The sequence below is a fragment of the Haliotis rufescens genome, unplaced genomic scaffold, assembly GCF_023055435.1.
Source record: "Haliotis rufescens isolate VD_foot unplaced genomic scaffold, xgHalRufe1.0.p SCAF_14, whole genome shotgun sequence".
Classification (NCBI taxonomy): Eukaryota; Metazoa; Mollusca; class Gastropoda; order Lepetellida; family Haliotidae; genus Haliotis; species Haliotis rufescens.
Genome location: NW_025963824.1, coordinates 23,866,545 through 23,930,295, shown reverse-complemented (window position 1 = coordinate 23,930,295; position 63,751 = coordinate 23,866,545). Strand labels below are relative to the sequence as shown.

Below are 63,751 nucleotides of genomic sequence, written 5' to 3'. Positions count from 1 at the left end.
AGATAAAAAGTTAAATTGTCAAAGAGAACACAAACTGTTTGAATGCAATTATTATATACACGTTTTCCTGAATAAGAAGGATTATCTCGACAAGTCGTATGATACAGTTTTTGTTAAAGATGCTCCGGTGAACGCATTGCCAGTTATTTTGTCCACACTACACCTGTCATGCCACCTCAAGCGATGACGATCACTGTAACACGTGGCCCGTGCTGCACGTAATGCTCGAGACACACATCGTCTGTCTGCTGATCTACTTGACAATTGTGTTTGCATTTGAATGGCGTGGATGTGCGCAGGTGGCCTCCCAGAAACAAGGGCAATCTTGACACGTGTTGCACGTAAAGCACGGGCTGGGGACATCGCGCTCAGTCACGGCAGTTCCGTTTACCTTTCGAAATTATTTTGTAATCACCAAGAACTGCTTTCACCTCTGAATTTAAACAATACCTGTCTGTCTGAACTTTTTAGTTGATTATGTTTGGGACGTGTTTGGGCACCAGCACTTTGATGAACCGGATCACGCTCTTGCTCGACAAAGACTTCTGAAGAACTGATTTCTGTGGTGGCGTGTCAGCGCTATCTGGGAGGAATACCCTAAGTCATTTTCGTGAAATCCACGTTGGTATGGTGCTGACAACCTAATCGGAGCGAACTGGGGTTCGAACCCACGAACATAGCTTTCTGGCGTGCCCATGGGACGCAACTCTGCATAGCTGATTACGGCGCCTTAGACGATTGGGCCACCCAAACCACTTGCACCATCAACCATGTGGCTATAATGGCTTTCCACGCATTTGAAGCCACGTTGATATCTTTGTAGGTTGCTTAACCCACTTGATATAAACATGGATGCTGCTCTACCTCGAGAGTTTATCATTTCCCGTCAATGTTTGCTACAGGCGATGTTGTTGGTACAACTGAGCGAACAAGACACTGCATGTTATTGCGAGTGTTCGTGAGGTTTCACCTCATAGTGAAATAAAGTGAATGTCTATCTGTCTGAAGTTGACGTCACAAGTAGGAGTAAGTGTGTAAGGACAACAAAAGGGCATTGTTTCTGGAAGTCGATTTTTTACTTCATCTTCACATTTTGTTTACACCGCAGTGTTTTGTACATTGTATTCCATGATCTAGTCGTCGGTTCAAGCTCAAACAAATAAAATGTTTCCACTCAATCTAGATATTCAAATGTCATATTAAATATACAAGATACTGAAAACTTTACCTTGAATGTAATTACCTAATAATAACAATATTATTACCCACAGTGAACTGAAGTGCGTCTTAGGTATAACTAACGAAAACATGTAACACCATTTCCGGCTAACCAACGTGGTCTAGACATGTAAGCATGGTTAGATACAATCTCAATAAAATCAGATCTTAGTTCTCGCTGCCGCTAAACAAAGATTTGAGGACATCCCATTACGGGTCACGTCAGACCGACCTTGCGCGAATTTTGACTGACCAATGGAATGACCAATCAGAAGGCAGCTTTCTCGTGCTTTGCGGCACTTATTTCAAATTGGCGTCAACGCTTCGCAACATATTTTGACAAATTCTCGATTACAAATTGGAAACCTAAACAAAAGAACATTCTAGAATGGCTAATAGATGATCTAGATTGTATGGATTCAGTCGTTAAAACCCGTAACTATCGTTCGGAATAACCCGTGTTAAAGTTTTCGAGGTTGTATGATTAGAAATCTCATTTCGACTGTCACTTTCATGATCTGGTAAGCGACGCTCTGATTGGTCGGATGAAAGGTCGTTCTGACGTGACCCCTAATGGGATGTCTTCAGATCTTTGTTTGGCTACCCTGTAGCTCAAGACATGAGCTTCACACAATGTACCCATGTGGAGAAGCGAACCCAAATCTTCGGCGTGACGAGCGAACGCTTTAACCACTAGGCTACCCCACCGCCCCGTCACAAGTATGAGATTTCCCCCTGTGCGTTGATCAGAAAGCAGGAGAAATCACTATAATTTTGATACAAAACTAGCGTTGCTGCTTCAGTGTAGGTTACATAAAAATTTACGCGATGTTTTTGCAACCGGCGCGCTGCGATGTTACGGTGAGGCCCGACCTTAAGACGACAGGGCCACCAGTGCCACTATACAACAGAACCATCCGTTCCAATGGCGACAGATTATGAGAGGAAGAAAATGCGGCTTTTAGACTAAAGCTCTGTAAATTGAAGCGAATGATGGAATTTATCCATGAGCCTATTTCAATATCCATCGATGGTAACTTAGAATATCAATAGATTTATATCGATGCCACACTTCGCCATCCATAGTGACTATAGACCTAATATTCTTATAAACTGCCACACATTCCTCGGCAATTATTAAACATTTCAGAGTTTCTTTCGTTCAGGTTTCAAATTTTGAATCGAGAACTTTATCAAAATATATTTCGATATTTGGTCTTGAATGGATTGGCTAATGGCTGATGTCGACTTCCTTTCAGTCATTTAATGGCCACTCTTTTACCCAGAGTTCCATGCGGTCAGCCTAGTACCTTTGCCACAGGCTAGCGACAGGTGGCGATCCGTCCAATCTTACACAGTCCATTCAAAATACTGCACAATGTTTTTCATCTGTTTCATTTTTGACAATTCGAAATATATATTAAAACATATGTCATAGAATGGTAAACTTTCAGTGAAAAAATAACATAGAGCGTGAAAATCTATTTCCATTTGTGTATTTGTTCTTTGTTTACATTGTTTGTACGGCTTCATAGGTGTCATCGCAGCCTTACGGAGAGCTTGAGATACGGTCACTTTGATGTGAGTGAGTATGGTTTTACGCCGCTTTTAGCAATATTCCAGTAATATCACGGCGGGGAACAACAGAAATGGGCTTCACACATTGCACCAATGTCGGAAATCGAACCCGGGTCTTCGGGGTGACGTGCGAACGCTTTAACCACTAGGCTACCCGACCGCCCTCACAGTGATGTACAACATAATATTGATCCAGAGGATCAACGCGGCAAAGACATTTTGTACAATACCTACCTATTGACGCAAGTACCTGTACTGTCATAAAGCGTACATATGTAACCCAGAACTTAAAACAAATTGTAATTTGCATGTGGTACCTTCAGAATTAGGAATGGGAATATGCACGTTTCAGTTTAAACATTTATGTAATATTACAGTAGAAACAAACATATTATGAAAACAAAACTAGCAATATGTTTTCACAACAACTTTATAAAAAAGGTTATTGTTTTCAAGGAACATGGGGTATTCAGTTGACACAATCATAGTGGTACACATGGGACTGTTGACATTGACATATCTACAGTGGTAAAATTATTGATATTATTTTATAGTTAATCTATTCAAAGTAATAGCTACTGTTGTAATATGGCTTTAAAATGAAGTAGATCTGCACAAGGAGACATGCAGATATTGTTAAAATTAAAACCCACAACGTTGTGAGTGCGTTTGTTATGTTTAACCATGACCATACACCTCTATGAGAGTGTCTAAGACAGGACGTGGCTCCATAGTTATGATTGTATCCGAATAACATAACATGTTGAGAGTTAATTTAAGGTTAGGAATGTTTAAAAAATATTTTCATAATTATGTAACCAAACTTTGAGACCAAGATAAGGTTTCTTTTAAAAGTTTGGTTACATCTTTCCAACGATTACTCATCCCTATGGCACATGCCCCATGTAATTTTCTCAAACCCATAACAAATTAGACACGGCGCCTGGCAATAAAGATATATTGCCATGCGCCTCGCTGTCGCAGTTGTAGTAGCATATCTATATAATTATGCAAAAGAATATGTAAATAGAACCGAAAGGATTGCATTAGAACCAGTCTGTTCTGATTTCCGAATAAGCACGTTTGCCAGCTGGTTTTCACGTCTTTTTGATCGTGCAAGCTATTTTCAGGCTCAAAAACATTTTAGACAAAAACCAACACAGTATCCAAGCTTTTATTGATAAAATATACAGCTGTGTCCAACACACGTAAATAAATAAAGGCTGAATCGTACCTATTGCAGTTTCATGATTGCGACACACCATGCAACATCTCACTCGGCCAGGAACATACAAAATGTACATATATATGATATATATTGTGTGCTGTACAGTATAACGAGAGGGGCGTGGTTTCTGCCGCTTTGAACATCATTTTAGTAATATCACGTCGTGTAAGCTTAAAGTGGGAGGAAAGCTCAAGGTGACTCAATTAAGACGTTTACCACTTTTACGAAACACACGATCACGGGTATGGTGCTGACAAACCAAGGGTAATAATTATGTTTAAGTGGGACTTAAACCAACGACCATAGGATTCTGGCACGCCCAAGGGACGCAACGCACTTTATATCCGCTGTTCATGTGAATATTGCTTAACCTAAACACCGTCAGAAACCTGCAATTCTTTCGTTCATGGGTGACAATTATGAAGCAAATCAAAAACGTATACGTAGAAGGTATGCATGTCATTCACTCATAAACAAAAGTAATTGTGATCATATCAATTCATTAATGACTGAAAAATAATAATTACAGTACTACCTTTATAACGAACTCGCTTATAACGAACAAACGGATATAACGAACTTTTTTTAGTCCCAGCCATTTGCTTTATATATGCTTATAACGAACTACAGTTATAACGAACTAAATTAAGCGGTCCCTTTGAGTTCGTTATAACCGTAGTTAACTTTAATATGGATTTATATGATATTGACTTGTTTGATTCATCCTCTAACTCCGCAAACAGCAACAGCCCGTAAATAATCGAGTCTTGACGATCACGCTGTAGGAGTACGATGGCATGCAATCAATCACGTCATCGAGCCTGACCACACTGTCTATTAATAACGCAGCTTCATAGACCGCAGTCATATAGCTCGAATATTGTGTGCGGCGTAAAACAACAAACAACACAAACAAATCTTTTGACAAGCATGGATTGCTGGAAACCACACAGGTGTTTTCATGTCTGTGAGGTAGTCGAGTTTAACGCCATTTGGAACAGTTTTTCAGTTATATCACGGAACTCTTCAAACCCAATAGAGTATAATAAAGAGTTTAAAAAGCTTGACGATGTTTAAATTCGTACACTGAATTTTATGAAACAATGATAATAAATCTTCTGAAATATAAACACCACTGCCCCAGTTTTGTTTGTTTGTTGTTTGACGCCGCACTATTCCAGCTATATGGTTTATAAATAATCAAGTGTGGACCAGACACCTCAAGCATGGATTGCTGATGACCGATTCTCACCAGTATACCAAAGATTAAGACAATTAGAAGAAGCGTTTTAACCAAAACACATGATAACACACGAATATGATCACACTTTTGTTACATAATATATGTTACAACGTTGCACCTACAAATGAGTTATGTATTAAAATAAACGATTATCATTAATTATTTATTATTATTAAATAATCAATTAAACACAATTTGGCAACAACCTGCATACGGTCGTATCGGAATAATTGATATTAATAATTATTCTTAACCATAGGGAGGTCAAGAGTCTCGCTATAGACTCTCAATGAATACCCACCATGGAGCAGCCCTCTACAAACCCAAAGCAAATGCATTGTGGACTATTTAGAATGTGAATTTCGCAGCCAATTCCCACCATAAAAGCAAAAGTGTTTATCTCTAATTGGTCATGAAGGTGCACCTTATCTTAAATTATCAGCAATATTTTTTCTGAAATACGGGCAGTCTGTAAATAATCGTATCTGGACCGAAGTTAACAATCTAGTGATTGACAACACGAGCATCGATGTACACAATTAGGAAACGATGACATGCATCAACCAATACTCTCAAATAACCCGTTGTCATAACATACGCAATGGAGGACACCGACGTATCACCGAGAGTAGAAGTAGCGGTTCCCGTGACTTGGCCAAGTTCATTCAGTTTGTTTTCGGGTTGATGTGAAAGTACACGTTACGCACGTGCACAATGAATTAATGTGGATGTTCCACATGCAATATGTACCAAATGCGAGTTAACACTTGCGTCCGGAGCGTAAATATCGAGCTGCCGATTTATTGAAAGACAAAGTGATATTCCAGATTACAACCTATACTGTATTTATGTCATATTGCTTTTGAAAGGTACTGTCACGCTGGTTCCAGGAAAACGCCCCTTTCCATCGTGTATCCAGCACACCCCAGGGGTCAAGTGGCAGGTTGAGGTTGTCTCACGCGTGTCTACCAGTAGCTGGTAAGCCAGGATAAGCTGAATCAACTCACAAAACGCGTTTGAGACAAGTAGGCGGTGCACAGATTTTGGGCAAACATATTTGGTTTGTTACAGGTAGAGAGGGTGTACGCATGTTCTGCACGTGCGGGTTATGATGAAATGGACAACGCTCCCATGAACACGCGTGTTGCTCATAGGCCGTTTAGAGGTCAGCGTGACAAGTCGATACCAGAATTTTCTAAAAGTCGTTTCAGAGAAATATTACAAACAAAAAACATGTCAAGGTTTGGTAAACATGGCCAAATCATACAGGCTCGATAATTAGCGTGTAATTCATGAATTACATGGAGAAAGAGTGTACAAATATATCTCAAGCATTATCAAAAACTAGCTTTGCCAAGCGCATAAGAGCAGGAGCATCGCTCGTGACAAAGGTGTGTGTTGACTGTTGTTATCTGTGCAAATTTCCTGTCACTGTTTTCGGTGTCGGCCCGGGAAGTCGAAAATCTATTTACCAGTAGTACCGGAAAGGCGAATGGAGGGGTAAGGGACTGGGGACCGGGAAGGCGAATGAAAAGATCAGTGATGTGTACCCTCGTTATGTATACAACGGACACTTATACATTGAGGACACTGGGGTGTTGTGAGGCGGAAAAGTGAAGAAAGAGATAAAACAAATTGAACTCAGAGAATGTGATTACTAACTTCCGTTGAACTCGTGAGACGGAAAAATAAAGAAAGAGATAATCTACTAAAATTGTTAAAATTGAACTCAGAGAATGTGATTACTAACTTCCATTGAACTCAGATTAAGTAATCTAGTAAAGAAACGATGAAGCTATAACAACACGCGGGAATCAGTGGAACTCGTTAGCCAAGACAGGACACGCACATATCAATTGAACTACTTGTCGCGGACCACCCGCTACCCCTTTCTTCACAATGGTACACGCCAATGGGCGGACCTCATACATAGCCATACAAGGTTAATTGTTAGGTCACAACGCAACTTATCCTGGCTCACCATTAGGATTGTTTTTAGCATATCCGATATACAAATATCAGAACTAGGCTCGCTATAAACACAGAAATAGTGCTTGACTGTTACACAGATGTATGCACAAGTGGCTCACTGTCGCCGTGAGAGATGAATACTGAAGAAAATAAGTAAGGGATCATTACCATTTTGGGGATAATTTTTCTATTGAAGACTGAGCACACAATTTTATACAAATATCCCCAAAAATATTCATGATCTCTTACTGTTTTCGTTCATGAATATTCCTGAATTATGGAAACAATCAAGGAATTGGAAACACCAAAGGGAAGTTACTCCAATGAAAGCACCATGCGATGACCTTTGAGCAACACCAGCTGTCTGACAACTGTACGTATTGACGAGAAGGGTTACCTCACCTCAACTGAGAATTGTTTGATAATGCCAAGTGGACAACATGCATGAGGAGCCAACCCCATAAAATAAAATAAAATAAAATAAAAACACCAACTGAGATCGCTAAAGTAATCTAAAGTTAGCTGAAGTGTCCCTTGAGATCGTTCCGATCGTGTTAGCTACACACAGGCTCTAGTAAATCACATGGTCTCTGTTCGCACGAACATCTGGATTGATGAGTGAGTGAATGTCGCTTTTCGCCGCACTCCAGCTATGTCACGGGGACATCTATATAATGGAGTCTGGTCCACGCAAACCAGTGACTGAAAACATGAACACCGATCCACGCCATTGGGCCGATGACACGTAATCAGTCAGGTTACAGATCCTGGCCACCTGATCCACTTTAGTCGCCATTTACGACCGGTAATGGATTCTAGGGGCCTATTCTAACCAACCCTATCCCAACGGGCGCTTGATGGTGAGGCGGGACGAATTAATGGTCTTCCCCCAAAAGCCACGCATTTCCCAATTAGACAAGCCAGCGTAGCAGTCCCGAGTCAGTCACACGACCTGTTTCTTCCACAAACGTATCAAGGATGCTATTTGAAGGACATTAGGGGAGATAACTCTCAAATGCAAACTGCCCGGACGCACACACGTTCACATGAAGCGCCGGGACAATTCATCTGACACCAAAGATTCATACCAGGGTTCGAACGCCACTGTCCTGTAGGAACATAACACATTGTTTTTACTGGAAATCCGGTCTTCGGAAAAGAGCTGTTCATGACATAATAGTTGCTATTTAGATGGACCTGGGCGCCATCCGGGTACTCACAAAAGCACATACAATAGTGGTCAGGGCAACTTCCGGCCCGACAATGTCGACTACACCACCCGTACATTCCTTTAACGGACTGTTGGGGTTTCGCTGGCCCACAGATTATGTTCCTAAACCTTTCGTTACAAGGCTGCTGTGTTGTGTTCTGCGGTGGAGAGGATGCAGTTGATGACGCTGCAAAAGATTGGGATATTGCAGTTGTAGTCATCGCTGTCGTCATAGTCGTTGTGGCCTGTGTTGTTGTAGTCGTTGTTTGAGTGGTTGTAGTTGGTGTGGTAGTCGTTGTAGTTGTAGTAGATACGGTCGTGGTTGGTGTTGTCGTGGTTGATGACGTGGTGGGAGAGGAAGGTTGGGTGTTGGGTTTGACGTAGGCGTAATGCAAACCAGCCCGGGGGTAGGTGTAGACGATGCCAGATTTGATGTTGTTGGTCACTGTCGTGTCGTGGTTGTTACCACTGCGACCGATGGAACCATGTCCGTTGTCGTGACCGTTGGTCGTGCTGTTCGACCCGCCAAGGATTCGGATGTCTGCGCAGTTGATGAACTCTTCCTGGGGTCCACACCCGAGGCATTCTTTACACCCGTTGTGGTCTCGACCCATGCGGTACCCTGAAACATGAGTGAGTGAGTAAGTGAGTGTGTGAGTGAGTGAGGCAAGAGAGTTAACTGACTATAAAAGTCCAGTTTTGATTTGACGCACTTTGCGATGGAAGACCAAATTTTATCACAATATAGATCTTGATTGTCGATCAGATCGTCTTGACAGGGCGCCGCCAGTTTGTTTAAAACAAATGCAAGTAATACGAGGGCCGGAATCTGATTGGTCCATAGGTGAGGCATAGAAGGGACATAACTCGCAACAGACACTGGTGGCGCTACGATCGAGCCACAGCATTCCAGCCTAGTTCGACAGGGGTTGAAACTGGACTTTTAAAGTCAGTTCACTCTCTTGCCTCGGGAAGATGTCACAGGGTATGGTGGAATATGAAGTAATGACGGTCAATCTCATTAAATTCAAATAGTTTACCTTTATGCAGGAAGATCTGACAAGCCTTTCATTGGAGGAAGTGTCTAGTGAATTTTACAAACAGGTAATCAGTGTAGAGTCTCTAAATTTTCGGTAGGAGCATTCGGAGAAGCACATCCGATTTCTGTACCTCGAAGATGAAAGTACCGCCGTCAAATTGCTGGAATATTGCTGAGAGCGGCGTTAAATAACAACCAACCAACCAACAACATTAAAGTTCACGAGCAGTTCTAAGTGGTCAATAAAAAGAGAAAACGGGTGCACAATCGAGGGAATTTATGTGTTTTGTGTTCCTTTTCTATCGTTAAGGCCGTAATTTTCAAATTAAACAACGGAGTGATAACGAAATTAAGAATATCGTTGTGGTGTAGGGGGTATGTTAAAACATACATTTCCAGGAGGAGCTGAAATATTTTTTTTATACAACATATTATTGTTCACAGCATCCAGTCAAGTGAACAACTTTTTTGGTAAACCTGAGGCAAAATTATTTTGTTCCAGTGCTTTCTGTTACGGAGCAAGGGCCCGTTTCACAATTCGATCGTAGTGCTAAGATGATTGTAACTCTCATACTATAACATTGACTTACGATAGTCGTAGCTCGAAGATAGCTTTGTGAAACGGGGCCCTGCACGCCAAATGGTGCACACCTCACTCTACAGTTAACAGTTAGGCTTTACAGTTAAAAGTTAACAGTTAGACTGCTGGAATACTCACCAGTGTGATACTTCCACTGTAACACACAGATCTGACAGCTCAGTCCCTCAGGCATACGCAGATGCATGTCATAATACTCCCTTCCGCTTCCGGTGTAATAGCGAGTAGAATTAGTTTCCTCAATTACTAATGCCGGATGCGTTTTGAAGCATGTCTCAAGGTTTGGACCAACAGGACCTTCTTGACGTGGACAGAGTCGGAACTCAAAGTAGCCGAGCAGATTCTGTCTAGTGTACACAGTCACGTTCAACTTCTGTCCCATTTGGATTGTTTTAATCGGAGCCTGTTTGGAGTAGATCCCAGGATATTCGTTTTGCTTGATGACGTCATTGTATGCGTCACCGCACGCGCCGCATCGTCCAGCGGCGTTTTGCCATTGTTCCTGCATTAAAGAGGACATCACATTGTCGTGAAAATACATTCAACAACGGTGGTGGTGGTAATGGAGGTGGTAATGGTGATGATTTTCACTAGATCTATCTTTCTTTCGTTTTTTCATTCTATGTATGATTCCTTTTAGCTTGTACGTTTTTTGCATTTAGGTTTTTAACGTCATGCGTGTATTGCTTTTTCAGTCAAGTTGCTCTCCCTCCAATAACGTTCTTTTCACTTTGCCATGACACACACATAAACACAGTCGCCCAAACACTGCAAACCCGAGGTCCAAAACACAGCCATGATCAAGCACACCACCACTGAATAAAAATCACAAAACGGGCTTGGTTGATGCGTGTCATCGTATCCCAATGGCGTCGATGCCCATGATGTCAATCACTTAAATGTGTGGTCTAGACTTGATTATTTACAGACCGCCGTCACATAGTTGGAATAATGCTGAGTGCGTTGTCAAACAACAAGCAAACCAAATTTTGGTGTTTGGGTGCATATTTGTCAAAATGCTGTTACAACTTGCGTTGATAAATTAGATTTCAATCAAATAATTTGTCTTGTTTTTTGTGTGTATGAGTTTGAGGAACACACTTACTGCCACACAAAACTTTTAAGAATATAATTAGGAGCCTTGAGACGAAATAAAGATAAATCTTCTGCATGTGTCACATAAACTTGAGCAAGACACATTGTTTATTCAAGTGACTCCTTACACAACATTTCACAAACCAGACAACACATGATCGCACGCAAAACAATCAAACTGTCAGCATTTCCGGCCCGCAAAGGACCTCGGGCGATTTTTACATAAGCAAATAGTTTTCCTTGAAAATTTTCCACATAGCAGATGCTAAATTTGAATGCCATATATATTTTTTCACCATTAAAGAACAATTGCTATGTGCGCTTGGTGGCGACTAACGGGATCCGGTGGTCTGGGTCGATGACTATTGATTGCTTACGGACCGCCGTCATAAAGGATGGAATGTTGCTGATTGCGGCGTCAAACAAGAAACAAACAAAACATTATTAACAAATTAAATGGTGCATTAATTAATTAATTCATGTATGTAAAATCAGTAACTTATAAAACAATAGTTAAGTCCTTATGTTCAATGTAAACATCAGTTTAATATTAATGTTTCGCCATACAAATGATGTGATCGAAGGGGACAGGTTTAACTACGCATTGAGCATTATTTTAGTTTGTGTGTTTGTTGTTTAACGCTGCACTTCGCAATATTCCAGCTATATGACGGCGGTCTGTAAATAATCTAGTCTGGACCAGACAATCCAGTGATTGCCATCATGAGCATCGATCCACGCAATTTGGATCCGATGACATGTATCAACCAAGTCAGCGAGCCTGACCACCCGATCCTGTAGTCGCCTCTTACGACAAGCATAGTCGCCTTTTACGGCAAGCATGGGTTGCTGAAGACCTATTCTAGAACGGATCTACACGGGTCTCATATGGGATGGAACGTTGCTGATTGCACCGTTAAACAAGAAACAAACAAAACAGTATTAACAAAATTGAATGGTGCATTAATTAATTATTTCATGTATGAAACACAGTAAATTATAAAACAATAGTTAAGTCGTAATGTTCAATGTAAACATCAATTTGATATTAATGTTTCGCCATACAAATGATGTGATCGAAGGGGACAGGTTTAACTACGCATTGAACAGTATTTTAGTTTGTTTGTTTGTTTGTTGTTTAACGCCGCACTCTGCAATATTCCAGCTATATGACGGCGGTCTGTAAATAATCGAGTCTGGACCAGACAATCCACTGATTGACATCATGAGCATCGATCCACGCAAGTCAGCGAGCCTGACCACCCGATCCTGTAGTCGCATTTTACGACAAGCATAGTCGCCTTTTACGGCAAGCATGGGATGCTGAAGACCTATTCTCCTCCCGTATCTTCACGGTCCATTTGTTTTCGTTGTCATGGGTACCGACTTACTGTGCTGAGGTGAGGGGTAAATAACGTCGCGTTAATGATTCTTTCGCTCATATAGAGATGCGCATGCGCGTACTGTTATGGCAAGAAACCACAGATGCTAAAGCCAAAAACGAAAACATGAATTGTTTTTTTGCCGACCCTAATCTTGTGTCCCCGTCGCCTAAACTCATTTCTCGTTTGCACCATGATAGCATTGATCCCCGTCCTGATATTGGTCATATTCCATACAACCAGACATTGTCTTCATTTCAAAACAGGTCTCCACAAACATATTGCAAAACACGGGACCTACCTACAATTTTTGGGACAGAGTGAAATAGGAAATACAGGTATATTTTGGGGGCCAAATGATTCGAACACACGACCAGCGAAACACGATAAGACGAAGGAACGTAGCGAATCAGGGCGGCGGACACGCAAAGTGCGCTTTACAAGAAATATCTATTTTGCTAACTATAAACATCGTCGAGTTTTGATCATGAGGTTACAATACAGGGAGGAAACTGCAGGCAGGTGACTGTGAGCAGGTATATTGAGAAGTGAAATTGGTCAATGGCTCTATAAACTACATGGGCACATGTTTTTCCTTCGGATCGTGCTGGTAATGTACGCACGATTAGACACACTGCTAAATGTAGCCTAAATAGTGTCGCCGACTGCCGACATACTCAAAGACAACCTTATATCAAAACTCAACGGTCATTTTTATCGCCAGCAAAATAAATGTGTCTTGAAAAGCGCAGTTTTGCAATTTTTGTCATAACTATAAATCAAATTCCTTTTCGCCGGAATGGCTTGGTTTTGCTTTATTTGTATAAGCATACTTGCAGTTATCTTTGTTAATAAATCGTCGCGATAGTTCGTGATGATACTTCAAATTGCAGGACTTCAGCTACTGACAAAATGTCGTGCTGCAAGTTCACTGAATCTCCTGGCAGGCTTTCCCATCCAATCTTGTCAAAATGAGCAATCACTTGGCCAAAAATAGGAGCCACGCGTCTTGACAGGTCGGGAATGTGAGCGCGACATTTATTTCTTTGGTCATAAATATTAGTTATAAAATTTATTCATGATATGATTTAGTACATTATCGAGGTTGTTGTGCAAACACGGGGTCAAAAAGAGGTATGCCTCGATCTCAAATCTAGTTCAATACGTCTATATGAAAAGGTAGATATATAATGTGCATTTACAAAATATTTTTTCAAAGCTATTCTGGAATGGAGCTGCCAGTTTGAAACTTGTGCCGTATAGCTCGTAAAAGCTGTTTTCATTGGCAAATGTTGACTCAGCAATATGCCAGCTATATGAAGGCGGTCTGTAAATAATGGAGTCTGGACCAGACAATCCAGTGATTGACATCATAATTGGTTGGTTGGTTTGTTGTTTAACTCCGCACTCAGCAATATTCCAGCTCTATGACGGCGGTCTGTAAATAATCGAGTCTGGACCAGACAATCCAGTGATTGATATCATGAGCATCGATCCACGCAATTGGGATCGATGACATTCATCAACCATTCCTGACCACCCGATTCCGTTAGTCGCCTCTTACGACAGACATAGTCGCCTTTCGCGTTCGCATTCTAACGGGAATCCTCACGGGTCACGCTGCTTGTAGCAACATTCTTTTAAAATCAGGGCGGGTTACAATATGAATTAGTTCCATACATTGTCCTCATTTATAGAATAGAAAGCGGGTCTGGATCGTGATGGACTAAGGCTTTATCCACAAAGCTACCCAACCACCCCTTCATTAGGAAATATAAATATGACTTTTAATCGCACAAATCTAATTCCTATGGCTCATAAAAATACATTCAAACGCTGTAAGACAAATAAACAATAAAAGAAATACTTACATAAAACCCACCACAATTCAACAGCTCATCGAGATAGTTCATTGGCACGTTGACATCGCCTAGCCTCCATAAACTCGATCTCATCGTAGGCTCTATAAGACGAGCTCTCCCATAGGCTAATTCCCACAAGCACGTGAAATACGTGAATATTGAAAAGAGAAAGAGTCGGACATATCCATTGTTACACGGCATAGCGGTGACGAACGATTGATTAATAAATGCAACAGTTGAGAAGAAAACGTCACAACAGGTTGACTCACAGCTCACAATTTGACATTTTGTATTTGCGTGCAATTAACAGTAGACGTCCTTTCAGAGTGAAATATCCTCCGGATAATGAAACATATACCTATTTTGGCGATTATTAGTCTTTTTATCTGAAATGAATTTACGTCATGTGCTTGGATTTGAACGAATGGATCCGGGAAATATTCTGTAAAATCCACAGGTGAAATTCAAAGTCCATTCAATATCAGTTAATATTAAAATTCGATAAAATGTATCCAGTTAAAATCGAATTTCACCAACACACAATTCAGCTGCCTAAGGTTTGTCAAGATGGCAAAATATTCAACAATATGTCCTCCACTTTGCCCACGCTGTCCTGTTTCCGGGAATTACAATAGGTTCTCATATTTATATACGATCCACTGACATCCTTAAATGGTTCTGATAAGCGGGGATTTATATATGACGATGCTACGAGGAGTGTGAAGTCATCGCGTGGGAAGATTCCGTCGTTTACTTCCGGGTTAGTACCGAAAGTTCATCGAGTAGAATATTTTCCTCCGATGGTCCAAGATACTTGTTGAATCCTGTCAGTAGTGATCTGTTAAAATAAGGAATATAATGACAAAACTAATCATTCAAAAATTCTGGTTTTCAGTGGCCCATACATAAAATGTTCACAGCTGTTTTGCCCTTAACGCCAAATAGAATCTGTTTCGGTGGATAATCTGGACCGATTATTATTGACATTATTATATACATTTACATTTATTTTTTACAGTTTAAACATTCAAAAGAACAAGATTCCTGTAAGTTTTACAATAAGAATAACTTCGTTCTTCTTTTGACACAAGCGATGTTAAAGGCGAACTGAAAATTAAGGAATATGCTTTTATGGTGCAATTATCGTGACAAATGAAGGTTAATAAACTTGCGGAATAGCTTTACTTCGTCTTAAAATCCACCTTTAACCTTCCTAAACCTCATTACTCTTTGTTAAACCTGACAAGCGTGTTTAAACAAGTAATGAAACCTGCCCGACTGTTTATAATTAGCCAGGCATGATTAGTGAACGTCACTGAGCAATACACACCGCAACTTGTCAATCATGTGTCAAGGCCTGTCTGTGTCATGTGACGTCATCAAATATTGGGCACCACACGACGTTGTGATGATTATATAAATGTGCAGGTAAAGCCAAATTACGTTTCTACTTCCATCATCATCACCATCATCAACAACAACAACAATAACAACAACAACAACCAGAAAGATGTTTGTTTTTTGTTTAAAGTCGATACTCGAGTCTCAACCAGTCTGACCACCCAATCCATTCACCCGCCTCTTACGACAAGCATAGAGTGCTGGTGACCTATTCTGACCTGGAATCCATTTGGGTTCAAAACGAATAACAGCTGGAATTTTCGAGTGGGTGAGAGAGCGATTGACTGTTGATTAACGCCGCAGTTAGCAGCACTACAACATTATCATGGCAGACCCGTGAAGATTTATATTAGGAATGGTCTTCATCAACCAATGCTTTTCTGTAAGAGGCGACTAACGGGATCGGGTGATCAGGCTTGCTAAAATGGTTGCATGTCATCGTATCCCAATTTGGAAGTTCGATGCTCATGATATCCATCACTGGATTTTCAGATCCAGACTATGTTATTTACAGCCCGCCGTCATATAGCTGGAATATTGCGGCGTAAAACAACAAACAAACAACATATCATGGCAGCAGGTCAATCAAGCCTCCACTTAATGTCAAAATAGCATTGTGGGTGATAGAAGTTACTACACTTGCTGATGAAGATCATTTCTACGATGCCTTGCCCTCCTAGTACTAAGTAAGGATGAACAAGGAGAACTAAGAAAGGATGAACAAGGAGTATAAAGTAAGGATGAACAAGGAGAACAACGTAAGGATGAACAAGAACTAAGTAAGGATGAACAAGGAGTACAAAGTAAGGATGAACAAGGAGAACAAAGTAAGGATGAACAAGGAGAACTAAGTAAGGATGGACAAGGAGAACAAAGTAAGGATGAACAAGGAGTACAAAGTAAGGATGAACAAGGAGAACAAAGTAAGGATGAACAAGGAGAAATAAGTAAGGGTGAACAAGGAGTACAAAGTAAGGATGAACAAGGGTGTACAAAGTAAGGATGAACAAGGAGAACAAAGTAAGGATGAACAAGGAGAACTAAGTAAGGACGAACAAGGAGTACAAAGTAAGAATGAACAAGGAGAACTAAGTAAGGATGAACAAGGAGTACAAAGTAAGGATGAACAAGGAGTACAAAGTAAGGATGAACAAGGAGTACTTAGTAAGGAGGAACAAGGAGTATAAAGTAAGGATGAACAAGAAGTATAAAGTAAGGATGAACAAGGAGAACTAAGTAAGGATGAACAAGGAGTATAAAGTAAGGATGAACAAGAAGCACTAAGTAAGGATGAACAAGGAGTATAAAGTAAGGATGAACAAGGAGTATAAAGTAAGGATGAACAAGGAGAACTAAGTAAGGATGAACAAGGAGAACTAAGTAAGGGTGAACAAGGAGAACTAAGTAAGGATGAACAAGGAGTACAAAGTAAGGATGAACAAGGAGAACAAAGTAAGGATGAACAAGGAGAACTAAGTAAGGATGAACAAGGAGTACAAAGTAAGGATGAACAAGGGTGTACAAAGTAAGGATGAACAAGGAGAACTAAGTAAGGAGGAACAAGGTGTACTAAGTAAGGATGAACAAGGAGTATAAAGTAAGGATGAACAAGAAGCACTAAGTAAGGATGAACAAGGAGTATAAAGTAAGGATGAACAAGGAGAACTAAGTAAGGATGAACAAGGAGTACAAAGTAAGGATGAACAAGGAGAACTAAGTAAGGATGAACAAGGAGTACAAAGTAAGGATGAACAAGGAGAACTAAGTAAGGATGAACAAGGAGTACAAAGTAAGGATGAACAAGGAGAACTAAGTAAGGATGAACAAGGAGTACAAAGTAAGGATGAACAAGGAGAACTAAGTAAGGGTGAACAAGGAGTATAAAGTAAGGATGAACAAGGAGAACTAAGTAAGGATGAACAAGGAGTACAAAGTAAGGATGAACAAGGAGAACTAAGTAAGGACGAACAAGGAGAACTAAGTAAGGATGAACAAGGAGAACTAAGTAAGGATGAACAAGGAGAACTAAGTAAGGATTAACAAGGAGAACTAAGTAAGGACGAACAAGGAGTACAAAGTAAGGATGAACAAGGAGAACTAAGTAAGGACGAACAATGAGTACAAAGTAAGGATGAACAAGGAGTATAAAGTAAGGATGAACAAGGAGAACTAAGTAAGGATGAACAAGGAGAACTAAGTAAGGGTGAACAAGGAGTACAAAGTAAAGATGAACAAGGAGAACTAAGTAAGGACGAACAAGGAGTACAAAGTAAGGATGAACAAGGAGTATAAAGTAAGGATGAACAAGGAGAACTAAGTAAGGATGAACAAGGAGAACTAAGTAAGGATGAACAAGGAGTACAAAGTAAGGATGAACAAGGAGAACTAAGTAAGGATGAACAAGGAGTTCTAAGTAAGGATGAACAACGATGAAAACTTCTGTATTACATTTAGGAGCTACGTTTTGGTGAAGTTCTATCACCACATCACTTGCTTGATAACGGTGTTAGAACCTACACCGAAGCGTCGCTCCTAATTGCAATAAAGAAGTTGTTCATCCATATATCTTATCCTTAATTTTTCTCGGGAGGTCGGGTAGCCTAGTGGTTAAAGCGTTCGCTCGTCACGCCGAAGACCCGGGTTCGATTCCCGACATGGGTACAATGTATTAAGCCCATTGCTGGTGTCACCCGCCGCGATATTGATGGAATATTGCTAAAGGCGGCGCAAAACCATACTCACTCACTTACTTTTTCTGCGATACTTGTATTGCACAAAAATGCAAGGACATCACATGGAAGAAATCCCAACGTTGAAATAAATACTACATGACACATGCGGTATGCACGTTGCAGATTTTACCCCTGGAAGAGGCAAACACTTCCCTTAATTCGACATATTGACACGGGTGGATGGTACACCTATATCAAGACGCTTGGACGGGAGTATAACCTGCCCTAATCTCGACATATTGACACGGGTAGATTGTACACCGATATCAAGACACTTGGACGCGGGTATTACATGCCCTAATCTCGACATAATGACACGGGTAGATGGTACACCTATATCAAGACGCTCGGACGCGGGTATTACATGCCCTAATCTCGACATAATGACACGGGTAGACGGTACCTCTATCTCGACGCTTGGACGGGAGTATAACCTTCCTTTATCTCGACATACTGACACGGACGATGCTACCCCTGTCTCGACACTTGGACGCGGGTCAAACCTGCCCTTTTCAAGGTACTATATCCCAAGACACACGGCCGCGGGTAGAACTTGTCCGTATCTCGACATACTGACACGGGTAGATGGTACCTCTATCTCGACACTTTGACGTAGGTGAAATCTACCCTGACCTAGACATAGGAGCTCGGGTAGAGGTGAACTTGCCTCCATGCATGAAAGAAGCAGATACTGCGCTTTTCGGGACTTAAGTGTTTCGGGAAGACCACAATTTCAAACCATGAAAGGAGTTGGTTGGTTGGTTGGTTTGTTGTTTAACGCCGCAATCAGCAATGTTACAGCTATATGACGGCGGTCTTTAAATAATCGAGTCTGGACCAGGCAATCCAGTGATTAATATCATAAGCATCGATCCACGCAATTGGGATCGATGACATGCATCAACCAAGTCAGCGAGCCTGACCACCCGATCCCGTTAGTCACCTTTCACGACAAGCATAGTCACCTCTTACGGCAAGCATGGGTTGCTGAATCTTCGCGGGTATGAAAGGAGTTGACTTAGCATTGTTAGGGCTGATACTTATCACGTATCACAACACGTGGATGCAGGTAGATGCTACCCCTATTTCGACGCATGAAGAGACATATACTTTCCTTTAGTTGACACGAGTAGATGGTACCCCTATCTTGACATATTGTCACGAAAAGATTCTGCTGTTATCCCAGCGCGTGGTCGATACTGCCTCTATATCACTATAAAGACCAAGTAGAAGATCTCGACGCATGGGTGAGGAAAATACCCCTATGTCGACGCACGCACTGTCGGGGCGAAGAGTTCTGTCCCCTTGTCGCCAGGATCCACTGACCGTATGTTCGACTTCCAGATTCCCCCTTGATCTGACACACCATTCCACGATCGCGTGTTTCCCAAACATCTGAGACGTGTGTCACGGAGGCAGTAAACCAAACTAACTGACACGCCGTGATGTAAGGGAAATAATGTTCAAAGGGTTCGGGGATCAAAATCAGTCATAAACCATAAGGTCACTACACTCTACTGTAACTGAACACTGTACCGCACTGTAACTCACCATGTCAGAAACACTGCCAACAACAGCTGAGCGACTTCTGACGCTGTGAGTGATCGCGGTTCTCTCTTAAAACATCACACTTATTACCAGCGACATAAATTAATATATACGTGATTCGCAATTTACATTTCACCGTGGGCGATGTGTACGTTTGCCTAATCCATGTATAAGTATATTAGAGCTGGCGTATTTGCGATGGGAGGCCCGGGGGTATCGACGGAGACAGTCTGAGGGTGAGGGCTGACAATTCTCCATGCGTTTGATAGCGACATAAATTAGTATTTGATGGATGACGCATCAAAATATTCGCATCCACGTCAAAGGCTTGCGATTAAAGGTGCGTGCGATGTCTGTTTGTGCTCGCATCACTTAATAAAATCTCATCACTCAGATTTGAGGCGCCTTGAGGCGTGCATAGGCAAACCTCTAATGGCGACTATTTAAGGCCATTTAGTAGCATTGAGTTAATGAGAAAGATTTGCGATGAAGGTTTCGTGGATATTAATAGAATGATTGACTTAAGCAAAATAGATGTTGTGAGAAAGCAAGCGTTTATGGCCATTGCTTGGAGTGAGTTAAAACCTGACGCCCCATCAGCATTATTTCAGCCAGATAGCGACTGCTTGGAGTGTTTTTGGTTTGGTTTGGTCTAAGAATTGTTCAAGGGAATCAGAGTCAGCAATATTCCAACTATATCATGACGGCCTTTAAACGATTGGACCCGTGAAGATCCGGGGTAGAATATGTCTTCAGCAACCCATGCTTGCCGTAAAAGGCGACTATGCTTGTCGTAAGAGGTGACTAACGGGATCGGGTGGTCAGGCTCGCTGACTTGGTAGATGCATGTCATCGATCCCATTTGCGTGGATTGATGCTCAAGATATCAAACACTGGATTGTCTGGTCCAAAATCGATTATTTACAGACCGCCGTCATATAGCTGGAATATTGCTGAGTGCGGCGTTAACCAACAAACCAACCAACAACAACTTTAAACGATTGAGCCCGGACCAGAAAAGCCAGTGATTAATATTTTGATCAGGGAACACGCCGTCGGGGTATGCTGACACACGGTAACTGACTGTAGCTCTCGTGTTACAGGGCTGCGTGTCTCTTCGATCCTGAGGGTTAGGGTATGTTAACTCACACCCTACCCTTAGCCCTTGGACACCCTTTCCGATGAAGCACCCCTTCACGGTCCTTAGGGTTGGGCCCCACTTGCCAAACCCATACCCCTTCGCGATCCTTTGGGGTGTGCACCATTTGACAAACTAACACCCCTTAACGGTCCTTTGGGTAAGGCACCCCTTTACGATCCTTGGTGTTAGTTGCCTGATGGGGTATGAGAGAGCCATCTATTTTTACGAATTAATCCTATGGTATTTGAAGAAAATACTTTTTCTTTTAAAGTTTCGCTGATAAATGTAAATAGCCTGGTGCTGATCACTTCTCAAAAGAGTGATCACTTTGGGATGGCACTTGGTAAAGTGTCGGCCAATTGGATTAACGATTAACGATTATTTACATACCACACCTATATAGCTGGAATATTGCTGACTACTGCGGCGCCAAACAACAACCAACGATATCTGGATTATTAGCCTAGCTCATAGCTTTGGTTGAATCGAGATTTTCGTGAATGTACTTACGTTTCTCGGTTGTAAAAATATGTCTTGGAGTCAAGTCGCTTTGACCTGTCAAATCTCTACCATAGCAATGAATTCATTCACACAGTCCCAAACCCACCACTGCGTCCTGAGCCCAACTGTGATATATACAACTGTAATGTACACGACAGGGACGGGAAACAGTTGATTGGCAGATGACAAGCTCGGCGCGGTGACGAGGTGCACGAGCTTCGTCGCGACCTGTTTTCTTAGCATTGCTGAAAAAGGCATTGCTTGAAAGAATAAGAGACGGGACATTATTAAGTCAAAGCGTGACTCACAAGTAAGACGAAAATAGTTTATGGGAATAATTCAGCTCTATTTCTTAGTGCACTTTAGAAAGCATTAGATTTGACGAGCCAGATTTTGCATTTTGTCGTTATGGCACTGTTAATAGCTGTACCCAAGTGAAGACCCGGATTAGAATAGGTCTTCATCAACCCATGCTCGTCGTAAAAAACGACTTACAGAATCGTGGGAAAGGCTTGCTGACTTGTCATTTATATATTCCATTTGCGTAGAACGATGCTCGTGATGTCAGTCACTAGATTGTCAGGTCCAGATTCGATTATTTACAGACTGCCGTCATACAGCTAGATCATTGCATAGTGTGGCTTTAAACAACAAAGAAACTTACTGTTATTCAAAACAAATATAATGCTGCACACATCAAAACCATTACTGAAACTCTGCAAACGTTTGGTCCAAAACACAACTATGACATCCGTATAAAATACACCACCCAAAAAAAAATAATCTTGTTTGTTTCATTTTTAGCAACCATGAAACGTGGGTGTATTCTTTCTTTTGTCCGGCAGTGTACTCGAGTCTGGGTAACCAGTGGTTAATGGTGTGATCAACGACTCGGTTGGGTCAGACATTTTAATCACCCGATCCTCATTAGTTTAGTCCCCCGGGAAGCAGACTTCCAACCACGGCATGTCAAACGCCGTTAAAAACTAACTGTCACTAATATCCAAACGACATCAACAGACTAATTACACTTGCAATGAACTACTCAAATAATATACTACATTGACTAGTAGAGCGTCTGCCCGGAGAGTGGAAGGTCCCCGGACGCGTCATACCAAAAGACGTTAAAAGATGGTACTTGTTGTTACCCTGGCATTAAGGGGCTAAGACAAGGCCTGGTCGGCTCGGAGTCAGTATACATGTTAAATTGCGGCATGGTATCTCAGTGTGCTAGCACTATAAATCGGCATCAATCCGGACCAGTACAAGCAGCCGCACACACACACACACACACACACACACACACACACACACACGTGCACGCACGTGGCTGTATCAGTGCAATTATCTTGGACGCGACGTTAAACCCCATTTCACCTCATCATTAATCGACACCTGTGACAAGCATGAAGTTCTCGGCGCTAATTCTTTCTCGTGAATCCAATGGGGCCTAGACAAACATTTTATCATTTTCTTTCATCTGACAATAGTTCGAAAAAATACGAGACATCTTTCCCTATTTAAATAACCACGCCATATTGGGGGATGGTGAGCTAAAACGGTCGCTCTTCTCATTCTACTCGGGCCACAAAATGTGCTTCAATAAACTCCAAAAAAATACATAAATCAAATAGTGCATGACTTTGATTGACGACAAAGCCTGATTTGAACAAGAGCTGAAACAAGCCCCATATTTAACATCACGTTTCAGGACACGCTTTGAGTTCGATGAGGGAGCGTTCGGTGATGCATTGATTTGTACTCGTATATAAACATGATGGGCGATGCCTGTACGTCATCCAACGAAGTATTGCGTATCATTATCAAGTGTTTCGTTCATAAAAACGTTGTACTCTTTCAAGTCAATTTTCTTTTCACGAGACTGACGTAATGCTTAATAATAATAACTTAATGTTTATCAATATTAATCTGTTTCTCAATCGGTTTTAATTTTACAAGGAAGCGCTAACATTTTTTATTTTATGTTTTGCAAGAATTTTGTTTTGTTTGTTTGCTTGTTGTTTAACCCCGCACTCAGCAATAGTCCAGCTATATGACGGTGGTCGGTAAACAATCGAGTCTGGACCAGACAATCTAGTGATTGATTGGTTGGTTGGTTGGTGTGGCGTTTAACGCCGCACTTAGCAATATTCCAGCTTTATGACGGCGGTCTGTAAATAATCGAATCTGGACCAGACAGTCCAGTGATTAATATCATGAGCATCAATCCACGCAATTGGGATCGATGACATGCATCAATCAAGTCAGCGAGCCTGACCACCCGATCCCGATCTAGTGATTGATATCATAAGCATCAATCTACGCAATTGCGACTCACGGGATCGGGTGGTCAGGCTCGAGGACTTGGTTGATGCATGTCATCGATCCCAATTGCGTGGATAGATGCTCATGATATTAATCACTGGATTGTCTGGTCCAGACTCGATTATTTACAGACCGCCGCCATATAGCTGGAATATTGCTGAGTGCGGCGTTAAACAACAAACAAACAAACAAAACAATTGGGATCGATGACATCCATCAACCAAGTCAGCGAGCCTGACCCCCCGATCCCGTTAGTAATGAGATTTTCTGGTTCAGGCTCAATTGTTTAAAGTTGTTGTTGGTTTATTTGTTGTTTAACGCTGCACTCAGCAATATTCCAGCTATATGACGGCGGTCTGAAAATAATCGAGTCTGGACCAGGCAATCCAGTGATGATGACATCATGAGCATCGATCCACGCAATGGGGATGGATGACATGCATCAACAAAGTCAGCGAATCTGACCACCCGATCCCGTTAGTCGCCTCTCACGACACGGACTGTTGATTGCGTCGTTAAACAACAAACTAACAAGGAACCGATTGAACCTATGGCGTGAAGCGTTCCGTATACAATCAGCCATGGCGGGTCCATGCTGGATCATTAAGACGATCTCGCAATAGCTGCAAGACTCCTGAATCCAAAGCGACAACCAATAATGCGCGGCTATTCCAGTTCAAAAATAATTAACATTGTTTCTCGTGCGTTTTAGCAGCTTACAAAATTATATAAATATACCCGATGCTTTCACGTTCAGTGTTGTTGAAGAGACGGGCTTAGCCTTTGGTTTCGCTGCGAGTCTGACACATTACGGCATGCAAAATGTTGAAATCTGGTGCAAAAGCGAAAATTGATCAGACAAATATTAGGCGCAGGGGGACTTTTAGGGGCCAGAGGTTCATAAGAAAGAACAAATTATTTTGACAAAATTTGGCTAAATTATAGTGAGTGAGTATGGTTTTACGCCGCTTTTAGCAATATCCCAGCAATATCACGGCGGGGAACACCAGAAATGGGCTTCACACATTGTGCCCATGTCGGGAATCGAACCCGGGTCTTCGGCGTAACGAGCGAACGCATTAACCACTATAGGCTACCCGACCGCCCGGCTAAATTATAACATCAACATTTCATGTGGACATCTGTCCTAACTATCCCCAGGTGCACTGCCAATCCCCATAAGAGTTAGTTAAAGTTCTCCTAATGACTCAAAGACTTCAAGAACATACAAGCTGAGACAGGGAAATCACGCTGGGAAACCTAGTAGTTCGCTCATCACCCAGAAGGCCGGGGTTCGATTCCCCACAAGGGTATAATGTGTGAAGCCCATTCCTAGTGTCCACCACCGTAATATTGCTCGTATTTTGTTAAAGGCGAAATCCATACTCACTCACTCGAGAGTACAAAACACTCACCCACTCGAGAGTACAAAACACTCACCCACTCGAGAGCACAAAACACTCACTCACTCACTCGAGAGCACAAAACACTCACTCACTCACTCGAGAGCACAAAACACTCACCCACGCGAGAGCACAAAACACTCACTCACTCGAGAGTACAAAAGCATTCACTCAGTCGAGAGTACAAAACACATACTCACTCACTCATGCGGGAGTACAAAAGTAGTCGTTTCAGGCCTATAATAATGACAAAAATCCAACAATGTGACAAAATAGATCGAGGTGTGTGTTATCTGTCGAATTTTCACGCCCAAAGAAAGACAAACTTGCTGAATAAATGTCGTCCAATTGTGTATTGTCATTTCGTAGCTGTATCCTCTCCAAACAGATTTGTATTGCCTGGTCATAGGTAGGAGGAACATCACAGCTTTTCTGTTATGATGATAAAAACTACAGCCCCCATGACGTCCACTCATTTATTACACATACGTCCTTTTGACGTACGTGATTAATTAGTTCCTGCTTCACAGACAAATACGTCACGCTGACGTACTGCGGACAACACATGCAAAAAGATATTGTTTACATTTAAACTCCTCCGACTTTATACCGCTGCCGCGATTTGTGTTGTGTATTTGTGAGTAGCATTTTATGTTGCATTTCGGAATATTCAAACAGCATCACACATCGTACACCGGGGTTTCGTCAAGCCGGCTCTTGCCATAAGAGGCTATTATGCTTGTCGTAAGAGGCGACAAACGGGATCGGGTGGTCAGACTTGCTGATTTGGTTGAGTATGTCATCGTATCACAATTGCGTAGATCGATGCTCATGATATTAATCTCTTGATTATCTGGTCCAGACTCGATTATTTACAGACCTGCTGGAATGTTGCGGCGTTAAACAACAAACATGATAGAATTGTATTGAGCATAAATTTATTTGTCAAACGATCCTCTTGTGAAGCATGTCAAGACTCATGATGAAAACAAGGAATTCCACAGTTTTCCTAAAGAGCCAAGAATGTTGGACATAATCTCCATTTCAATGTTGATTTTGTTGTTGGGTCTGTACTCCTGGACGGTACAGAAATGAGTGTCAACCAAATGAAGTGCCATATCAAATCGGCCACAACTCAGTTTATCGAGGAGAGGCTATCTGAACGACTACTGCTTCTTCTAGTTTATGTGCAGTGTGTTGAGAAGATCAGCAACCCTGCAGAGTACTTCGCTTGGATGACGTCGTCTGGCCTGAAAAGTGAAACAGAAGGTTTGCTGTTTGCTGTCCTCACCAATTACTTCCAACTCAAAACCGTTAATTTTGCGATTTTGCATCACAATGTAAAAATATGAAATGTAGATTATGCAATTACGTTAATATGAGACTGTCCAACATATTGTCAGTGAAAGCCCAGCTTTGGCACAAACACAGGATCTTAACCGACATGATGGAGTGGCTCGATCATTTTATATTGCCGTCTCCGCCATGCTTGTGGTTTTGACATAGAGGCCCATCCATGGTACGACCCGGAATATGTAGAGGGCGTCATGGAAAATGATGAATACAAAAAAAACCTTCGGAATAGGCCCTTATACAGCCTCAGACCTATCAAGGCCAACAAACCTGATCGTGTCCTTTTTCATAAATCCAATGAAATCATTTTGCTCATTGAATTTTCTGTCCCTTTTGACACTAATATGATTGACAAGATTCAGGAAAAATATGCGGACCTCGCTTTCGAAATGTCATGCTTGTTTGCTTGTAGTTTAACGCCGCACTCAGCAATATTCCAGGTATATGACGGCGGTCTGTAAATCATGAATCGAGTCTGGACCAGGCAATCCAGTGATTGATAATACGAGCATCGATCTACGCAACTGGGATACGATGACATGCATCAACCAAGTCAGTGACGTTGACCACCCGATCCCGTTAGTTGCCTTTTTACGACAAACATAATCGCCTTTTACAGCAAGCATAGGTGCCTGAAGACCTATTCTCTACCCGGATCTTCACGATTCTGGGTGAGGTGGTTTTGGGGGTAGGAACGCCGTGATATTGCTGGAATATGCTAAAACCGGCGTAAAACCATACTCACTCACATCAATATTTTTCATTCCGCTTTGAAACAATCTATTCAAGCTTTTTTTTTACATGAAGATAAGCCCACTTAACTAAAAGTGTCAAAACAACGAATTCTCATTTTTCAATCTGGCAATTAAAAGTCCATTTTCACAATTGAGGAAAATCCTCCAGAAAGCAGGTCTGGTCTCATGTCAACTCTTCTGTCACATGTCAGGTGGTAAATGACATTAACTATTCCAGGTCAACGTAACGTCACTCCAAATATGTAATTCTGTTGTCATCGTATCGTCAAATTTAGCTTCAAACGACACATATATAATATAATTTATGTAATGAAAGTATGCATTATTTGTTATCATGTTGTAGACATGTGCCTGGATTCACTGTTTTAAAATGCTATAAATATTCACGTTACGTCTAAAAATACTTACAATAGCGGGGACCTGACCCAGCTCATTTCCTATACGTTCCAGCCTTTACAAGGGAGTTGTTTTAATAATTTTCACAATAATAGGACAATAATAGTGAGTGAGTATGGTCTTACGCCGCTTTTAGCAATATCCCAACTATATCACGGCGAAATGAAGCTTCACACATTGTACCCAGATCGGGAATCGAACCCGGATCTTCGGCGTGACGAACGAACGCTTCAACCACTAGGCTACCCTATCGCGCCAAGACAATAATAGAAAAACTAACTTTGTTGCAGGTTCCTCCCATACACATTGACTGGGCAAAAGTTGTCATTGGCGTGACGAGAGAACGCTTTAACCATTAGGCTACCCGACCGCCCCTGGAAGGGCTGTGAACTTTATTTCAGTTGTAATCCGTCTAGTCTTCCAAAACTGAAAGAAAAAAGCGAAATGTGAAGCGGGTTTAACATTTACTTGGTGGCGGTCTGAAATAATCGAGTCTGGACCAGACAGTCCTGTGATTGACACCAAGGGCATCATTCTACGCGATTTGGATACGATGACATGCATCAGCCAAGTCAGCGAGCCTGACCACCCGATCCCGATTTTACGACAATCATAGTCGCCCCACATGACAAGCATGGGTTGCTGAAGACCTATTCTACCACGGATCTTATAGGGTCAACACAAAGTAAATACTCGAATAATACTCAAGCTAACAAATAGAAATCACATAGCCATAGCTAAACAAACAACTCATGACAAGAGTTGGCCCTTCTCTCACATTGAGGTTAAGCCTAGATAAGCATGATTTGCACGTTCTCCACGCGATATCTCGCAACGGTGTTATTCATTAATCAAATTCACTTGTCGGGCAGCTCAACGTCATATTCGCCTGCTTAGACAAAGGGCTGAGAGTCTCTATTAGGTTAACTGCAAAGAAACGAGGAATATAATTGGGGAATGTGTGTATGTGGCTCTTGTACTAGTCCGGACTAATGCCGATTTTATAGTGCTGGCCCATTGAGATACCATGCCGCAGTTTACCATGAATAGCATATTAAATAACCGTGACGATCCGGGTAAGAATAGATCTTCAGCAACCCATTCTTGCCCTAAAAGGCGACTGTGCTTGTCGTAAGAGGCGACTAACGGGATCGGGTGGTCAGGCTTGCTGATTTGGTTGATGCATGTCATCGTATCCCAATTGCGTAAATCGATGTTCATGATGTCAATCATTGGATTGTCATGTCCAGACAAGATAATTTACAGACCACCGTTATATAGCTGAAATACGAGGGCTGGTCAAAACAGCCTAACAAACAAAATCAACAATTGTGAAAGTGTTTTTCAATTTATTTTTAGTCTCCCTGATTTTTAATAGACTTCTCATATCGAAAGTGAAGCTTTTCAATTCCAGTCAAGAAGAAATTTTCTGAAGCCACCCTGAAAAACCCGTTCACGGCAGCTTTGAGGTCATCGTTGTCGTCATAACGCTTTCCACGAAGGTGTTCTTTCAATTTAGGAAACAGGTGGAAATCACTTGGTGCCAGGTCTGTCGAGTATTGGGGGTAAGGAAGCTCTTCGAACCCACATTGTCGCACAGCAGCCTTTGCAAGTCAAGAGATGTGAGAAGAGGCATTGTCATGAAGTAGTTGAACTCCAGCAGTCAGCATTTCTCGACGCTTTTCTTTGATAGAATCTCTCAGGCGATGAAGCAAATCGGCATAGTAGTCATCGGCAATCCTCTTTTGACTCTCCAAGTAATCAACAAGGATCACACCCTAGGCCTTTGCATTCTGGAATACAATGGCCATAACTTTCTTCGCTGATCTTGAAGACTTGAATTTCTTTGGTGCCGGAGAATTGGAATAGTGCCATTCTATTGATTGACGTTTTGAGTCGGGATCATAGTGGTAGAGTCATGCTTCTTCACCCGTTACTAATCTCGTTTTGAATTTTGACGAAATCCTCCTCAATAAGCTCTAAATTTTCTCTGGCAGTGTCAGTTCTTATTTCCTTAAGATCAGAATTTACAAACGTTGGCACCCAACGAGCAGATATCTTATTCATCTGAAAATGTTCATGAATAATAGTTTCAATGGATCCATGGCTTAGACCTGTGTCTTCCTCAAGTTCAGCAATGGCAATACGTCCATCTGACAGTTTACATTTTTACTTTACTTTATTTGTGTAAGAGGCGTCTAACGGAATCGGGTGGTCAGGCTTGGTTGATGCATGTCATCGTATTCTAATTGCGTGGATCGATGTTCATGATCTCAATCACTGGACTGTCTGGTCCAGACTCGATTATTTGCAGACCGCCGTCATATGGCTGGACTATTGCTGAGTGCGGCGTTAAAGAACAAACAAACAAAATAAATGTATACACACGTAAAGCTACATATAAGCAAAATTACATACTTGAGTAAACGGTGTGCATATGAACAGGGTATTTAGATGTCTTGCACACAAGATATTTACCTGCATTTGAGTGCAACAGTTTTTGTACATTATTGCTGCATTTGTTACACCACTATCTTGCCTTTTCAACACACATTCAATTTTACGCAGTGTTGATAGCTCGCATCAATGTTGTCTTTTGATTTTTGGCCTGTCACCCGTGCTTGTGGACTTCACAAAGTGTACCTATAACGGGAATAGAACCCGGACCTTCGCTTTAAACAGTGGGCCACCCCCATCCGCGTAATTACTGACATGTCATATTTCTTAAAGCGGTGTTAAACCCAGCTCACTCACTATATTCTAATTAAATGTCCCACTGTTCGTGTTATATTTCATGGTTTATAACTTTATGCCCTCATCCGTACAGAATGCAATATCAATAAACTGAGTTGAATTCGGAAGAAATTGTCTCATGAAACATATTCTACGTGGTCTGCACTTTCAAGAGTTACTTCCCATTAATGCTCTCGCGCAGTGAGAAAGGGAAGTGTTAATGCGGAAGCGGGATTGAAAGACAATTCGAACACAGTAAAGGTGAATAAACAAAGATGAGCATCGATAGATGTAAATGACAAAGCTCACTTGACATTAATTCTAACGCTAAGTGTATTTTTCTCTATATTTATGTCATAAGTTGTTTGACTTGGAGACGTACCTTTACTTAGTGTCAGGATGATTACGAATACGAGTTACGACGTCAACAGCTGATCACTGGGTGAGACAGGTCTTATGGCAAGTCAAGCAGCATGTAAAGTAAGGTTGGTCAGTGAATCGTGAATTTTGACAGTGACACAAGTATTTAGTAGGTATCCTGACTTGCGATATATGAGTGAGATTGTGAGAAATGGCTCTTCGAGAAATTGTGAAAGAAACATGTACATGTCCCTATAAATTATCGTTGTACAATGTCCAAAATAATCCTTTGGTGTTTGTAATATGTTTGGTTCTTTGCTTATCAAAATACTGTATGGATGGTTCATGGTTCTTTGATGTCAATTACCAATGATTACATCTTAGTTACAATCAAGAAAACTGTACTTTTGTAGCCTACATCATGTCTTGGCAGTAGGACCCATCGGGTCTCTCGTCTAGAAAACATTGATATTAATGTGGCAAATTTGTGTTGTTAATATTTGAAAAATATCTTTAAATTTTCAACATACAATTTCCATATTCTCAAATGGTGAACTGGCTCTGAAGACAGCGACAAGTTACGGGACACTGACAATGTACTTGATGTACAAGACACGATATTTTTAACTTTGATCCAATGGAGGGGCAGGAAATCATGTGACGTGACGGCGCCTGATTGACTCATCTCGTTTGGCAAGTCCTTATCACAATAAAATTAACAAGGCATTGTCATTTGAACATCCAAGTGTATACAGAAATAATTTTTAAGGTAAAATAAGGTGAAGACTTCATTTTAATTTTGGAATTCTTAGACTTGTAATGAGAAATACTTCTTAGGGGCCAGAAAACCCATAACAGGAGGTTACATGTAAATGTATTAATGTCAACAAAAGTGTATACGTATGTTTTTTTATATATATTCAATGACACACAAAGTTTGGTGTATGGTGATGATTATAACGTTGGTAAAAGGATAATGAATATGAAATGAGTATAAAACTGAGAAACTTTTTTGTTTTCAATTTGATATTAACAGGTCCATTTTGACTAACAGTGATCCATTTTAACCATCAGTAAACCATATGACCAACAGTGATTCATTTTGACCAGATTTGGGCCGATATGACCAGAGCTGGTCTTTGTTGATGTGTCCTATTCAAGCTCCATTCTTCATGTACTTTAGATACCCTAACCCATTTTCCTCGTTCGTTTCTTTGGAACTCATGCCACTATCTTCATCTCCCCGTCACTAGACCACCACCATGGTCTGTTGCTTGGAGCATCTTCCCAGAGAGACGGAGGTTGGTGGTTCAATCCTTGGCCGCATCATACCAAAACACGTCAAAAGCTCATACTTGCTGTTAAATTGCCTGGTGCTTGACATAAAGGAGCTAAAAAAGGACTGATTGGCTCGGAGTCAGTAAACTGTGTGAGTGGGTTATCAATGTTAGACTGCGGCATGGTATCTCAGTGGGTTAGCACTCTAAAACCAGCATGAGCCCAGACTGGTAAAAGCAGCCACACACGCACACATATACACGTCAATTCTTAAAGTCCAATAATCTTGACGTTAACCCCTTTTCACCTCACCTCAACTCCCCATCACTAACCTAAAATATATCTCTTACTCTTGAGAGTTATTTGGATAGTGAATGGGTCCATGTCGGATAGGGGGCACGGGTGGCCCAGGTGTCTAAGCCCCGTGATTTGCTGTGAAGAGTTGCATCCCTTGTCCATGCCAGAATCCTATCATTGTGGGTTCGAATCTTGGTTTGCCCCGATTATGTTTCTAGGTCTGTCAGCACCATACCCGTGCTTGTGGGTTTCACCGAAGTGGTAAACGTCTGAGACCTGCATCACTTCGGGCTTTCCTCCCACATTAAGCTGACACGCCGTGATATAACTGGAATACTGTTAAAAGCGGCGTTAAACCCAACTCACTCACTCAGAAATGTCGGACATTTACCATATTAGAATAAAGATTAGAATAAGTTGTGTTTCAAATGCTGTCAGAACGTATTTCAGACTTGATTTTTACAGACCACCGTCATATAGCTGAAATATTGCTGAGCACGGCATTAAACAACCCAACCAACCTTTTCTCCTTCACATTTCCAGTATAATATGAAGTGATGAGATTTGGCTAAAGGAGTCACAGGAACTTACAGTGATGTGTCTACGACGTCGGCGTCGGGTGCTCATGTACCTGCTGGTTGCAATGGTAGTGTTCGGAGGGGTGTACTACATCCTCAATGGGCTGAAGCAAGCATCAAACAGACACCGACAAAGAAATGAGCCACAGTTTTGGCCAGTTGGATTGCCCAGGCGTGCTACAGAGAGGGTATGTAGACTGATATTTGTAGTCACAAGGGGCCACCAGGACTGTTTGTGATGTTTGTTTGTTTATTGAAATTATTTTATTCATTGTGAAACACATCAGGTACAAGTAATCATGGTAATCACACCTTAAAATGCCCCCTCCAAAGTATAAATATTAATACTGTTTTTTTATGTTTTCTATTGTTTTGTTTTTTTGGGGGGAGGGGTGGGAATACTCATAGTCCAACAAATATTCAGATTACCCCGGTACCAGGGATTTATCTAGACCTCCCCACAGGCCGATATGTTCGGTTCCAAGTCTGCAGCAAATGTCAATAAAAATTGCCAATTTGGAACTAAACATTTCCCATATCATCTTGCAATGTATTTATATATAAATAACTGATAACTTTGTGGAAGTAACTTGTGTTTACTTATGACTTGACCAATAAATAGGAACAGGTTTTAGTGCATTATTTTATATTATTGCAATATTAAATGCAATCTCAAAATACCCCTGATTTAGGAAACTATGAACTATGAATCCCAATCTTGAACAAAATAACTATTTTACGCATCAGGTACAAGTAAATCACGACTTGAAATGACCCCTCCAAAGTATTAAATATTAATGTTGTTTTCTGTTTTTGTTTTTGTCTTTTTGGGGGGGGGAGGGGTAGTGAATACTCAGACAAATGTCAAAGCAAAAAACTCTATCGTCACTCTTGTAATCAGCCTCATTTCATTAGCTAACTTAAAACAAGCACGTCAGTACTGGATCCATGGAGTGGAGAAATGTACATGATGTAGTGTGTAGAAATCTGTGAAGTATGGACGATGCTGCTGGTCAGACCTGATGCTGTGCCCAGACATGGCAATAGTATTATCAACATGATCAATGCTTGTTGTGTTACTTAAAAGTGAGTGAGTATGTAGCCTTGTTGTGTTACCTTAAAAGTGTGTGAGTATGTAGCCTTGTTGTGTTACCTACAAGTGAGTGAGTATGTAGCCTTGTTGTGTTACCTTAAAAGTGAGTGAGTATGTAGCCTTGTTGTGTTACCTACAAGTGAGTGAGTAGGTAGCCTGGTTGTGTTACCTAAAAGTGAGTGAGTAGGTAGCCTGGTTGTGTTACCTAAAAGTGAGTGAGTATGTAGCGTTGTTGTGTTACCTAAAAGTGAGTGAGTATGTAGCCTTGTTGTGTTACCTAAAAGTGAGTGAGTATGTAGCCTTGTTGTGTTTCAGCCCCTGAGGCCCATCCCCTTCCTGGTGCCCCAGATCCATGTCAAGGAGATGCCCCCCATCCTGGTGTCCCCCAACATGTCCGACGCACAGGCCGAGGAAAGCTTCTTCAAGTACGTTGTGAGCAAGGTCTCCTTGACCTTGAACCCTTATCTACTCTTGAACCAAAGTAGCTATGTTGAGTTATTTTTGAGTAAAATGAGCCCTGTATTCATGTAAGTCGTGTTAACTGTTACCTTGACCTTTAGAGTTGGTCTTCACCCCTGGAAATAATTAATGCTGAAATATACCCATTCGCAACAAATGCAAATTTCCTGATGAATATGTCAAGAATGGTGTTCCGTCAAAATGAGCCAGAGTCATCCTTCACACCGCCTCTCAACGCCTTGTGAAGGAACGAATCCGCCATCACCGCAAAATCAAGACCATCTCCCTTAAAGACACCTCGGACCATATCAACCAGGTCAACACAATGCTCCAACCAGACATCTTCTCCTCATTCCGCACTGTCCCCCAGACCGAACAACAAACTACACACCAAGGCCAAGGCCACCACATCAAGAAGTTCCAACACCTCCTCACCAACAAGCCCTTAGCCTTGCTTGGCAACAATATAAGGATCTCTTCTGAAATGTCGCCATTACAGTAAATAAAGACGTTGTTATACATAAACTTTCTCATCTGTCAGCTTCTAAGTCACGCCTCTAAAACAATTCATCTGTCGTCTACAACGGTATAAAGATATGTACAAAAATGTCGCCTTTACAGTAAATAAGAAGTTGCTATCCTAAATTGTCTCCACTTTGTCATCCGTCAACTTCTAAGTGATGCCTCTCAACCAGTTCATCCATTGTCTACATGGAGACATCGCAATCAACACTCTAAACAGCCTCACTCGACTAGAGAAGAAACACATTCAAACCAGTAACCACCTCACCTCCCTCGTGAGATGCAGAGATCAACACATCCTCCCCAAAGGCCGCAGGATCAGATCCCCATTAACTCCCCTGCTGCCAGAGCCATCCTTCACACCTCCTCTCAATGCCTTGTCACTGAACGAATCCGACATCACCTCAAAATCGAGGCAATCTCCCTCAAAGACATCTCTGACCATATCAACCAGCTCAACTCAATGCTCCAACCCGACACCTTCTCCTCATTCCGCATTGTCCCCGAGACACAACAACAAACTACACACCAAGACCAAGGCCAACAACAAACTACACACCAAGACCAAGGCCAACAACAAACTACACACCAAGACCAAGGCCAACAACAAACTACACACCAAGACCAAGGCCAACAACAAACTACACACCAAGACCAAGGCCAACAACAAACTACACACCAAGACCAAGGCCAACAACAAACTACACACCAAGACCAAGGCCAACAACAAACTACACACCAAGACCAAGGCCAACCACATCAAGAAGTTCCAACACCTCCTCGCCAACAAGCCCTAGCCTTGCTTGGCAACAGTATAAGGATCTCTTCTGAAATGTCGCAATTACAGTAAATAAAGAAGTTGTTATCCATAAATTGTCTCTACTTTGTCATCTGTAAACTTCTAAGTAATGCCTATTAACATCAGAACATCAAAGCAAAACATGCTGTAATCCCAAAGGTTGATTTCCCGGTAAGACACCGGGGCCCCAGGCTGGCAACGTGTTGCACGGTTCACATGATTTCCAAACAATATACTGATGTGTTGTCGTCGTACGTGTTAAGAAGCCTTCAGCCTCTTATCTACTGTAACTTTGGAAAGTTCTGCACTGTGAAATTTTTGCAAGTGTCTGACACTAACATTAACTGCATCTGGAAAGTTTTGCTGCACCCTATTGTGGAGATTACCAAAGATCATAGCTACTTCTGCATGTGCTATTGTTTAAAGTAGGTAGTAGCCTTATGAAAGGGTAACTCACGTCAGTCGGTGTTTAGTAACAGTAGGTGCATGTGTAGTTGTAGATGTACCCGTCAAGATCCAGGTTAGACTTGGTCTTCATCAACCCATGCATGTCATAGGAGGTGACTAACGGGATCGGGTGGTCAGGCTTGCTGACTTGGTTGATGCATGTCATCAATCACAATAGCATAGATCGATGCTCATGATTTCAATCACTGGATAGTCATGTCCAGACTTGATTATTTACAGACTGCTGTCATATAGCTGGAATATTGCAGAGTCTGGCATGAAACAACAAACAAACAACAATTGTTACTATTTGACAAACAGTAATTAGGTACATGAATTCAATAATCATTATTACCCTTTACACTGTTGTCAGTGGTATTCAGGAGGTTATTGTTGGTCAAAGGGGAGATAACTTGCCATGGTTAGATACACTTACTTCCCCTTAATACCCTCTTCTGAAACTGATGTTGAAAATAGCATTGACAAAAAATGGTCAACTGAGATTTTCTTAGATAAGAGCTGGCCTTAATGAATGTAACTAAAATCATTTTGTCATCATGTGGTGTTTTGTATTAAAGATTTCCATAGCAAATGATTTCCAGATTACTTATTTCTAATGCCCAGCCGACTTATGTTTGATGAATATCACTGTTTTGGGCTGCAGGTTTCTGGAGAACAAGGATGTAAAGTGTAACAACGACCAGCGCCTCGGACACCAGCATGACGGAGGCTGGAACGTCTGTATGTCTCCCCCCATGGGCTTCAAGCATCCATGTCTCGTGTACTCCTTCGGGTGAGTGAGTGAGGCTGCAACGTCTGTATGTCTCCCCCCATGGGCTTCAAACATCCATGTCTCGTGTACTCCTTTTGGTGAGTGAGTGAGGGTGGAACGTCTGTATGTCTCCCCCCATGGGCCTCAAACAGCCATGTCTCGTGTACTCCTTCGGGTGAGTGAGTGAGGCTGGAACGTCTGTATGTCTCCCCCCATGGGCTTCCAACAGCCATGTCTCGTGTACTCCTTCGGGTGAGTGAGTGAGTGAGGCTGGAACGTCTGTATGTCTCCCCCCATGGGCTTCAAACATCCATGTCTCGTGTACTCCTTCGGGTGAGTGAGTGAGTGAGGCTGCAACGTCTGTATGTCTCCCCCCATGGGCCTCAAACATCCATGTCTGGTGTACTCCTTCGGGTGAGTGAGTGAGTGAGGCTGCAACGTCTGTATGTCTCCCCCCATGGGCCTCAAACAGCCATGTCTCATGTACTCCTTCGGGTGAGTGAGTGAGGCTGCAACGTCTGTATGTCTCCCCCCATGGGCTTCAAACATCCATGTCTCGTGTACTCCTTCGGGTGAGTGAGTGAGGCTGCAACGTCTGTATGTCTCCCCCCATGGGCTTCAAACATCCATGTCTCGTGTACTCCTTCGGGTGAGTGAGTGAGGCTGCAACGTCTGTATGTCTCCCCCCATGGGCTTCAAACATCCATGTCTCGTGTACTCCTTCGGGTGAGTGAGTGAGGCTGCAACGTCTGTATGTCTCCCCCCATGGGCCTCAAACAGCCATGTCTAGTGTACTCCTTCGGGTGAGTGAGTGAGCCTGGAACGTCTGTATGTCTCCCCCCATGGGCTTCAAACATCCATGTCTTGTGTACTCCTTCGGGTGAGTGAGTGAGTGAGGCTGCAACATCTGTATGTCACCCCCATGGGCCTCAAACAGCCATGTCTGGTGTACTCCTTCGGGTGAGTGAGTGAGTGAGGCTGCAACGTCTGTATGTCTCCCCCCATGGGCCTCAAACAGCCATGTCTCGTGTACTCCTTCGGGTGAGTGAGTGAGGCTGCAACGTCTGTATGTCTCCCCCCATGGGCCTCAAACATCCATGTCTTGTGTACTCCTTCGGGTGAGTGAGTGAGTGAGGCTGCAACGTCTGTATGTCTCCCCCCATGGGCCTCAAACAGCCATGTCTCGTGTACTCCTTCGGGTGAGTGGGGAGGCTGCAACGTCTGTATGTCTCCCCCCATGGGCTTCAAACATCCATGTCTGGTGTACTCCTTCGGTTGAGTGAGCGAGCCTGGAACGTCTGTATGTCTCCCCCCATGGGCCTCAAACAGCCATGTCTCGTGTACTCCTTTGGGTGAGTGAGTGAGGCTGCAACGTCTGTATGTCTCCCCCCATGGGCTTCAAACATCCATGTCTCGTGTACTCCTTTAGGTGAGTGAGTGAGTGAGCCTGGAATGTCTGTATGTCTCCCCCCATGGGCTTCCAACAGCCATGTCTCGTGTACTCCTTTGGGTGAGTGAGTGAGTGAGCCTGGAACGTCTGTATGTCACCCCCATGGGCTTCAAACAGCCATGTCTCGTGTACTCGTTCGGGTGAGTGAGTGAGGCTGGTATGTCTGTATGTCTCCCCCCATGGGCTTCAAACAGCCATGTCTAGTGTACTCCTTCGGGTGAGTGAGTGAGTGAGCCTGGAACGTCTGTATGTCTCCCCCAATGGGCTTCAAACAGCCATGTCTGGTGTACTCCTTCGGGTGAGTGAGTGAGTGAGCCTGGAACGTCTGTATGTCTCCCCCCATGGGCTTCCAACAGCAGTGTCTGGTGTACTCCTTCGGGTGAGTGAGTGAGTGAGCCTGGAACGTCTGTATGTCTCCCCCCATGGGCTTCCAACAGCCATGTCTGGTGTACTCCTTCGGGTGAGTGAGTGAGGCTGGAACGTCTGTATGTCTCCCCCCATGGGCTTCAAACATCCATGTCTCGTGTACTCCTTCGGGTGAGTGAGTGAGTGAGCCTGGAACGTCTGTATGTCTCCCCCCATGGGCTTCCAACAGCCATGTCTGGTGTACTCCTTCGGGTGAGTGAGTGAGGCTGGAATGTCTGTATGTCTCCCCCCATGGGCTTCAAACATCCATGTCTCATGTACTCCTTAGGGTGAGTGTGTGAGTGAGTGAGGCTGGAAAGTCTGTATGTCTCCCCCCATGGGCTTCAAACATCCATGTCTCGTGTACTCCTTCGGGTGAGTGTGTGAGTGAGTGAGGCTGGAACGTCTGTATGTCTCCCCCCATGGGCTTCAAACATCCATGTCTCGTGTACTCCTTTGGGTGAGTGAGTGAGGCTGCAACGTCTGTATGTCTCCCCCCATGGGCTTCAAACATCCATGTCTCGTGTACTCCTTCGGGTGAGTGAGTGAGTGAGCCTGGAACGTCTGTATGTCTCCCCCCATGGGCCTCAAACAGCCATGTCTGGTGTACTCCTTCGGGTGAGTGAGTGAGCCTGGAACGTCTGTATGTCTCCCCCCATGGGCCTCAAACAGCCATGTCTAGTGTACTCCTTTGGGTGAGTAAGTGAGGCTGGAACGTCTGTATGTCTCCCCCATGGGCCTCAAACAGCCATGTCTGGTGTACTCCTTCGGGTGAGTGAGTGAGTGAGCCTGGAACGTCTGTATGTCTCCCCCCATGGGCCTCAAACAGCCATGTCTGGTGTACTCCTTTGGGTGAGTGAGTGAGGCTGGAATGTCTGTATGTCTCCCCCCATGGGCCTCAAACAGCCATGTCTAGTGTACTCCTTTGGGTGAGTGAGTGAGGGTGGAATGTCTGTATGTCTCCCCCCATGGGCCTCAAACATCCATGTCTTGTGTACTCCTTTGGGTGAGTGAGTGAGGGTGGAATGTCTATGTCCCCTCCAATGGACCTCCTGCAGCTGTGTCATCTGTACTGTTTCGGGTGATTTATAGCTGGAATATTGCTGTGTGCGGCTATAAACAACAAACAAACAAACTAAACATATTTGAACCAGGTTGCATTCACTGCATTAATGTTAAACTATGTATTAAACATGCATTACAGTTGGGGAGAATTAGGTGGCATAGTCTCATGTTACCCTAAACATAATGTTATAATGTTGGGTAGAGGTAGCCTAGTAGTTAAAGTGTTGGCCTACCACTCCAAAGGTCTGGGTTCAATTCCTTAAATGGGTACAATGTGTGGAGCCTATTTCTGGTGTCCGTCACCAAAATATTGCTGGAGTATTGCTAAAAGTGGTGTAAAACCATACTCACTCACTATAACTATTTTCCTCTTTACTGGCCCTTTCATCAGTTTGTTTTGGACTGATTTTGTCTACGTCTGATATAATCAGCTTGGATCAAAGATTTGCAAGTGTTCAAATATAATTTTCCTTAAAACCTCAAGAGTCTGCCTTCCTGACAGGTTTTAGCCTTACACATACATTGGTGTTTTAAGTTTTAAAAAATGCAAGGGTTGAATGGAGAAGTAACATATCTCATTTCATTAATCCAGCAAATACTGCTGGCATAATGGGGTCCTGATTGTACATGGTCCTGTGATCAACCTATCCCTGGCCTGTCTGAACCGGGGGCAAGTGATAATTTCCATCCCTGAATCTGACTAATTTTCTGAATCTCGCATCTCTTCCAGTATTGGCACGGATTGGCAATTTGACGACGCTGTCTCTAAGATATATGGATGTCGAGTGCTTGCCTATGACCCCAGGTAAATACACAGGCTTGACAAAGTTGTGGTGTTGATGATGATGATGATGATGATGATGATGATGATGACTGTCTCTAAGATATATGGATGTCGAGTGCTTGTCTATGACCCCAGGTAAAACACAGGCTTGACAAAGTTGTGGTGTTGATGATGATGGCTTCTGTTATGATGATGATGATGATGATGATGATGATGATGGCTTCTGTTATGATGATGATGATGATGATGATGACTGTCTCTAAGATATATGGATGTCAAGTACTTGTCTATGACCCCAGGTAAATACACAGGCTTGACAAAGTTGTGGTGTTGATGATGATGATGATGATGATGATGATGATGATGACTGTCTCTAAGATATATGAATGTCGAGTGCTTGTCTATGACCCCAGGTAAAACACAGGCTTGACAAAGTTGTGGTGTTGATGATGATGATGATGATGATGATGACTGTCTCTAAGATATATGGATGTCGAGTACTTGTCTATGACCCCAGGTAAATACACAGGCTTGACAAAGTTGTGGTGTTGATGATGATGATGATGATGATGATGATGATGATGATGATGACTGTCTCTAAGATATATGGATGTCGAGTGCTTGTCTATGACCCCAGGTAAAACACAGGCTTGACAAAGTTGTGGTGTTGATGATGATGATGATGATGATGATGATGATGATGATGATGACTGTCTCTAAGATATATGAATGTCGAGTGCTTGTCTATGACCCCAGGTAAAACACAGGCTTGACAAAGTTGTGGTGTTGATGATGATGATGATGATGATGATGATGATGATGATGATGACTGTCTCTAAGATATATGAATGTCGAGTGCTTGTCTATGACCCCAGGTAAAACACAGGCTTGACAAAGTTGTGGTGTTGATGATGATGATGATGATGATGATGATGACTGTCTCTAAGATATATGGATGTCAAGTACTTGTCTATGACCCCAGGTAAATACACAGGCTTGACAAAGTTGTGGTGTTGATGATGATGGCTTCTGTTATGATGATGATGATGATGATGATGATGATGATGACTGTCTCTAAGATATATGGATGTCGAGTACTTGTCTATGACCCCAGGTAAAACACAGGCTTGACAAAGTTGTGGTGTTGATGATGATGGCTTCTGTTATGATGATGATGATGATGATGATGATGATGATGTTGATGATCACAGGGATTGTCTAAGGTGGCAATTCTACGATATTCTCGCATAGTTGTCATAGATATCGCAGCAACATTCATTCAGTGCAATCGAAAATCTCATACATCAAACTATTACACTTTCAATAGTTCCAACTGCATCAATTGGCACTCTCATTTTCTCCTACAAAAATCGAAAATGTTGTAAACGGTTAGTTTCATACTCGCAACTGTGCATGCTATCTCTTACTGTGGATAACTGATTTCTATATTGCTGCATGGAGCTTTGCATCAGCTGATAAGGATGGAGTGCACAACATTGTTGATCCCTGATTGGCAAAACAAGTGTTTGTGTTTACAACATAAACACTTTGGAAGCGCACAAAAATCTTATTCCATTTCAAACAGTGATCTACAAAGTTATTGAACATATTCACTTAAATCCAACCAGAAGTTCAAAACACAGGAAACACAGGCTAATTTTCATTTAGATAGATACTTTATGATAGGTATACATACTCTTTCTCCTTAATGATATATAAAGTTCAGATCACAAACGATCATATTTTAGATAAGACGGCACTGGTGGAAGAGTTTTCACGAACATATCCTTGTGCAAGAATGACAAATTTTGAACAATTTCAAGTGGCCAAACAGCAAGTTGAATTAAGAGTTTAGAATATGCCAGATATGTTTGCTTCCAGTTTGGTCCATAATTTTTTTTAAAAATGTCACTTTATCATTCAAACCTAACTCATTAACATCATGAATGTCAACAATCTTATCAACTTCCGGGTACTCAACATCTTCTGGATGCTCCACCGGCTACTGCAGGAAATAAATGACTTAATTGTTGCTAATTAAGCCAGAGAGTGAACCTGGAGCAATAATCATTGTATGATGAACTGTAACTTCTAATTAATTGAAAATTCCATAATATTTCCTTCTATTTGGTATACAATTTAGATGAAAATAGACGGTGAAATTGACTAAAGCACTTTTTCATCATATTCTGGAATGTCTCTATTTCATGTCATCACTTTGAATGTATTAAAGTATGATCTAAACACACATTGTCAAAGACCTAGAAATGTTTGACCTGCAGATTGTTATCTCCCCCAGGCCAACGAAATGAACAGCTGATGGTAGTAAACACACCTGCTGAACGATCTATACTTGTACTCCCGAATAATTCCTCCTGAAGTCGACAATGAACAGAAATACTTAAATAATAAATTAATAATGTAATTGGTATTTCATTTCAAATGACAATGCACATAATCCAGTAATATACACATATTTTTAAATAATCACAGTGGAATAATTCATGTTCGAAAATAGTATATGTGAGGATATATCTATGTTATCTAGTAACATTAATTGCAACATAATTTTAGTACCAATAACGAAAATCAAATACAGTTTCCTCTGTTTGAAGACGAAATGTGTCTGATAATTAGTAAATCTCATCACACACCAAACTATATATATCTTGGTCTCATTGGTTTTGGACCAGGGGAGACTTTCTCTGCGGGATAGAAATGTCCTGGATAATCCTTGTGATCATGATAATGGAGATAATGATGATGTTTATTGTGATGATGTTGATTGTGATGTTTGTATGACGATGCAGTCTCATAGATTATGACATTATTTGTGTTGGTTTTTGCCAGACAAACCTGTTATGCTAATCTGTGTTTGAGATTTGTCAAGAAACACTGAACATTCTCTTTTTTCCTTGTTTGCTTCTCAGCATCAACGTCCGCGACCACAACCGCAGCAAATTGATTCAGTTCAGGGAACTGGGCCTCGCACCTAAAAACTTTGAAACTCCTGCAGGCTGGCAAATGAAGACCTTTGCTCAGTTCCTCAAAGACAACGGACATCAGAATGTAAGTGTCCACTTCTTTTAAGACAACAGACATCAGAATGTAAGTGTCCTCTTCTTGAGAGACAACAGACATCAGAATGTAAGTGTCCTCTTCTTCAAAGACAACAGACATCAGAATGTAAGTGTCCTCTTCTTGAGAGACAACAGACATCAGAATGTAAGTGTCCTCTTCTTGAGAGACAACAGACATCAGAATGTAAGTGTCCATTTCTTCAAAGACAACAGACATCAGAATGTAAGTGTCCACTTCTTTAAAGACAACAGACATCAGAATGTAAGTGTCCTCTTCTTGAGAGACAACAGACATCAGAATGTAAGTGTCCTCTTCTTCAAAGACAACAGACATCAGAATGTAAGTGTCCACTTCTTCAAAGACAACAGACATCAGAATGTAAGTGTCCTCTTCTTGAGAGACAACAGACATCAGAATGTAAGTGTCCACTTCTTCAAAGACAACAGACATCAGAATGTAAGTGTCCACTTCTTCAAAGACAACAGACATCAGAATGTAAGTGTCCTCTTCTTGAGAGACAACAGACATCAGAATGTAAGTGTCCACTTCTTGAGAGACAACAGACATCAGAATGTAAGTGTCCTCTTCTTGAGGGACAACAGACATCAGAATGTAAGTGTCCACTTCTTGAGAGACAACAGACATCAGAATGTAAGTGTCCACTTCTTCAAAGACAACAGACATCAGAATGTAAGTGTCCACTTCTTTAAAGACAACAGACATCAGAATGTAAGTGTCCTCTTCTTGAGAGACAACAGACATCAGAATGTAAGTGTCCACTTCTTCAAAGACAACAGACATCAGAATGTAAGTGTCCTCTTCTTGAGAGACAACAGACATCAGAATGTAAGTGTCCATTTCTTCAAAGACAACAGACATCAGAATGTAAGTGTCCACTTCTTTAAAGACAACAGACATCAGAATGTAAGTGTCCACTTCTTCAAAGACAACAGACATCAGAATGTAAGTGTCCTCTTCTTGAGAGACAACAGACATCAGAATGTAAGTGTCCACTTCTTGAGAGACAACAGACATCAGAATGTAAGTGTCCTCTTCTTGAGGGACAACAGACATCAGAATGTAAGTGTCCACTTCTTGAGAGACAACAGACATCAGAATGTAAGTGTCCACTTCTTCAAAGACAACAGACATCAGAATGTAAGTGTCCTCTTCTTGAGAGACAACAGACATCAGAATGTAAGTGTCCTCTTCTTGAGAGACAACAGACATCAGAATGTAAGTGTCCACTTCTTCAAAGACAACAGACATGAGAAAGTAAGTGTCCTCTTCTTCAAAGAGAACAGACATCAGAATGTAAGTGTCCACTTCTTGAGAGACAACAGACATCAGAATGTAAGTGTCCACTTCTTCAAAGACAACAGACATCAGAATGTAAGTGTCCACTTCTTGAGAGACAACAGAGATCAGAATGTAAGTGTCCACTTCTTGAGAGACAACAGACATCAGAATGTAAGTGTCCTCTTCTTGAGAGACAACAGACATCAGAAAGTAAGTGTCCTCTTCTTGAGAGACAACAGACATCAGAATGTAAGTGTCCACTTCTTCAAAGACAACAGACATGAGAATGTAAGTGTCCTCTTCTTCAAAGAGAACAGACATCAGAAAGTAAGTGTCCTCTTCTTGAGAGACAACAGACATCAGAAAGTAAGTGTCCACTTCTTGAGAGACAACAGACATCAGAATGTAAGTGTCCACTTCTTGAGAGACAACAGACATCAGAATGTAAGTGTCCACTTCTTCAAAGACAACAGACATCAGAATGTAAGTGTCCACTTCTTGAGAGACCACAGACATCAGAAAGTAAGTGTCCACTTCTTGAGAGACAACAGACATCAGAATGTAAGTGTCCACTTCTTGAGAGACAACAGAGATCAGAATGTAAGTGTCCTCTTCTTGAGAGACAACAGACATCAGAAAGTAAGTGTCCTCTTCTTGAGAGACAACAGACATCAGAATGTAAGTGTCCACTTCTTCAAAGACAACAGACATGAGAAAGTAAGTGTCCTCTTCTTCAAAGAGAACAGACATCAGAAAGTAAGTGTCCACTTCTTGAGAGACAACAGACATCAGAATGTAAGTGTCCACTTCTTGAGAGACAACAGAGATCAGAATGTAAGTGTCCTCTTCTTGAGAGACAACAGACATCAGAATGTAAGTGTCCACTTCTTCAAAGACAACAGACATCAGAATGTAAGTGTCCACTTCTTTAAAGACAACAGACATCAGAATGTAAGTGTCCTCTTCTTGAGAGACAACAGACATCAGAATGTAAGTGTCCACTTCTTCAAAGACAACAGACATCAGAATGTAAGTGTCCTCTTCTTGAGAGACAACAGACATCAGAATGTAAGTGTCCTCTTCTTGAGAGACAACAGACATCAGAATGTAAGTGTCCACTTCTTCAAAGACAACAGACATGAGAAAGTAAGTGTCCTCTTCTTCAAAGAGAACAGACATCAGAAAGTAAGTGTCCACTTCTTGAGAGACAACAGACATCAGAATGTAAGTGTCCACTTCTTCAAAGACAACAGACATCAGAATGTAAGTGTCCACTTCTTCAAAGACAACAGACATCAGAATGTAAGTGTCCACTTCTTGAGAGACAACAGACATCAGAATGTAAGTGTCCTCTTCTTGAGAGACAACAGACATCAGAAAGTAAGTGTCCTCTTCTTGAGAGACAACAGACATCAGAATGTAAGTGTCCACTTCTTCAAAGACAACAGACATGAGAAAGTAAGTGTCCTCTTCTTCAAAGAGAACAGACATCAGAAAGTAAGTGTCCTCTTCTTGAGAGACAACAGACATCAGAATGTAAGTGTCCACTTCTTGAGAGACAACAGACATCAGAATGTAAGTGTCCACTTCTTGAGAGACAACAGACATCAGAATGTAAGTGTCCTCTTCTTGAGAGACAACAGACATCAGAATGTAAGTGTCCTCTTCTTGAGAGACAACAGACATCAGAATGTAAGTGTCCACTTCTTCAAAGACAACAGACATGAGAAAGTAAGTGTCCTCTTCTTCAAAGAGAACAGACATCAGAAAGTAAGTGTCCACTTCTTGAGAGACAACAGACATCAGAATGTAAGTGTCCACTTCTTGAGAGACAACAGACATCAGAATGTAAGTGTCCACTTCTTCAAAGACAACAGACATCAGAATGTAAGTGTCCACTTCTTGAGAGACCACAGACATCAGAAAGTAAGTGTCCACTTCTTGAGAGACAACAGACATCAGAATGTAAGTGTCCACTTCTTGAGAGACAACAGAGATCAGAATGTAAGTGTCCTCTTCTTGAGAGACAACAGACATCAGAAAGTAAGTGTCCTCTTCTTGAGAGACAACAGACATCAGAATGTAAGTGTCCACTTCTTCAAAGACAACAGACATGAGAAAGTAAGTGTCCTCTTCTTCAAAGAGAACAGACATCAGAAAGTAAGTGTCCACTTCTTGAGAGACAACAGACATCAGAATGTAAGTGTCCACTTCTTCAAAGACAACAGACATGAGAAAGTAAGTGTCCTCTTCTTCAAAGAGAACAGACATCAGAAAGTAAGTGTCCTCTTCTTGAGAGACAACAGACATCAGAATGTAAGTGTCCACTTCTTGAGAGACAACAGACATCAGAATGTAAGTGTCCACTTCTTGAGAGACAACAGACATCAGAATGTAAGTGTCCTCTTCTTGAGAGACAACAGACATCAGAATGTAAGTGTCCTCTTCTTGAGAGACAACAGACATCAGAATGTAAGTGTCCACTTCTTCAAAGACAACAGACATGAGAAAGTAAGTGTCCTCTTCTTCAAAGAGAACAGACATCAGAAAGTAAGTGTCCACTTCTTGAGAGACAACAGACATCAGAATGTAAGTGTCCACTTCTTGAGAGACAACAGACATCAGAATGTAAGTGTCCACTTCTTCAAAGACAACAGACATCAGAATGTAAGTGTCCACTTCTTGAGAGACCACAGACATCAGAAAGTAAGTGTCCACTTCTTGAGAGACAACAGACATCAGAATGTAAGTGTCCACTTCTTGAGAGACAACAGAGATCAGAATGTAAGTGTCCTCTTCTTGAGAGACAACAGACATCAGAATGTAAGTGTCCACTTCTTCAAAGACAACAGACATGAGAAAGTAAGTGTCCTCTTCTTCAAAGAGAACAGACATCAGAAAGTAAGTGTCCACTTCTTGAGAGACAACAGACATCAGAATGTAAGTGTCCACTTCTTGAGAGACAACAGAGATCAGAATGTAAGTGTCCTCTTCTTGAGAGACAACAGACATCAGAATGTAAGTGTCCACTTCTTCAAAGACAACAGACATCAGAATGTAAGTGTCCACTTCTTTAAAGACAACAGACATCAGAATGTAAGTGTCCTCTTCTTGAGAGACAACAGACATCAGAATGTAAGTGTCCACTTCTTCAAAGACAACAGACATCAGAATGTAAGTGTCCTCTTCTTGAGAGACAACAGACATCAGAATGTAAGTGTCCTCTTCTTGAGAGACAACAGACATCAGAATGTAAGTGTCCACTTCTTCAAAGACAACAGACATGAGAAAGTAAGTGTCCTCTTCTTCAAAGAGAACAGACATCAGAAAGTAAGTGTCCACTTCTTGAGAGACAACAGACATCAGAATGTAAGTGTCCACTTCTTCAAAGACAACAGACATCAGAATGTAAGTGTCCACTTCTTCAAAGACAACAGACATCAGAATGTAAGTGTCCACTTCTTGAGAGACAACAGACATCAGAATGTAAGTGTCCTCTTCTTGAGAGACAACAGACATCAGAAAGTAAGTGTCCTCTTCTTGAGAGACAACAGACATCAGAATGTAAGTGTCCACTTCTTCAAAGACAACAGACATGAGAAAGTAAGTGTCCTCTTCTTCAAAGAGAACAGACATCAGAAAGTAAGTGTCCTCTTCTTGAGAGACAACAGACATCAGAATGTAAGTGTCCACTTCTTGAGAGACAACAGACATCAGAATGTAAGTGTCCACTTCTTGAGAGACAACAGACATCAGAATGTAAGTGTCCTCTTCTTGAGAGACAACAGACATCAGAATGTAAGTGTCCTCTTCTTGAGAGACAACAGACATCAGAATGTAAGTGTCCACTTCTTCAAAGACAACAGACATGAGAAAGTAAGTGTCCTCTTCTTCAAAGAGAACAGACATCAGAAAGTAAGTGTCCACTTCTTGAGAGACAACAGACATCAGAATGTAAGTGTCCACTTCTTCAAAGACAACAGACATCAGAATGTAAGTGTCCACTTCTTCAAAGACAACAGACATCAGAATGTAAGTGTCCACTTCTTGAGAGACAACAGACATCAGAATGTAAGTGTCCTCTTCTTGAGAGACAACAGACATCAGAAAGTAAGTGTCCTCTTCTTGAGAGACAGCAGACATCAGAATGTAAGTGTCCACTTCTTCAAAGACAACAGACATGAGAATGTAAGTGTCCTCTTCTTCAAAGAGAACAGACATCAGAAAGTAAGTGTCCTCTTCTTGAGAGACAACAGACATCAGAAAGTAAGTGTCCACTTCTTGAGAGACAACAGACATCAGAATGTAAGTGTCCACTTCTTGAGAGACAACAGACATCAGAATGTAAGTGTCCACTTCTTCAAAGACAACAGACATCAGAATGTAAGTGTCCACTTCTTGAGAGACCACAGACATCAGAATGTAAGTGTCCACTTCTTGAGAGACAACAGACATCAGAAAGTAAGTGTCCTCTTCTTCAAAGAGAACAGACATCAGAAAGTAAGTGTCCACTTCTTGAGAGACAACAGACATCAGAATGTAAGTGTCCACTTCTTGAGAGACAACAGAGATCAGAATGTAAGTGTCCTCTTCTTGAGAGACAACAGACATCAGAATGTAAGTGTCCACTTCTTCAAAGACAACAGACATCAGAATGTAAGTGTCCACTTCTTTAAAGACAACAGACATCAGAATGTAAGTGTCCTCTTCTTGAGAGACAACAGACATCAGAATGTAAGTGTCCACTTCTTCAAAGACAACAGACATCAGAATGTAAGTGTCCTCTTCTTGAGAGACAACAGACATCAGAATGTAAGTGTCCTCTTCTTGAGAGACAACAGACATCAGAATGTAAGTGTCCACTTCTTCAAAGACAACAGACATGAGAAAGTAAGTGTCCTCTTCTTCAAAGAGAACAGACATCAGAAAGTAAGTGTCCACTTCTTGAGAGACAACAGACATCAGAATGTAAGTGTCCACTTCTTCAAAGACAACAGACATCAGAATGTAAGTGTCCACTTCTTCAAAGACAACAGACATCAGAATGTAAGTGTCCACTTCTTGAGAGACAACAGACATCAGAATGTAAGTGTCCTCTTCTTGAGAGACAACAGACATCAGAAAGTAAGTGTCCTCTTCTTGAGAGACAACAGACATCAGAATGTAAGTGTCCACTTCTTCAAAGACAACAGACATGAGAAAGTAAGTGTCCTCTTCTTCAAAGAGAACAGACATCAGAAAGTAAGTGTCCTCTTCTTGAGAGACAACAGACATCAGAATGTAAGTGTCCACTTCTTGAGAGACAACAGACATCAGAATGTAAGTGTCCACTTCTTGAGAGACAACAGACATCAGAATGTAAGTGTCCTCTTCTTGAGAGACAACAGACATCAGAATGTAAGTGTCCTCTTCTTGAGAGACAACAGACATCAGAATGTAAGTGTCCACTTCTTCAAAGACAACAGACATGAGAAAGTAAGTGTCCTCTTCTTCAAAGAGAACAGACATCAGAAAGTAAGTGTCCACTTCTTGAGAGACAACAGACATCAGAATGTAAGTGTCCACTTCTTGAGAGACAACAGACATCAGAATGTAAGTGTCCACTTCTTCAAAGACAACAGACATCAGAATGTAAGTGTCCACTTCTTGAGAGACCACAGACATCAGAAAGTAAGTGTCCACTTCTTGAGAGACAACAGACATCAGAATGTAAGTGTCCACTTCTTGAGAGACAACAGAGATCAGAATGTAAGTGTCCTCTTCTTGATAGACAACAGACATCAGAAAGTAAGTGTCCTCTTCTTGAGAGACAACAGACATCAGAATGTAAGTGTCCACTTCTTCAAAGACAACAGACATGAGAAAGTAAGTGTCCTCTTCTTCAAAGAGAACAGACATCAGAAAGTAAGTGTCCACTTCTTGAGAGACAACAGACATCAGAATGTAAGTGTCCACTTCTTCAAAGACAACAGACATGAGAAAGTAAGTGTCCTCTTCTTCAAAGAGAACAGACATCAGAAAGTAAGTGTCCTCTTCTTTAGAGACAACAGACATCAGAATGTAAGTGTCCACTTCTTGAGAGACAACAGACATCAGAATGTAAGTGTCCACTTCTTGAGAGACAACAGACATCAGAATGTAAGTGTCCTCTTCTTGAGAGACAACAGACATCAGAATGTAAGTGTCCTCTTCTTGAGAGACAACAGACATCAGAATGTAAGTGTCCACTTCTTCAAAGACAACAGACATGAGAAAGTAAGTGTCCTCTTCTTCAAAGAGAACAGACATCAGAAAGTAAGTGTCCACTTCTTGAGAGACAACAGACATCAGAATGTAAGTGTCCACTTCTTGAGAGACAACAGACATCAGAATGTAAGTGTCCACTTCTTCAAAGACAACAGACATCAGAATGTAAGTGTCCACTTCTTGAGAGACCACAGACATCAGAAAGTAAGTGTCCACTTCTTGAGAGACAACAGACATCAGAATGTAAGTGTCCACTTCTTGAGAGACAACAGAGATCAGAATGTAAGTGTCCTCTTCTTGAGAGACAACAGACATCAGAAAGTAAGTGTCCTCTTCTTGAGAGACAACAGACATCAGAATGTAAGTGTCCACTTCTTCAAAGACAACAGACATGAGAAAGTAAGTGTCCTCTTCTTCAAAGAGAACAGACATCAGAAAGTAAGTGTCCACTTCTTGAGAGACAACAGACATCAGAATGTAAGTGTCCACTTCTTGAGAGACAACAGAGATCAGAATGTAAGTGTCCTCTTCTTGAGAGACAACAGACATCAGAATGTAAGTGTCCACTTCTTCAAAGACAACAGACATCAGAATGTAAGTGTCCACTTCTTTAAAGACAACAGACATCAGAATGTAAGTGTCCTCTTCTTGAGAGACAACAGACATCAGAATGTAAGTGTCCACTTCTTCAAAGACAACAGACATCAGAATGTAAGTGTCCTCTTCTTGAGAGACAACAGACATCAGAATGTAAGTGTCCTCTTCTTGAGAGACAACAGACATCAGAATGTAAGTGTCCACTTCTTCAAAGACAACAGACATGAGAAAGTAAGTGTCCTCTTCTTCAAAGAGAACAGACATCAGAAAGTAAGTGTCCACTTCTTGAGAGACAACAGACATCAGAATGTAAGTGTCCACTTCTTCAAAGACAACAGACATCAGAATGTAAGTGTCCACTTCTTCAAAGACAACAGACATCAGAATGTAAGTGTCCACTTCTTGAGAGACAACAGACATCAGAATGTAAGTGTCCTCTTCTTGAGAGACAACAGACATCAGAAAGTAAGTGTCCTCTTCTTGAGAGACAACAGACATCAGAATGTAAGTGTCCACTTCTTCAAAGACAACAGACATGAGAAAGTAAGTGTCCTCTTCTTCAAAGAGAACAGACATCAGAAAGTAAGTGTCCTCTTCTTGAGAGACAACAGACATCAGAATGTAAGTGTCCACTTCTTGAGAGACAACAGACATCAGAATGTAAGTGTCCACTTCTTGAGAGACAACAGACATCAGAATGTAAGTGTCCTCTTCTTGAGAGACAACAGACATCAGAATGTAAGTGTCCTCTTCTTGAGAGACAACAGACATCAGAATGTAAGTGTCCACTTCTTCAAAGACAACAGACATGAGAAAGTAAGTGTCCTCTTCTTCAAACAGAACAGACATCAGAAAGTAAGTGTCCACTTCTTGAGAGACAACAGACATCAGAATGTAAGTGTCCACTTCTTCAAAGACAACAGACATCAGAATGTAAGTGTCCACTTCTTCAAAGACAACAGACATCAGAATGTAAGTGTCCACTTCTTGAGAGACAACAGACATCAGAATGTAAGTGTCCTCTTCTTGAGAGACAACAGACATCAGAAAGTAAGTGTCCTCTTCTTGAGAGACAACAGACATCAGAATGTAAGTGTCCACTTCTTCAAAGACAACAGACATCAGAATGTAAGTGTCCACTTCTTCAAAGACAACAGACATCAGAATGTAAGTGTCCTCTTCTTGAGAGACAACAGACATCAGAAAGTAAGTGTCCTCTTCTTGAGAGACAACAGACATCAGAATGTAAGTGTCCACTTCTTCAAAGACAACAGACATGAGAAAGTAAGTGTCCTCTTCTTCAAAGAGAACAGACATCAGAAAGTAAGTGTCCTCTTCTTGAGAGACAACAGACATCAGAATGTAAGTGTCCACTTCTTGAGAGACAACAGACATCAGAATGTAAGTGTCCACTTCTTGAGAGACAACAGACATCAGAATGTAAGTGTCCTCTTCTTGAGAGACAACAGACATCAGAATGTAAGTGTCCTCTTCTTGAGAGACAACAGACATCAGAATGTAAGTGTCCACTTCTTCAAAGACAACAGACATGAGAAAGTAAGTGTCCTCTTCTTCAAAGAGAACAGACATCAGAAAGTAAGTGTCCACTTCTTGAGAGACAACAGACATCAGAATGTAAGTGTCCACTTCTTGAGAGACAACAGACATCAGAATGTAAGTGTCCACTTCTTCAAAGACAACAGACATCAGAATGTAAGTGTCCACTTCTTGAGAGACCACAGACATCAGAAAGTAAGTGTCCACTTCTTGAGAGACAACAGACATCAGAATGTAAGTGTCCACTTCTTGAGAGACAACAGAGATCAGAATGTAAGTGTCCTCTTCTTGAGAGACAACAGACATCAGAAAGTAAGTGTCCTCTTCTTGAGAGACAACAGACATCAGAATGTAAGTGTCCACTTCTTCAAAGACAACAGACATGAGAAAGTAAGTGTCCTCTTCTTCAAAGAGAACAGACATCAGAAAGTAAGTGTCCACTTCTTGAGAGACAACAGACATCAGAATGTAAGTGTCCACTTCTTGAGAGACAACAGAGATCAGAATGTAAGTGTCCTCTTCTTGAGAGACAACAGACATCAGAATGTAAGTGTCCACTTCTTCAAAGACAACAGACATCAGAATGTAAGTGTCCACTTCTTTAAAGACAACAGACATCAGAATGTAAGTGTCCTCTTCTTGAGAGACAACAGACATCAGAATGTAAGTGTCCACTTCTTCAAAGACAACAGACATCAGAATGTAAGTGTCCTCTTCTTGAGAGACAACAGACATCAGAATGTAAGTGTCCTCTTCTTGAGAGACAACAGACATCAGAATGTAAGTGTCCACTTCTTCAAAGACAACAGACATCAGAAAGTAAGTGTCCTCTTCTTCAAAGAGAACAGACATCAGAAAGTAAGTGTCCACTTCTTGAGAGACAACAGACATCAGAATGTAAGTGTCCACTTCTTCAAAGACAACAGACATCAGAATGTAAGTGTCCACTTCTTCAAAGACAACAGACATCAGAATGTAAGTGTCCACTTCTTGAGAGACAACAGACATCAGAATGTAAGTGTCCTCTTCTTGAGAGACAACAGACATCAGAAAGTAAGTGTCCTCTTCTTGAGAGACAACAGACATCAGAATGTAAGTGTCCACTTCTTCAAAGACAACAGACATGAGAAAGTAAGTGTCCTCTTCTTCAAAGAGAACAGACATCAGAAAGTAAGTGTCCTCTTCTTGAGAGACAACAGACATCAGAATGTAAGTGTCCACTTCTTGAGAGACAACAGACATCAGAATGTAAGTGTCCACTTCTTGAGAGACAACAGACATCAGAATGTAAGTGTCCTCTTCTTGAGAGACAACAGACATCAGAATGTAAGTGTCCTCTTCTTGAGAGACAACAGACATCAGAATGTAAGTGTCCACTTCTTCAAAGACAACAGACATGAGAAAGTAAGTGTCCTCTTCTTCAAAGAGAACAGACATCAGAAAGTAAGTGTCCTCTTCTTGAGAGACAACAGACATCAGAATGTAAGTGTCCACTTCTTCAAAGACAACAGACATCAGAATGTAAGTGTCCACTTCTTCAAAGACAACAGACATCAGAATGTAAGTGTCCACTTCTTGAGAGACAACAGACATCAGAATGTAAGTGTCCTCTTCTTGAGAGACAACAGACATCAGAAAGTAAGTGTCCTCTTCTTGAGAGACAACAGACATCAGAATGTAAGTGTCCACTTCTTCAAAGACAACAGACATGAGAAAGTAAGTGTCCTCTTCTTCAAAGAGAACAGACATCAGAAAGTAAGTGTCCTCTTCTTGAGAGACAACAGACATCAGAATGTAAGTGTCCACTTCTTGAGAGACAACAGACATCAGAATGTAAGTGTCCACTTCTTGAGAGACAACAGACATCAGAATGTAAGTGTCCACTTCTTGAGAGACAACAGACATCAGAATGTAAGTGTCCACTTCTTCAAAGACAACAGACATCAGAATGTAAGTGTCCACTTCTTCAAAGACAACAGACATCAGAATGTAAGTGTCCACTTCTTGAGAGACAACAGACATCAGAATGTAAGTGTCCACTTCTTGAGAGACAACAGACATCAGAAAGTAAGTGTCCTCTTCTTGAGAGACAACAGACATCAGAATGTAAGTGTCCACTTCTTGAGAGACAACAGACATCAGAATGTAAGTGTCCACTTCTTGAGAGACAACAGACATCAGAATGTAAGTGTCCACTTCTTCAAAGACAACAGACATCAGAATGTAAGTGTCCACTTCTTGAGAGACAACAGAGATCAGAATGTAAGTGTCCACTTCTTGAGAGACAACAGACATCAGAATGTTAGTGTCCACTTCTTCAAAGACAACAGACATCAGAATGTAAGTGTCCTCTTCTTGAGAGACAACAGACATAAGAAAGTAAGTGTCCTCTTCTTCAAAGACAACAGACATCAGAATGTAAGTGTCCACTTCTTCAAAGACAACAGACATCAGAAAGTAAGTGTCCTCTTCTTGAGAGACAACAGACATCAGAAAGTAAGTGTCCTCTTCTTGAGAGACAACAGACATCAGAATGTAAGTGTCCACTTCTTCAAAGACAACAGACATGAGAAAGTAAGTGTCCTCCTCTTCAAAGAGAACAGACATCAGAAAGTAAGTGTCCTCTTCTTGAGAGACAACAGACATCAGAAAGTAAGTGTCCTCTTCTTGAGAGACAACAGACATCAGAAAGTAAGTGTCCACTTCTTGAGAGACAACAGACATCAGAATGTAAGTGTCCTCTTCTTGAGAGACAACAGACATCAGAAAGTAAGTGTCCCCTTCTTGAGAGACCACAGACATCAGAAAGTAAGTGTCCACTTCTTGAGAGACAACAGACATCAGAATGTAAGTGTCCTCTTCTTGAGAGACAACAGACATCAGAATGTAAGTGTCCTCTTCTTGAGAGACAACAGAGATCAGAATGAAAGTGTCCTCTTCTTGAGAGACAACAGACATCAGAATGTAAGTGTCCTCTTCTTCAAAGACAACAGAGATCAGAATGTAAGTGTCCTCTTCTTGAGAGACAACAGACATCAGAATGTAAGTGTCCACTTCTTCAAAGACAACAGACATCAGAATGTAAGTGTCCACTTCTTCAAAGACAACAGACATCAGAATGTAAGTGTCCTCTTCTTCAAAGACAACAGAGATCAGAATGTAAGTGTCCACTTCTTGAGAGACAACAGACATCAGAATGTAAGTGTACGATCAACCAAGTTGGTGAGCCGGACCAACCGATCCTGTTAGTTGCCTCTTACGACACGCATGGGTTGCTGGAGACCAGTTCTACCCTGGATGTTCACGGGTGTGGTCACATGTACATGGTTGTGGATATGCAAAGTGAGGAGATTGTGTATGATACAGCATGAGCAGACTATGTGACAAACCCCCTTGATCATGTTGACAGGCTTTCCCAAACTGTGGATTCAGGGTCTGTTTAGAACCATTTTATTGTAAGTATATCAGATTGCAGCAATATTAATAATGATAGTTTCAAAAATAAGTGCAAATTATTGAACGAGGATTACCAATTCCAGTTTGCACATTTTTTTCACAAGTTAGGAATTCTAATGTAACCGTAACCCCTTTTCTGAATAATGATGAGAGCCTAAGTGTTTGCTTATTGATTGACTCGTCAGGTATCTTGTTTTACTTGCGGACATAAGAACTGGTCATGTCATTTTTTGTCTTTGTAAACCAACCAACTAACTAACAATCAAACTGCCGCTTGGCATTAAGGGGATAAAACTCTGGTTCCCTCAGAGTCAGTGTATTCATGTTAATCTGTGGCATGGTATCTCAGTGGGCTAGCATTTTAAAACCTGCCTTAGTCCAGACTAGTACAAACAGCCAAACACACATGTGCATGCATATTTGCTATGTATGTGCAATATTGCTAAACCACATTTCACCTCACCTGCTATTCTGGATATATGGTGATTCCAGGAAAATACTGGTCTCCAAAACTGGTGCTTGTACAAGACGACATTGTGAGGTCGAGAGGTTTCGGTGACTTGGTTGATTGCGTGTCATCATAGTCATCTCCAACTGGCTACAAGTCATATATTATTTGAAAATCTGTATACCAATCTCTTCCTCTATCACTTAGTGTCTCTTATTCCTAAGTTTACTATTATTCAATAAAAGTGAACAAATCAGGTGGTCGGACTCAGTGACTGAGTCGATTACGTGTTATCATACCAGACATCGAGAATCATTATATCAATCACTGGATTGGCGGGTCCAGACTCAGTTTTGAGATACCTGCTAAACAACAAACAAACAGACATGAAAGTTCTTTGGTGTTTTGATTTCAGACATACATCAACTACGTGAAGTTTGACATCGAGTACTCGGAATGGAAGGTGATAGAGTCTATGCTGGCTGACGGATCTCTCAAGAACGTCAAACAAATCGGATTCGAAATGCACTCCCGGGAACTATTCAAAGTTTCCTTGATTGATTTACCAACTGGCGCTGAAGACTTTGTGAGAATGTATGGAATATTGCGGAAATTGGAGAAGCATAATTTCCGGAAATTTAATTACAGAAAAAATCCGTTTGGAGAGTATAAATCCCTTCACACAAAGAAGTTGAGATCTTGTTGCTATGAGTTACATTATGTGAACTTGAACCTGTTGAAGCCAAATGAGACCATTGTCCATACCAAAGACGCCAAAATGTTTCATTAGTGGAAATCCATGGAAATTCCATGGAACTCAGTGGAAATTGATGGAATTTCGTGGAATGTGCTGTGAAGTAGTTAACATGCTGATAAACATTACCTCATCTTACACTGGTCAAGTTGACTTGATTTTGAAGTTTATGTATTTTTTAAAACTATATTCATAATAATGTTAATAATAATATACCACTTTTTAATATTGAGGTATGCTCTACTGCCTGTATTTGGTATTACAGCCTCATCCATGGCTCCAGATTACGAAATTGGGTTTATTGAAATATGGGAAAGATACGAAAATAAATTTGTTATAATGAAAAAAGATTTGTTATTACGAAAAAAGATTTGTTATAACGATATATTTTTTCGTAATAACAAATCTTTTTTCCCTCATAACAAAATTATTTCCGTAATAACAAATCCTTTTTCCCTTATAACAAATTTCTTTTTGTGTCTTTTCCAGATTTCAATGTTGACCCCAATCGGCTTTCGTTCCAGATAATGTTTTGTGCTATTCAGTTTTCACTTCTATTTGATGTTGAGATAGTGTGAGTGGCAGCTGCTACCAATAGAGCAGACATGCTTTCTCTTGTCACGAACACCTGGTGATCCATTCATGTTATTTTCATCACTCTTTTCCCTTTTTTGCCATTGGAACTATTTTGGCAGATAGAGACTGATCGTTCTCAAGCATTGACGTTTTAGATTTTGGTTATTGAATATATTTTAATCCCTTTGATCCAGTCTATTGGGTATTTTTTAACCAATGAGTAGACATTTTTTAAAAATAGTTATGCTTCAAAACTATGCATATTTGTGATGGGTTATGGTGATTTATTTTGCATAATATTTTACACAAATACACAGATCATCTCAAGCCCTGCTCATCCCTTATTACATAATACATAGCATTGTTGAAGTCGTTTAGTAGGAATTTGTGTTCACAGAGTGGCTCAGTCTTTGGAGTCTAGATCCATCTATCTCCAAACTCAGTCGGGGGCGGTCGGGTAGCCTAGTGGTTAAAGCGTTCGCTCGTCACGCCGAAGACCCGGGTTCGATTCCCGACATGGGTACAATGTGTGAAGCCCATTTCTGGTGTCCCCCGCCGTGATATTGCTGGAATATTGCTAAAAGCGGCGTAAAACCATACTCACTCACTCACTCCAAACTCAGTCGATGCAGACAGGATTCCAAGACTCCCACCCTGTTTACATACACCTCCATACATATCTGTGTATATTTGCATATGTGTGTAAATATACATATGTGAGTATACTTGTCATGTGAACTTGTGTACTTATGTGTGTATATTTACTCCAGGAGCAGATTTGCACCATATCTGGAGCAGGTGCAAATGTAAATATACACAAGTGCAAATTTGCACTGTATATGTTGTCATGTGAATGTTTGCGCCAATGTCACGGGATGATATAATCAATATATCTGTTGATTTGCCAACATCAAACAAATTGGGAGCAGTTTTGTTCATTTTGTTGCTTTTCAGTATACAGTGTCCACTTTTGTACCAACTTTTGTGCGAACATTCAGAGTTGGGCGGACAGTATCTTCTTTGGGTTTCAAGGAGTCAAAAACTTGAGAACACATTACATAAAACAATTGTGTACAGATTACATCAAACACATGTTGCTTCATGTGAAGATTCCTGTAAGGTTACTCTCTTCTCATTCGACTTTGATTGGAAAACAACCTTTTCATGTTGAAAGTCGTGAACAGACTGATGAAGATGTGTGCCCAGTGCCGCAGCCGGCCGGGGGCAGTTGCCACCCTAGATTGTTTATAGAAAACAGTTTTATTTGAATCAAGTTGGGGACAAGTGATACTTGTACACATATTTGCCCCCCCCCACCCCCCCGTCCAAAAAAGTTAACTACGGCCTTGGTGCCTGACACTATTTACATACCATATTTACACACCTTAGTATATTTGTATGTGAATGCATCGTATATTTACATATACACACGTGTGTATAGTTACACATGTGTAAAATTTCTTACGTGAGTAAATGTTGTGCATGTGAACGGAGTGAATTATTTCCCATTTTGCGAAAGGTTTGGTAGTGGTTACCGAAAATGTGAATTGAAGTAACTTATTTTAAACAATGCGGTCATTGCATTGTGTTTGTGATGTCATAGCATTGTATAATGTCATCAGTCCTTTCATGGTTAGTGTATTTTAAAAAGTTGAATGCTATTAATTATATTTTTATACAAAACTGTATAGATGGTTAGTGATTTCCTCGTCTGACTCTATAGTAAAGTGTGATTTTGTCACAGTAGTTGTGCAAATAGCACTTACTATTTTCCATTATAAATTTGGAAAGTTGGATCACATCATGTAGATTTTTAGCTCACCTGACAGAAAGACAAGTAAGGTTATGTCATGACCTGCTCAATCTTTTTTAGATCACAATACAAATATCTGATTATTCAGACATTTTGCATGAAAATGTCATGATATTTGGTTCATGTGTAGTTTTTCATCGGATGTTTGCTTTTGTATTTTTTTATTTTTTTGGGAAAGGGAATATTTATCTGAGAAAAATTTTACTCTGTCATTGTTCCAACTAGAATGTCCTGCTGATCTTTTCTACTGACTTCATCACAAGAAGCCCCAGGTCACTCAGCCAATATAGTCCGTATTAACACACTAGTATCTGTTGAAAACGCTACTCACAACATTCAGGCTATTAGACTCATAAGAAATTGAAAAATCTTCAAATATTCTAAAGATAAAATACAGAGAAACGTGTGTTTTCTTATGACATGGAAAATTCATTTTTTTTGTTCCTGGGGTGGATGATACACATATCTAGTGGGTGGATATATAACCTTTGTGTGTAAAAAAGATGAGAAACAAACAATAAACTTGTTGACCTTAAGAGGTGTCTATGTCAGGAGAGTCAACTGTTTTATGTTTTGATGACAAAATTCTTCTGCGTGTGGCCTTGTAAATATTTCCAGAACATTTCACTTTGTAATGAAGCAGATCTTGTAAAACAAAATAGCCAATGAAAGCTGGAGACGATAATAATTACTGATTGATATACGTTTTAGTTTTTTCCTCTTGCCTTATGTGTCTGGTGGAATCTGTTCCTCAGACGATAAAGACTGTTTTCTAGCATTGATGATATATTTTTATATGACATAGTCAGATTTTTTTATGATGTAGTCGGACTGGGCCTTAAGCAGAGATTTCTTATGATTATGGAAAGAGATTTGTGTTAACACAGGTATCAAAATTGCAATTGTTAAAACTAGGTGAAGTTACTTTTATGTTTACAATCTCAGTGAGTTGCAGATAATTAAGCTATATATGACAGTAATCACTGATTGATTTCTTTTTTTTTTGAAAGTAGCCTAACCTAAACTTCCACATTGAGAAAAAAAAAAGGTCAAACCCTGAAACCTGGTTTACATTTTTGTTATGAAATATATTCTTAAAAAGGTTCTATTTAGTCAATGAAGTAATTTAAAATTTCATCGGCATCTTTGGATGACAAGGGTGTGTTATTGTATCCAGATGCTCACACTATCAGGCACTGGTTGGCCTGGCCAGACAGGATTATTAGGCTTCTGTGGTAAACACAGCTGGAGTATTGCTCACTGTGGTGCAAAGATTTATATTTGCTATCTCCAGTGTTCTTAGTGGGTTTTGAATAATTACATTTTTTTTGAAAGAAACATCCTAACATGTATTTTTCTTTTATTTATGTCAGACCAGTTTTTGTGCCAATTCCAAAATCTCATTCCTGCAATGGTTGTGAGGTGCACACAAGGGTCGTACACAGTGTCTGAATGGATCTCTTGGTCGGCTTTGTTGATTGTCATTTCTAGTTAGCCAAAAACATTCCATGTTATCCACTCTTGTGGCAATATTCATATCACATATCACGAATGCTTCATGCAACAGCGAAATCTTCTTAATTTGAAGTCCTGTGACCAATGAATGTGTGGACTTATCCCGAGTTGAAGATGAGTCGAGCACTATCATTAGACAAATCTCTTTAAAATCAGATCTTTTACTCTGATACAACACTGAAGATCTGACAACCCTTCCTTTAGAGCTCAAGACCTCCATGGTGTTGTGGCCTGACTGGAGAACGGAAGGTCGGTGATTCAATGCAAGGTGAAACATGAACAAAATTTGACCAACTGTCTATATGAAGGCTGCTTGGGGTTTTGAGCCAATTAGATGTCATCTTTCCAAAACCATTTGGCTTAATTTCTTTGCCACATTAGTTCACAAATTTCATTCTTAACAAAAGAAACCCATGCTTGCTGTAAAAGGCGACTATGCTTGTCCTAAGAGGCGATTAAAAGGATTAGGTGGTCAGGCTCGCTCACCTGGTTGATGCATGTCATTGAATCCCAATTGCATTGATTGATGCTCACGATATCTATCACTGGAATGTCAGAACCAGACTCGATTATCTACAGACCGCCGCCATATTGCTAGAATATTTCTGAATGTTGTGTAAAAAAACAAAATTAACAAAAGAAAACAGATGCAGAACACAAATATTCCTTTTTGGTGTAGATGCCTACAACAATATAATGGCACAGCCTATACTTTTACATTCAGACCTGCCTGTTCTAACTCAGTTTTCGAGATGCTGGTCTAATTAGAAAGTTCACCTGATGCGACCTGTAGGGGTGTTCCTGCAGAGAGATCATCTTAGCAGATTTTAGTGAAATTGAATATTACACCTTTGTGCCAATAAGGACTTTTCTCGGACGTGAACGCAGAATTTGATCACAATAACAAGGGCCAAGTTAATGCAGTTTCTCTTTGTTTGATACTTGTTTTGTAAAGATGTTTACAAAATATTTCCATTGTTATTTTTAGGATATTTAACCATGCATTTATAATTTATGTTGCTATGGACAATAAAGTTACTGGTACTATTTGTTTGTTTGCTCTTTAAATCCCAAATCCAGGGAAGAATTGGTCTTCAGCAGGCATGCTTGTTGCAGGAGGTGACAAATCATTAAGGGGTTAAGGCTCGCTGACTTGGTTGATGCATGTTATTGTATCCCAATTGTGTAGATTGGTGCTCATGATGTCAATCACTGGATTGTCTGGTTCAGACATGATTATTTACTGACCGCCATCATAAATCTGCAATATTGCTGAGTGTGGCGTTAAACCATAAACAAACTAATACCCCAGTTTACATAAAAAAAAAAGTCCATAGTACACGGCTTACTGGAGTTTCTGTTAGACCAGGGGCGGTGGGGTAGCCTCG

General features: G+C 41.1%; 2 protein-coding genes across 6 annotated transcripts; one reads left to right on the top strand and one right to left on the bottom strand.

Moving 5' to 3' along the window:
• Positions 1 to 3,376: 3,376 nt before the first annotated feature.
• LOC124131223 lies at positions 3,377 to 21,872 on the bottom strand. The gene is made up of 4 exons (XM_046494335.2): positions 21,757 to 21,872; positions 14,434 to 15,262; positions 10,206 to 10,587; positions 3,377 to 9,070 (listed from the first exon to the last, which is right to left on the bottom strand). Exons 2-4 carry the CDS (start codon positions 14,623 to 14,625, stop codon positions 8,250 to 8,252), a joined length of 1,395 nt encoding a protein of 464 aa, XP_046350291.1. The 5' UTR covers positions 14,626 to 15,262; positions 21,757 to 21,872; the 3' UTR covers positions 3,377 to 8,249.
• Positions 21,873 to 30,899: 9,027 nt separating this feature from the next.
• LOC124131221 lies at positions 30,900 to 63,410 on the top strand. Of its 5 annotated transcripts, none has more exons than XM_046494333.2 (8): positions 30,928 to 30,973; positions 32,326 to 32,501; positions 33,191 to 33,413; positions 34,634 to 34,743; positions 37,210 to 37,338; positions 40,968 to 41,042; positions 43,952 to 44,090; positions 58,121 to 63,410. In XM_046494333.2, the coding sequence occupies exons 3-8, from the start codon at positions 33,243 to 33,245 to the stop codon at positions 58,493 to 58,495; spliced, it is 999 nt and encodes a 332-aa protein (XP_046350289.1). In that variant the 5' UTR covers positions 30,928 to 30,973; positions 32,326 to 32,501; positions 33,191 to 33,242; the 3' UTR covers positions 58,496 to 63,410. The 5 variants fall into 5 exon arrangements, with proteins under 5 accessions (XP_046350288.1, XP_046350289.1, XP_048251135.1 ...); XM_046494331.2 differs by lacking the exon at positions 30,928 to 30,973 and adding an exon at positions 31,230 to 31,841; XM_046494332.2 differs by lacking the exon at positions 32,326 to 32,501 and having other exon boundaries at positions 30,900 to 30,973.
• The last annotated feature ends 341 nt before the right edge of the window (positions 63,411 to 63,751 follow it).

What these genes read in the sequence shown, in the direction of transcription:
- LOC124131223 (XM_046494335.2), bottom strand. Translation starts at nt 14,625, where the DNA reads ATGCCGTGTAACAATGGATATGTCCGACTCTTTCTCTTTTCAATATTC. An exon ending in TGAATTGTGGTGGGTTTTAT is followed by an intron (nt 10,588 to 14,433) that starts GTAAGTATTTCT and finishes TCTTTAATGCAG; the next exon opens with GAACAATGGCAAAACGCCGC. An exon ending in ACAGTGGAAGTATCACACTG is followed by an intron (nt 9,071 to 10,205) that starts GTGAGTATTCCA and finishes CTCATGTTTCAG; the next exon opens with GGTACCGCATGGGTCGAGAC.
- LOC124131221 (XM_046494332.2), top strand. Translation starts at nt 33,243, where the DNA reads ATGTGTCTACGACGTCGGCGTCGGGTGCTCATGTACCTGCTGGTTGCA. An exon ending in GCCGAGGAAAGCTTCTTCAA is followed by an intron (nt 34,744 to 37,209) that starts GTACGTTGTGAG and finishes TTTGGGCTGCAG; the next exon opens with GTTTCTGGAGAACAAGGATG. An exon ending in TGTCTCGTGTACTCCTTCGG is followed by an intron (nt 37,339 to 40,967) that starts GTGAGTGAGTGA and finishes CATCTCTTCCAG; the next exon opens with TATTGGCACGGATTGGCAAT.